General features: G+C 32.4%; 8 protein-coding genes and 1 long non-coding RNA gene across 12 annotated transcripts in view; 7 read left to right on the top strand and 2 right to left on the bottom strand.

Moving 5' to 3' along the window:
- The first annotated feature begins 4070 nt into the window (after window positions 1-4070).
- Window positions 4071-5651, top strand: LOC133679744 (protein RADIALIS-like 2). Its single transcript, XM_062102431.1, has 2 exons — window positions 4071-4514; window positions 5270-5651. The coding sequence occupies exons 1-2, from the start codon at window positions 4256-4258 to the stop codon at window positions 5272-5274; spliced, it is 264 nt and encodes an 87-aa protein (XP_061958415.1). The 5' UTR covers window positions 4071-4255; the 3' UTR covers window positions 5275-5651.
- A 7656-nt stretch (window positions 5652-13307) lies between these two features.
- Window positions 13308-15503, top strand: LOC133679291 (3-ketoacyl-CoA synthase 4-like). Its single transcript, XM_062101834.1, has one exon. It carries the CDS (start codon window positions 13684-13686, stop codon window positions 15214-15216), a length of 1533 nt encoding a protein of 510 aa, XP_061957818.1. The 5' UTR covers window positions 13308-13683; the 3' UTR covers window positions 15217-15503.
- Window positions 15504-21024: 5521 nt separating this feature from the next.
- LOC133679160 (uncharacterized) lies at window positions 21025-24749 on the top strand. The gene is made up of 4 exons (XM_062101667.1): window positions 21025-21729; window positions 23835-23927; window positions 24182-24255; window positions 24485-24749. The coding sequence occupies exons 1-4, from the start codon at window positions 21040-21042 to the stop codon at window positions 24618-24620; spliced, it is 993 nt and encodes a 330-aa protein (XP_061957651.1). The 5' UTR covers window positions 21025-21039; the 3' UTR covers window positions 24621-24749.
- Window positions 24750-25424: 675 nt separating this feature from the next.
- On the bottom strand, window positions 25425-26006 carry LOC133679388 (uncharacterized). The gene is made up of 2 exons (XR_009836159.1): window positions 25933-26006; window positions 25425-25692 (listed from the first exon to the last, which is right to left on the bottom strand). It is a non-coding gene; the product is annotated as an uncharacterized LOC133679388 (long non-coding RNA).
- Window positions 26007-33996: 7990 nt separating this feature from the next.
- Window positions 33997-36237, top strand: LOC133680664 (uncharacterized). Of its 2 annotated transcripts, none has more exons than XR_009836361.1 (4): window positions 33997-34729; window positions 35115-35355; window positions 35462-35535; window positions 35920-35975. XR_009836361.1 is itself a non-coding variant. In XM_062103698.1 (4 exons), exons 1-4 carry the CDS (start codon window positions 34118-34120, stop codon window positions 36053-36055), a joined length of 915 nt encoding a protein of 304 aa, XP_061959682.1. In that variant the 5' UTR covers window positions 33998-34117; the 3' UTR covers window positions 36056-36237. The 2 variants fall into 2 exon arrangements, 1 of the variants encoding a protein (XP_061959682.1); XM_062103698.1 differs by having other exon boundaries at window positions 33998-34729; window positions 35115-35207; window positions 35920-36237.
- A 5794-nt stretch (window positions 36238-42031) lies between these two features.
- Window positions 42032-44208, top strand: LOC133680617 (uncharacterized). Its single transcript, XM_062103646.1, has 4 exons — window positions 42032-42830; window positions 43413-43505; window positions 43683-43762; window positions 43933-44208. Exons 1-4 carry the CDS (start codon window positions 42186-42188, stop codon window positions 44144-44146), a joined length of 1032 nt encoding a protein of 343 aa, XP_061959630.1. The 5' UTR covers window positions 42032-42185; the 3' UTR covers window positions 44147-44208.
- A 914-nt stretch (window positions 44209-45122) lies between these two features.
- LOC133680618 (uncharacterized) lies at window positions 45123-47454 on the top strand. The gene is made up of 3 exons (XM_062103647.1): window positions 45123-46010; window positions 46373-46539; window positions 47181-47454. The coding sequence occupies exons 1-3, from the start codon at window positions 45375-45377 to the stop codon at window positions 47305-47307; spliced, it is 930 nt and encodes a 309-aa protein (XP_061959631.1). The 5' UTR covers window positions 45123-45374; the 3' UTR covers window positions 47308-47454.
- A 532-nt stretch (window positions 47455-47986) lies between these two features.
- On the bottom strand, window positions 47987-49818 carry LOC133680620 (protein RADIALIS-like 4). 2 transcript variants are annotated; one of them, XM_062103648.1, is made up of 2 exons: window positions 49006-49818; window positions 47987-48180 (listed from the first exon to the last, which is right to left on the bottom strand). In XM_062103648.1, exons 1-2 carry the CDS (start codon window positions 49278-49280, stop codon window positions 48063-48065), a joined length of 393 nt encoding a protein of 130 aa, XP_061959632.1. In that variant the 5' UTR covers window positions 49281-49818; the 3' UTR covers window positions 47987-48062. The 2 variants fall into 2 exon arrangements, with proteins under 2 accessions (XP_061959632.1, XP_061959633.1); XM_062103649.1 differs by having other exon boundaries at window positions 47987-48205; window positions 49006-49815.
- A 20394-nt stretch (window positions 49819-70212) lies between these two features.
- Window positions 70213-71391, top strand: part of LOC133679363 (transcription factor bHLH63-like) — a 3093-nt gene continuing 1914 nt past the window's right edge. For both annotated transcript variants that reach the window (XM_062101936.1, XM_062101937.1), the window contains exons 1-2: window positions 70213-71056; window positions 71319-71391. The exon at window positions 71319-71391 is cut by the window's right edge and continues 182 nt beyond it. In XM_062101936.1, coding sequence (XP_061957920.1) covers window positions 70553-71056; window positions 71319-71391 — 577 coding nt within the window. In that variant the 5' untranslated portion in view covers window positions 70213-70552. The remainder of the gene's footprint in view (window positions 71057-71318) is intronic.

Raw genomic sequence — 71391 nt, forward strand, 5'->3', positions numbered from 1 at the left:
CAGTGATAGTTGATGAAGATACAGTCCACGGTAATAAAACGTCTTCAACTAGTAGGGAAGGACCACTGGCAGAGGAAAATTAGTCTTGGTAGGGGAGAGGAATCCACAGATATTGGTCCAATTGGGATGGAATTGATGATGTGGATCTCCAATATCAGCAAGGTGTATCTCTAATCCCTTTTTCTTCGTACAGATTCCCATACAGTTGCTCACGTTATTTTCAACTAATCATCACCGACAGCCCCACTAGTGTGTGGCCAGAATCCTATGATCATGACTCCTTCAAATTAACTATGGGGCCTTCCTCATTCATTTCAACCGCTTCAAGACTTGATGCATTGTTATCCAAGAAACAACACTAATCAACAGTTTAACTAGGAAAGCTAATTAAACGCACAGCATGACGTCTGGTGAGAACGAATTCCACCAGGAAAACAGTTTGCTATAGGTATGAAGTTCTATGTTTCATATTTTGAGAGACCGATGATTCTATCACCAGAGTCTCATGAGTATTTGAAGGAACCATATGCACTGTGCCATTCATTGACTACCCAAGTTTTTCTAATCTTGTCTTCTGTTCCTTTCCAATTCCTGGATGTTTAAGACTAAACTTAAGTCTCCCTTATTGATTTCAGCATACATAGACTTGTAGGTTGGGGCTTCTCTAGCCAACTTGCAACCTAGAGCCAGAATCACACCGCCGGCCTCACAATTCTGATTCTTCCTCGAAACCTAACCTTTTATTCCAAACAGATATTTAGTTTCCCCCGAGAAGTTGTGTCCTTTTCTTGATTGAGAACTCTATGACTAAGCAGATATTCTTAGACTATTGTTACAGTAACATCTAACATGACTTCAGAAACCTAACCAGACTCATAATTCTATGGCTCTGACAGTCACATCGTATATCAAGCAGATAATCTAATCACTAAATGTATGGCTTGTAAATATTGATTGTAAGTTGACAAGACAATTAATTGAGAGTTGCTGTATATATCAAATTAAGGGATGAAAATAGAATGGTCATAAAATGTACAAGCACTTGAAGATAAGGGCTTGCCTGTTGATTTTCTGAAAACCTCCAAATGAATGGTAATATCATTGCATCATGATGGAAACTTTTTTAGCAAATGAGCTAATTATCTTCAATCAATCCATCACAGTATCAAACAACATGAAAAACCTTGTGGATAAGATAAGTTTCTCTAATACAATCACTCGAATTTTCGTTTAATGTTCCTAAGATGAATAAAAGGCCGCTGACAAGAGTCAAATAGCCCCGCTGAGGCGTAAGGCTCCCAACATCTTGGCCAGCAAAAAGATTCTGCAACATTGTTGCCTTTCGGTTGCCCTTTACTGACCAGATATCTGTTCAAAATATTGCAAGAGATGTTCATCATTGACAAATTCAAAGGTGAAACAGGCATATATATATATATGGGCCAGCATAGATAAAAAGCATTTGTTCACCATCAAAGAAGTAAACCCTGTACGTAATCAGTTATCCTTTCACAAGAGGGATAACTTTAGAAACAATTAGGGCTGTAAACGAGTCGGATTTGGATCGGATTAAAATATATAAATCGTATCTGATTTATTTAATAAATGGATAATATTTTTATGAATTTGAATCATTTTTTTGTCCAATTATCGATCCAGATCCAGAATTTGAATATTCATAGAATCTATCATTCATTTAAAAAAAAAACAAATATTTGTTGTATTCAAAATCTTGCTTTAAATGTAATTAAAATGAATTTTAACTACTGTATGTATAATAAATAAAATATGTCATGATTATATTTTATATGTTAATTTAAAAAATAAAATTCAAATGTCTCACCGTTGAAAAAAACAAAATCAAATGCTCCCGATAAAAATTTATATTAAAGGTCAAAATTAATTTCAATTAGCAAAGAAGTACGACAAAACTAAGAGAAAATAATAAAAAAACACATATTTTTTTTCTAAATTTGTTTATGTTTTAATAATATTTTTTTGATTAGATTATTATGAGACAGATCAAAATAGATCCATATTTGAATCATTTAATAAACGAATTAATATATTAGACTTGAATTATATATATACCGAATCCGTTTAATTAAATATCAGATTCGAGTAAAGATTGGATCAAATGGCGGGCCAATAATATCTACTCCAAAATAGGATAAAATTAAGCAAGTGGGCAGATTCTGAAACCAATCTTTGTGACTCCAGCACACCATCCTGAGGTAACAACAAAGCAGAGAAGCAACCATCTAGGTGGTGGCCTAGTGGTAAGAGCTTGGGACTAAGGGGTTTGCTTCCTCTTAGGTCTCAGGTTCAAACTCTATGGCTGCTCATATGATGGCCACTGGAGGCTTACATGGTCGTTAACTTCAGGGCCCGTGGGATTAGTCAAGGTGCGCGCAAGCTGGCCCGGACACCCACGATAATCAAAAAAAAAAAAAAAAAAAAAAACAAAGCAGAGAAGCCATACATTGATCATAACCTTGTTATATATGATGGTATAGAAGCTTGTATTATTCACATAATACTTTGAACCTGTTTGGAGCCTGAAAGGACTAATATCTTCCATAGTTGCATCAGCGCCTGATGCCCCCCTTTTCACGTTTTACTGTGCCTTTCCGGTAACTTCTCCATAAACACTTCAATATCAATATTACTGACCGGCGCCGGCATTATTTTCTTCTGACCTCATAATGCATCTGTTAATCATGTTTTGTTTTCACAAATGTTGATGATTTCATAATGAAAATCAACAAATTAATATTCACTAGAGTAAATTGTGATAAGATGGGCTAATTAGGAGTACCATAAACACTTATTGATGGGACTGGTAAGATGTTGTTCATTGAACATTAATCAAAGTAGGCTAGAAAACATTTCAATATCCAAGAAGGGAAGAAAGGTTTGATAGCACACTTCGTTAGCCAGTTAAGTGTCTGAAACATTCTTGATAATTAAAACAACAGTCCCAAAGAGAAAACCCAACATTCTGAAGGGAGGGTCCCAAAAGCTATGAAAAGGTAGGTAACATATGCTGAACTTCTATCCCAGAAAAGAACATATAATATAATCATTGTACGGAATCAGGAAGCCAGCTAGTTTTGCTTGGAATGTTGTTGAGGACCTAGTACGCTTGTAAGATAATCTCAATGATAATGAAACAGAACATGAAGGATTTTTTGCTGCAAAAAATCCTTTCTGAAAGGAAAAAAAAAACACGGGGTTGTGGTGCACACGTGAAGGTTAAAATTATAAGGTCTGGTTATGGTTTTAGCTTGGACCACCTAACTGATCAGAGCCCTCTGTGCAGTTGAAGCAGAGAAAAAAACAGCAAAGGAGTAATAATCTGCATAAAATCTCAACAAGTGCAGAATCCTATACCAGGGATTTCTACTTCGTTGTTTTTACCAATGAAATTTATCTTTGAAGGTTCTAACTCAATACAATTTCTTACATGGAGTTGGTCCGGTTGTTGAAAGCTCGATCACCGTACGTGCCAGGAGAGTCAGGGTTGCAGCTTTTATGGCACAACTTAAAAAGGCATCCCAAGCTTTAGCTCTCCTGAAGTTGCTGTAATGGAAACGGGGGTATTTCGGAGGCAATATGCCATTCTAGAAGTTTGATATGGCTTCCCTGCCGACCACTCATTTTATGTATCAAAAAACACTTGATGAAGTTACCGTGTCCCGAGGAGATAAGAAAGTTAACTGAACTAAGCCAAGTGAATGTTGACGGAACTAAGTTAATTTACAAATATGGAAGGATTGGTTCTATTTGTTTTGGTAATTACTAGTGTTTGCTTTTTTTAGTATATGAATTTAAGACAGATAAGGATTTAGGCCGGTTTAAGTTATTAAAACTATAGAAAATATAAACTGTGTTGTTAATTAAGTGAAGATACTGATTCTCCTACATTGTTGTTCTGATTCATATTTTGTGGTTCCTAAGGAGACAAATCATTAAAAATTCTACTGCATTTGCTAGATTTCTTTTCCACCCTACCCCACCTCATCACCCCCTCCGCTCCACCTCTGCCTATAAAGACCAGGCACTGCCACCTCTATTGCACATATCTTCTCCTTGACTTGAAATATCTTATCTTTACCTTCACCACCCTTCTCATCAATCATCCTTTGCCCTCGCAGCAAGCCTCTCCATAACCATACACCAACCTTCCATAGTTTCTTTCTCTCTTTATTTACTTGTCTAGCGAATTTCTCACAGAAAAACACCATTCAAACAAATGGCATCAAGCTCAATGTCCTCTCGCGGTTCGGGATCGTGGACTGTTCAGCAGAACAAAGCCTTTGAAAGGGCTTTGGCTGTGTATGACAGAGACACGCCCGATCGCTGGTACAATGTAGCCAGGGCGGTCGGTGGAAAAACCGCAGAAGAAGTGAAAAGGCACTATGAACTGCTTGTGGAGGATGTGAAGCATATTGAGTCGGGCCATGTTCCCTTCCCTAATTACAGGACTACCGGGGCAAATGGCCACGCAAGAGGTATAGCAGTTATAAGTCTCACTCCTTCACCTAAATAATAACCAAGATAAAATCACAGTCACACATGCATATTTAGCTACCTAACTATATGGTCACTTACAAGACTTGACTTTATAGCTAACCATATCATGCCACAATTAAAGGTAGCTAAATCTAATCAAGTTGGGTGTCATGGAGTCACTGCTACTGTCTAACTCTGTAACTTTACATGGATTTTCCCAACTCTTTTTCTGTGGCGTGCTTTACAGACGGGATTGTTTAGTTTATTTATTTCTTGAGAGCCACATATTGACTCTCAAATGGAAAAAACTGTGCATCTAGCCATCTACAATCCAAACTAAAATCCAAGCTCCCATCAACAAGAATATGCCCTCATGAAGAGTACTGACTTTAAATGGTCCAAATTACACGCAGAGAGTTTAGTCCTATAAGAAAATAATAAGTTACGTATTGTGGAAAATAATTGCAGATTAATTTTTTAATTTCCTTTTTTTTTTGACCCCACAAGTGCTTTTCACGTGGCTTCAATGAATAGTGATCTTGACAGCTAAATTATGAATTTAACAAGCAAATAAATATATAGCTTTTAAACTTAAGAAGTTGCAGTTTAGTGGTATTTCTCTTTCAGGAGTTTCAGCCACAGCAAAACATAATTTCTGAACCAACAAAAAAGAGAAGCAAAAGAATTAAAAAATGAATAATAATAATAATAACTGATGACAAATATGTTGATCTTTTTTTCCCCCGACATGCAGGATGAAAAATATGAAGCTCCAGTAGTGAGCTAGCTCTGTGCACTTCATGTATGATCAGCAGCAATAAAGATTCACCGCTTTATGCTGCTCCTTTTCCCATCAGGGCCTCACTCATGAGCTAGCTCTATTTGTCATATATTAGTTAACTTGAAAAACTGGTTTTGATTGAAGGATCAAAATCAGTGATTCTACTCTTGTATTCTTTTTCCCTTTCTTTTATATATTATTCTAGTTCTCATCTATTTTATGTTCTTGTCGTGCTGCTAATATAAACAGCACATAATTAATGTATCAAGGAAGGCATCCTGAATCTTTTTATGATTCTAATCCCTTTCCGATGCTCCCAAGTTTCCAAGCAATGAAATATATTTATTCTGTGTTATTACTGTGATCAGTGTTTTTTCATGATCAGTGCTTGCATTTACTCTTCTTGTACTATAACGCAACATGGAGTTAACTATATGGACGAAAGATTGAGATCTAAATTAACTGAATACAGGATCTAATGGCCCTAACTCTAATTCTTGCATAATTGGAGGACTCAATATAAAACCAACCAATAAAATAAAGATAATACGAGAATGAGAGCTATGGACTTGTCGTGTTAAGAGGCCTGGAGCACATAGAGAAGAGGGTAGCAAATGAAGAGGCGGTAAATTTACCTACTTTAAAAAATGCTTTGCATCTTTTCATGTTTTGATATTACCTAGCCCATAGCAATTAAAAAAACAGCTTAATTCTTTAATAGATAACGGAGAGACATGTCAAGGGCATTAGAAGTTGAAAAGACCAAAAATAATAATTAAAAAAAATGCTGATTTTGTGGAATATATATAAAAAAATGTCTTGGCAGGACTACCTCTAGTATATATTCATGATTTTCAGCGTGGTATTGTACTTGGTATATTTGCAGAACTTATCCAGATTGATATCGGATACTGCTGCCTGGTCGAAGTATAGAAAAATCAACATGATGTAGATTATGGCATGTTAGCTAGACTAGGAATCCGATGCCTGCTGGGATAGTTAATCAAATGGAGAACAAGAAGAAACGATCATAAATTGCTGCAAGGATCGATGTGTACCCTTATTAGCGACAAATTATTTTAAGGCAATCGCCGTATTGGCTCATTAAAGTCTGGATCTTTCTTTTTTTGGGAAGAAGAAACTCTGGATCTTAATTTCTACTTATACAGTACCATTGTTATTAAGCATTGCGAACATGATTAATTAACTATTAATTTAATCTTGCAAAAAGCAGTCCTATACAGCCAGGCTTGATAAAAATAAGGCAACTATGTGCTCAATATATGCCGCACTTGCTGTTTTTATTCATATAATGCCAAATAAGTTCTAGATTTGATTTTACTGCTTCAAGAAATAATTCTAAGCCAAGTCTCGAAGATGATTTGCCATATTTTTAGGCCTAACCTAAGACTTTAGAAGGTTAATGGTAGGACTGTTTGCTATCTTCGGACAAGGATGAGCAATATCAAGGTTTGATGTTAGGTTGGTTCGTTGAACAACTTTCTCAGTGTACGAGATGCATGTGCCCTACAGGGGATATTATATCTATAATAATATAAATAATATCTTTAACCTCATCAAATAATTTAAATTATTAAATTAAAATAATTTTTTAATATGATATCAGAGTTTTAATAACCAAACAATTTCGAGTTCAAATCTTATCATCTATATTTATTTAATAAAAATTAAGTACTAAATTGTACAAGTTTAAAGCCTAAAAAATTTTCAGTTCAAGGGGTGTATTAGAGAATAATATAAATCATATCTTGAGACCTCACCTAATAGTTTAAGTTATTGGGTTGAGATGGTTCTTTGAGATATATTCGTGTTGGAATCTAAAAATTCGTTTGTTTTTCTATTTAAAAATATTTAAAAATATATATTTTTTATTTTAAATTAATTTTTTTATATTTTTAAATCACTTTAATATATTAATATTAAAAATATGTTTTAAAATAAATAATATTATTTTCATATATTTTTAAATAAAACACATTTAAAAAAACAATCACCGTCAAATATCTAAAAGTCACATGCCAAGTTCCATCCCCAAATTTCGAAGTACTTTACTTTCCCTGTGACGGAAAACCAAAAAAATGAAAAGAATATGAAATCAATTTGGCTGCAGTGTAAACTAGGAAACGTTGTCCGGTTAGTAAATGGATTTTATTTCCAACATTATCATGTCACTTGAGTTCAAATCTTAAAACAAGACGCGATAAACAAATTAAGTTCTCGTGAACACTTTAGCCGGGGTTTTATTCACTCACCTGAACCCACAAAGTACGCTTTCCGAGAGGTGGGGTTTCCTCGAATCCAAAAAATATATATATATATATACACGTACATACGTACGTATGTATGTATGTATGTATACGACCGACTTACAATTCTATCATAGAATAACTTATTAATGGTTCAGGAAGTTATTTTTAGCTTGATGGTGCCAATAGATTCATGGACCTAGTGGGTTAGGCCTTGGAAGTGACTATACTAATTGTGATGAGCCATTTGGGCAATAATATATGGTTTTGGATCAATTTTGACAAGATAAAAAAGCCATGAAGTTCAGACTGGATTAGAGGTGACCCCATGTTCAGTTCCTCGCTTCATGCCCAATAGAAAACCATCTGAAGGTGGCTTCAAATTCGAGCTGGCACATGTTTTGCTTATTAACGGGAGACTGACAAACAGAGAGAACCAGCCCCGCTACAGAAAAATGGAGCTAGGCCAGGCGTAGTATTGCCGGAAAGAAGTTCCATTTATTGCAGAGTCCCATTCCAGTGCCTATACCTGGTACTTGTAAAGTGAAGCCCGTAAGAATGTTGAGAGCCAAAGAAATGGCTATTGGATGGGCGATTTGTGTAAGAAACGTGTTGGAAAGCTGATCGGCGAGCTTGCACACGGCTATTTATTTCTTTGGTTGGTGGTTTGCCAGATTAAATGTGAAGGTCCTCTATCTTCTCTTCATGAGAAGCCCGGTGAATTGCCTGACCGTTGATCATGTTGAGATGTCGTCACATTACTCTGTCTAGAATTATAATAAAAACTTTTTAAATTTAAATGTATAATTAAAAAATTAATTATTATTTAAAAATGACTTTTCAAACAAAAAAAAAAGGGAACTAATTTAAATATAAATTAAAAAAATTTAGAGAAAAAACTATAAAACAAATCATTAATTTAAAAAAAATAGAAAGAAATTTAATAGAAAAAAAGAAGAAGTAAAGGCCAGGCACTAATGAGCCTAGCAATCCAGGCCAGCCCGTGATTATACCCTTAATTTTTTTTTTTTTGGCAACTTGTTGTCCATTTCAAATTATTTTGGAAAAAAAACAAATGACACGTCGTCTGATTTATCTAGATTCCAACTACGTTGGTGGCTGAAAAATTAGGGCTTAACTTTTTTTACCTAAAAATCCATTTTCAATCTGCTTTTGACCCCAAATACCTGTAAAACATCGTAGAAATCATGATAAACTTATTTATGGTATCAAAAAACCACCTCAAAAATCAAAATCAAACCAAGTTCAGATATATTTTTGCACGACTTTAAAAGTAAAAAAATGTAATCATTTGAACTCCCCTCGTCAAATGAAACTATTTGATAGTTTGGTGGTTTAAATTGGTATCAAGAACACTTTTCTCTCTTTTCCGTTGGAATCCGGGGATCTTTCTCTGTCCTCTTTCAACCAAGGACTAAAAAAATAAAATTTTGTACCAAAATTAAATTGAAAAAATATTGAGATATTGAAATTGTGTAATTTGTGAGATTTAAAAGTACAAGGATCAAAGTGCATCTTTTGCGAAACTTATAACACGGCACCCATGTTTGACACCTATTTCATTTCGATCTTTCTTCGTTTAATCTCATATTTTTTATAAGGAATCAAATCAATTGGTCTTCAATTAGGACTAAATCATCAAAAAACAATTGAGAATCAAATTAAAAAAACATAAAATTTTGTATTGTACATCCACAATAATATATCAGAAAATGAATAATAGAACCTTTCAAAAAAAAAAACTCATTTTTTTTTAGAGTAATTCTTAATGTTCGCATTCAAACTTGACTTGATGAATGGAATCAAGGAGAAAGAAACATGTAAAAGTACACCAAGGCCCAGAGTACTGAGAGCATGGCAATTTAAACGCGGACCAACGGACCCAACGGCCACAAAACCAGACAGGAAACTTGCCAGTGAAATGCATCCTGCGGTGTGGATTTAAAAGACGAGCATCAGACACTTAGCAAAACCACACTCATTCCATTACACTTTATGATACCAAAACTTGTACAATTAGAAAACGAAGAAGAAAACGAAGAGCATTTGAGCGTCTAGCTGCTGTGGTCAATCGTGTGACTTGTTCCGTTCCCGTCCCGGGTTCGACCCTCTATGTGCACGCCTGTCACCCCCGCGGTGCCTAACCTGCCCCTGGACTTGCAGGATGTCCAATGAGCCGTGGGGAATAGTCGTGGTGCGGGCAAGCCGGCCCGGACACCCCACGTAAATAAAAAAAAAAAAAAAAACGAAGAAGAAAATTGTGAGTCGGCAATTAGCAATCAATCGTTGAAAATAAAAGTGGGAATTAAAGTTCTTGATATGTTCCCTGTGCTCTTCCATAGATGCATGAATGAACTCATCAAACTGATCCTCCTAAAACATGCCACCATCATCAAATTGTGGGCAGGATCCATGGAAAGTTTTTCACTTTCAAAAACTTCGGTGCAAATGCAGCCGCCGCTCGAAGTCAGGTCTAAACCGTCAATGCTGGTTTTTTATAGTTTATAAAAACTCGCTTTTTATAATTTTCAAAAAATCTCGCTTTTACTTCACGCACGCACTCAATCTCTGCTACCTTAAAACCTTTCATAATAATAATAATAAATAAATAAAAACCTTTTTCATCATAGAAATACTGTACAGTACACGATTTTCTCCCTATGTTCGTAAAAACAACAGAGTTCACAATCGAGTGCCTTTGTTTTCTGACAAATCAAAGCTTATAGCATCATATACAGATAATATCTCCTAGCTTCCCAGGTTTTAGATAAATAAAGATAAAAAATCATTATATTCGTTGTTGGCCGTTTAGAATATGTTTTTTTTGTTTTTTGTATTTTAAAAATGCTTTTGAAAAAAATTATTTTTTTTGTTTTAAATTAAATTTTTATGTATTTTTAAATTATTTTAATTTAATGATGTTAAATATATATATATATATATATATATATATATATATATATATATTATTTTAATATATTTTAAAATAAAATAATTTTAAAAAAATCAACACCAACGGATAAAGATAACTGTAACGACTAACGACGTATGACGAGCAGTTCAAGGCGCTGTATAATTCAGGCCCCTGGTAATTAAATTTGGTTCCAGCCCAGCTCAAACATTATCGTACAAAAAAGGTGAAGGATTGATTGGGCTTGCGCTCTTCCAGATGTTTGTTTGGGCTGAGTCTCCCCATTCAAAAGGTCTTATATTAGTTCAGAGATAAAAACGACCACATTTTATATAATACACTATATATATAACATTTTAATTTTTTTTTAGTATAAAGATCAGCTATATAGGTTATTTTAATTTTTTACATAAAAAATTCAAAATATAAATTAAAATGCATATGCAAAAATCTAATTAAATAAATTAATACTCATTCATGTAAATAAACAAAAATAAATCATTAAAAATAACTAAAACATTAGAAAAATTAAGAAATACGTGTAGATCAAGATATTTAATCCTATAAAATTACATATTTATCTGATTGTGTTTATTAGACATGTTTATTTAAATCAATAAAAATATAAATACAAGTGAAACTAGTTGAATAAACTTACGCTCTAAAAAAATATCACACAAAGTTAAACATATCAAAAAATTATTTAAATTTAATATTTTTTAATTTTGAAAAAAATTTTCATTTGTTAAAAACAAAGAAAAAATATAGATTAATTAGAATAATATCTTCAAGAATCAAATGTATACTTTTTAAATTTTTTTTTTTGTTTGAAACTATGGAAAAAACTAATTTTTACCGCAAGCGATTTTCAACAAACTAATTTTGTATGAAAAAAAACCAGTTTAATATTTTTTTTATTAATATGATGTAGCTTGCATGTATCTTAATTTTTTTATTTAAAATTTTTCCCATTAGAACACCTACTAATATTCATTACAGTACAATATCTTTATTTTATATAACAATTACTCCGGTCATTTTTGGATGGCAGTCAACGTTTTGATAAATCTCAAAAACGGGGAGGCGTGATCGTGAATGGAAATCATAACACGTGGATTTCATTTATAGAAAAATACGGAAAACAACGGTGCTATAGTTTGACCTTTCATGGTTTGATTGAGTCTCCATTCTCCATGCCCTAAAATTGTAACAGAACAGTTCAATAATTGCTTACAATGCAGGCAGCAAATCCTCGTTCTTGGGATTTCTTCTGCGCTAATTGTTTGGTTGTGTATACGTGTGCTACTATTTAATATATATGTAACAATGTATAAGTGATATACTTGAATATGGGTGATTTATAGAATTATTACATTGAATAATATTTGTAATAATACATGTAGCTTTTGATTAAAGAAAAAGGATTTGAACTCATAAATTTCTTGAAGAGGAAGGGTATCAATGTCAGTTTAATTACAATTCATTATTTATATTTAGTATAATTAGTTTATTCATCGTGTTATGCAACAGATTGAATCATTTTTTTAATGTAGAAAAAAAATATTTAATCATTGAAAAACAAAATATTTTAACTATTTTTTAGTAAAAAGATTAAACTATATGATGATTGACCCGATGTAACCCGATTCACTTGACATGTTTACATGTAATCTAGACAACTAATAAAAACATAGTTTGACTTAAAAAATTCAAAATATATTTTTAAGAAAAAAAATATTGAGACGTAAATATATTGGATCGAACAGGATTAACAAAGCAAATCTGTTACCCGGGTCATAAGACCACGATAACCCAATATAAAACAAATCGAAATAAACTACGAAGTTTAATTTTCAATCAACCCAATATTTAAAGATAAAAAAATAAGATAAAAAGTTAATTTGTTAAACTCATAATTTGTTTCATAAGACCAGAATAATCTTATAGAAAGTAAGTTGAAATAAATATGAAGCATAATTATTAATCAACACAATATTGAATAATAAAATTTAAAAAAACATTAATTACAAAAATGATACAAATAAAATAATCTGAGTCAACATGAGTTAACTCGCCAAACTCACGGCACAGGTTATGAGACCGTGATAATCTCATAGAAAATAAATTAAAAAATGACTTGAGTCCGCTAGTAACCTACCAAGCTCACATCACCAATCCATTAGACCGAGATAACCTTACAAAAAGTAAATTAAAACAAATTATGTAGCTCAATTCCTAATCAAACTATAGTTTAATGGTGAAATTGAAAAAAAAATATAGAAAAAGAACATAATAAAATAACACGAGTCTACTTGGATTAACCCGCAAAACTCGCGTTATGACATATAACCCTATAGAACTTAAACCGAAACAAGTCATGAAACTTGATTATTAATCCACCCAGTATTAAATGATAAAATTTTAAAAAATCAACAATTCAAAAAAAAAAAACTTGATTTAACCGAGTTAACTCATCAAATTCATAACACGAGTCATGAGATTAAGATGATCTCATGAAAAATAAATCATAATAAATAATAAAACATAATTCCTAATACATTGAAGAATAAAATTAAAAAATATAAAAATATAGAATAAACTATTGCAAGAATAATATTATTTGAGGTAATGCAAAATAAAAAAACCTTTTTTAATTTTTTTAATAATAATTAACTAATAATAATAAATAATAACTTTTTTATATGAAATTAAATTTGACTACTTCTAACTCGAAAGAAAAAGAAGAATGCCTTTTGTTTCTTCATTTTCACATCATCTGCCAAAGTCAACTCTGTAAAAAGGCACCATCTTTGAACTTGCCCCCCCTCTTTTTCTCCCAATTGACCAAAATCATGACAGATAAGAGAGTGGGGGGGAAAGAAAAAAGAAAAAAGAAAAAAAAAACAGATTCAGGAAATCAAAATACAGATTTCATGCATCATCATCAGCAATTATCAAGTCAAAATCTACGCAGTCTTTAATAATTGTTACTGGGTCTGGGCCGTTTAGCAGTTACATCGTTACCTAACAACCTTCATTTCTTTTTCTTTATTGCTTCTCCAGATCCGTATTGTAAACGGACATTCATTTCTTACACACCATAATAGTCACTTGCTCTGTTTTTTAGTCTTATTTTCACCATTCAAGAAACCCAAAAGAACCTATCTTGAAAGCTTAGAGAAGACAATATGAACAACCAACGGGAATCCGAATCCACCACTACCAATGGAGTCCAGATCCGACAATCAAGAAGATTGCCAGATTTCTTGCATAGTGTGAATCTTAAGCATGTCAAGCTCGGTTATCATTATTTGATAACTCATTTGTTGACTCTTTGTTTGGTTCCTTTAATGGCTTTTGTTATTTTTCAAGCTTTTCAATTGAACCCAAATGACATTCACCAACTTTGGCTTCATCTTCAGTATAATCTTGTTAGTGTCATTATTTGTTCTGCTTTTCTTGTTTTTGGAGTCACGGTTTATATTATGACCAGGCCCAGATCCCTTTTTCTTGTTGATTATGCTTGTTACAAGCCTCCATCAAACTTACAAGTCAAATTTGAGCAATTCATGGAGCATTCAAGTCTGACTGGTGATTTTGATGATTCTTCGTTGGAATTTCAAAGGAAGATTCTGGAAAGATCAGGTCTTGGTGAAGAAACTTATGTCCCTGAAGCTATGCATTATATTCCACCAAGACCGTCAATGGCAGCAGCTAGAGAAGAGGCACAGCAGGTGATGTTTGGTGCACTGGATGTTTTATTTGCAAATACTAATATCAAGCCTAAAGATATTGGTATTCTTGTTGTGAATTGTAGTTTGTTTAATCCTACACCCTCGTTATCTGCAATGATTGTTAACAAGTATAAATTGAGAGGGAATATTAGATCTTTTAATCTTGGGGGAATGGGGTGTAGTGCTGGGGTTATTGCTGTTGACCTTGCTAAAGATATGTTGCAAGTTCATAGGAATACTTATGCTGTTGTTGTAAGTACTGAGAACATTACACAGAATTGGTATTTTGGGAACAAGAAGTCAATGTTGATACCGAATTGCTTGTTTAGAGTCGGAGGTTCTGCTGTTTTGTTGTCAAATAAAGCTAAAGATAAGAGAAGAGCCAAGTATAAGCTTGTTCATGTGGTTAGAACTCATAAAGGAGCTGATGACAAGGCGTTCAAGTGTGTCTATCAGGAGCAGGATGATGCTGGGAAGACAGGGGTTTCTTTGTCAAAAGAGCTCATGGCAATTGCTGGTGGTGCACTTAAGACTAATATCACAACCTTGGGTCCTTTGGTTCTTCCCATCAGTGAGCAACTTTTGTTCTTTTCAACTTTAGTTGCTAAGAAATTGTTCAATGCAAAAGTGAAGCCGTACATCCCTGATTTTAAGCTTGCGTTCGATCATTTCTGTATTCATGCCGGGGGTAGAGCCGTGATTGATGAGCTTGAGAAGAATCTGCAGCTTTTGCCTATTCATGTTGAAGCTTCCAGGATGACTCTTCATCGCTTTGGTAACACTTCGTCAAGCTCAATTTGGTACGAGTTGGCTTACACTGAGGCAAAGGAAAGAGTACGGAGGGGGGACCGTATTTGGCAGATTGCTTTTGGCAGTGGTTTCAAGTGCAACAGTGCAATTTGGGAGGCTCTGAGGCATATTAAGCCATCTTCTAATAATCCATGGCAGGATTGCATTGACAGGTATCCAGTGCAGATAGTCATGTAGCTTGCCAACAACTTGGTTATAGATTCTTAATTTGGAGGAGTTACCTTGATAGACAGACAAGGGAATCACTCTACTATTTTTTCTTCTTTTTGTTAATTTATTGGGTCAGGTCATGTGTGAGGAATGTAGTCATAACATTATGGAGTCTTTTCTAGTGTTCTTGTACTTCGTCTTTTCTAGTGTTCTTGTACTTCAATGCTTTGATGGATTTTGTTCTGAATGTAGTCAAAACATTATGTAGTGTTTGGTTTGATTTAAAGGCATATAAAATCCTAACTTTAAATGAACTTGTTTTTCTAGTTTTTTTTCATCCTCCTTTTTTCTTAGAATTCAAGACCCATATTCAGAAGAATTGTAGCTTGCAACAAGATTTATACATACAATTCCATTCCGTCGATCTCATTTCTAGTTTCTCAAGCATAACCATAAGAAAACAAGGTTGAGGGAACATACAGGGAGCTTCATTTGCTCATGGTCTCCTGATACTTGCTTTCAAACCTCACTTTCTGTGCAATTCTTATTGCCACCACGCAGTTCGAGTCTTCCGAACATTGCATAGCAAGCTTGACGTTTTGGATGCGAATTCTGTGCCACCAGTGAACAGTAACGGAGCCAGGATTTTTTAAATAAAGAGGCAAGCTATTAATAAATACTTGATATTATATATTATATATTATATAAATATTTATTATATAGAAAAATTAATTTGAAATACATGTATTAACTCATATCAAATAAAATTAATATAAAAATACTTTCAAAATAAAAAACTAATTTGGATTAATTTTTTTTTATATATAGTTTAATTTTTTCAGTTATTTTTTTTTATTTTTTAGATTAAGGAGGCAATTGCCCCTCATTTGGCTCTGCCACTGCTCGTGAAGACATGATCTCTAATACAGAATGAAATTTAGTTTCATCCTAGTATCGGTTGCTTCTTAAGTGTTTTTTTTTTTTTGCTTGTTTCATGCCCCCCTATTTTCCTTAAAACAGAAAATTGCAATTCCAAATACGTGTACTTTAATTCTCCTCAATTATCTTTTTGAATTTATCATTTTCCCCCTTGTTAAGTAGTGTTACCAGACTTTCTCAGGCTGTTTGGTTTTTGGCTTTGAACTGGATGAAATCGCAGTGTGTTTTCCCAGCACCGATGAGTTTTGATATAGTTTTCCCTTTCGTTATCTATCAGGATTCCACAGTGTCAATGATCTATGAAAGTCTTCGGTGCGTCTAATTCATAGATCTGCAGCACAGAACTATGCTTGAAACTTGAACTACAATTTTACAAATTAGGTAACACTTACAACTACGAACTTTCCTAGCTGTTTCTGAAAAGTGATGATTCATGGAAGCATTTCTTTGTGTTTGATGCTGTTTTCTTACACATTTCACTATCTTGGAGTGAAACGGATCAATGCATGTCTCATGCGCAATAACTAGTGAACTTCCCTAGCTTGATTGATTGATAGTTTTTCTATGACAAGTATTCCTATACATTGCAGAATCTTGGCTTCCCTTTATTAACGTACACGGTGGTCTGATATCCAAAATACTGGAGATTAATATTGGTTAAACAATTAACATCCTTTCCAAGTGGGAAATACAGAAAGCTCGGCAGGTTTCTTCAATCTGTGTTTGAGACAGTGAGCCTATTATTCTAGATTGACCAGGAAAGTTGGAATGCTTTCCTTCAAAAACTAACAAATTCCACAGTTAATCACAGTTGCGACCACTTGATTGCAATTCTTGAAAGAAGTAAGTCCAGGATGGTACTCACATCAATTTATAGGAACAGAACATTCATTTTATAACAAGGGGTGATGCTTGAAAACAAATTAAATCAATCTTGATGATGCCCCACTTTGCAAGTTTACAATCAAATCCAAAACTTTTGAAAGGAATACGAAACAGGTTTTTGATTTGCTCACGAGTCACTAGCAGCAGGCCATGTGAAGACTAATCTGTCACAATAGCACCTTGACGTGTCAGCTTTTACAATTTCTTTAACCAGTGATGCTATTTCAGAAGAAATTGAAAATGACAAGGGTAGATGATGAGAAATTTTTACTGTGAATGAGGTATAGACAATAATAATAAAAAAAATTCCTGAAAGGAACAAATCCTTTTGTAAGTTTCTGCGTTTTTCTAGTTAGAAATTTTGCGGACTACTGTTCTTCTCATAGTGTACTGGAAGATAACTTTTATATGTTTTGGAACTAAATTTAACAAGTCTAAAAAATTATTTAAAACCTAAAAACTCAAGGTTTCCGGCAGTATATGTAATACATGTAAACTTAATTTCTATGAGTTTAGCTTAAAGAAGATGCCAAACCTCATGGATTCAACCTAAAAAAAAAATTTAGTTCTCATAGACTCATTCAAGAGGAAGAAGTCAGTCCTTGCTGACGAAATACATCTTAGATCTTATTTTTCCTACACTTCTAGATGTATAAAAAATCTCTTAAAAGCCTATCATATTTTTATACTATTAATATTTCTACAAAAGATATTTATCTCTCATTAATGTATTTATAATGGTAAAATGACTTTTTAACTCCCCCACAACACAAAAAAAAAAGATTTATGAGTTATAAATATCTTATGAATCATTCAAGCCTCAGATTCACAATTTATATTCTTTAATTATTTATACTTTAATTCTCATAGCATTTATCATATAAAAACCAACAACAAACACTTTTATTTTTGGAATTTAAAGCTTATTTTCTCATTTATTGCGATTTATTACTAAAAAGTCATTAACTTTATCATTTGAGGGTCCCTAAACCCTACTAAAAAGAAATGTTTTGAAGGTGTTGGGTTTTTATCACACTATTCTCCAAGTGATGGACTTGATTTTTTTAGTGGTGAGTAAAAAAATTGAAAATCGATTAAACCGAGAAAACCAGAAAAAAATAACCGAAAAAACCGAACCGTGAAAAAAAACTGATTAAAATTTTGAAAAAACAGACCGGTTCGGTTTCAGTTTTATAAGCTTGAAACCGAAAAAACCGAGCTAAAACCGAGCCAAACTGAAAAAATCGAGTCAAGCCAGTTTGAACCGATTTCTGTCCTAAAAAACCAAACCGAACCTAAACCGGTCGGTTTGAACTGGTTTTAATTTTTTTTAAAAAATTAAAAATTTTGGTTCAGTTATTTTTTTTTTATAAAAACCGAACTGAACCGAAAATAATCACCCTTATTTTTCTTGTGCAATAGAACATCATATATGGGTCAGACCCCGAGCAGTAGAGATTGAGCCAGGGACAGTCATCCATTTCCAGGTCCCGAGTGAAACCACTACCACGAAAAAACCTGCAGTGGTGTTTCTTCATGGTTTTGGTTATGATGGGATTTTGACATGGTAATTTCAGGTGTTTATTTAGAATTGCATCTCACATAATATTTTTTAAAACATTAATATTTTATTATTTTAGATCATTTTAATATATTAATAACAAAAAAATATTTAAAAAAATATTATTTTAATATATTTTTAAATTAAAAAACTTTAAAAAACCTCAACCCACCTTAGTTACGGTTTTTTTTTTCACGTTTTAAAGACCTCTTAAACAAATTTTTCTCACGTTTTCGTACAGTGATGCACCACCTGTTCGGTGTCCTTCAATAATTATTATTTTGCTTTAGCAAGAAGAGAACTCAAAACTTTCCAGAACCACCATAAAGGTACCCTGCTCTTTCCCTTCTTCATCCCCTTCTTCTTCTCTTGCTGCATGGGGTGTATCTTCATTGTTCATGGACCGAACCGGGTATATCTCAAACTTAAACATATTAGACCGGGTTTACTCTAGTAAAAATAATCCAACAAAATTTGTCGGATATTATATTTTATTTGAAAAAATAATATTTAATATTATTCAATGGCACAATATAATTACATTTAAAGAAAATCATTACTTTTTATAATATATTATATTTTACCAAACTAACTTTTATTATAAAATAATTTTTTTAAAATTATAATTATAAAAGCTATCACACTATGAAATACATTCACATGCGTGTTTCTGACTGCGGTGGTTAAATCACGGCCGGTCTTGATCAAATTATGCAGCAGCTCTTGCTGACAGAAAATTTTTACATCGTATTTCAACTATTAGGTCACAAATGTTGAATTCCTTAAGTTGTCCTCCGGGGAAATTTGTTTTAGCAGCATGGCATGCTTTTCAAATGATTTAATTTTTAAAAATTATTTTGATGTCTTAGTATGATTATTAAATTTTAAAAAATAAAAAATTAATTTAATATATTTTTTAGTGAAAAGTAAAGCCTAAAAAAAATTCAATTGACTCAATGATCTAATTGATTATTTTTTTTAACAAAAACCATATTATTTTATTTTATAAAAAAAATTAGAGATTGAACCTGAATTCATATTTCAAACTCATAATCTGTTAAACTTTAAATTCGAGTTCAATATCTAACAAATTTAATATTAAAAGATTAAACTATAAAATAAAATCAAATTAAAATAACTTTTAAAGTTAAAAAAATTGATAGGAAAAAAAACTCAATAATAATGAAATCGAAAAATAAAATAAATTATATAAACCATTTTAAATAAAATAAAGAGAAATTAAATTAAACACATGAAAAAACTCAAATGGTAAAATTGAAAAAAAATCTAATTTTATAAATTATTTCAAATATAAAAAATACTAAAAAAAAAAGAAACCAAATCTGGAAGAAAAAAAAGCTAACAGAGTGAATTTTTTAAGAACTAAATTTAAAAGATAAAAATATTCACATGGGGATTAAATTAAAAACAATTTTTTTATAAATTATTTTAAATAAAATAAATTAGAAACTAATGATGAAATCTGATGAGAAAACTAACTAAAGGGATGCATTGAATTTTTTAAAGGAACGAAACGCTTTCCTAAGATGAGAAAAAAAAATAAACACTGGTTCACAGCTATCCAAATATGCAAAAACACACGCGCCGCATGATCAGGGAGGGATCGTCGAGAGGATACCATCACTGCCTTGAAAGCTATCTTTTAGCCACGTAATTAGCCACACACACCACCACAAATTTTTTGGACCCCCAGCGCGTCTCTAGATTAATTATTTAAATAATATATTGTATCCAGATGTAACAACTGTTTTCTCAATTACATAATTACCCAAAAAATTAATATTTTTTTGGGTTCCAGAGGTAAATTCTATAATTCAGTATGCAATTAAATATAAAATACCAAAAATATCCTCAAGTGATTGTCATACGCTATTTTGCTTTTAAGTGCAGTACAAAAAATATGTGAAGACTAATTTGTCTCAATTAGCTCGGCAATGCCAAGTCAACCATCATGAAAAGATCAAAATATCCCAAAAGCAATAATTTTTAGTTTTGCCACAAAATGTATAAATATCATAATATTGTTCCATTTAATTTTATCAATTGTTTCATTGCATGACATGTTCTTCATTCTTCATTCTTAATTACTAAATTATGATTTTATCCTTCCAGAGGAAACTTATTTTTCTCTTTATAACTCTTTGTATAATAATTGTTTTTATATTTAAAAGATAGAAAATCACAAAATAAAATGGAAATGAAAGTCTCATTCAAGAATAAAAAAGCAATATCGTAAAAAGAAAATATTTTTCTAAAAACTAAACTAAATTTTTTTTAGACTTAAAAATACTTTTCTTAACTAATTTTATTAATGATAAACAAATACAAAAAAAAAAATTAAATAACTTTTAAAAAGTAATTTTACAACTAACTTAAAACCCATCATAAATTGTCATTCATGAATGGCAGCAATATACTATCACAGAGCAGCGACATGTCATTCAATGAAAACAAGTAACACCAGTCCTGTAGTTATCATTCATACAAGGCTTGGAAGAGCCTACCTTTCTAGAGGAGGAGAGATGGTGAACACTTTGTCATTGTACAAGCCCTTGTTGCAAGGCTTAATGAAGCTAGCTGGGGTCACACCCCGAGCAGTAGAGATCGAGCCAGGGACAGTCATCCATTTCTGGATCCCGAGTGAAACCACTACCACGAATAAACCTGCAGTGGTGTTTCTTCATGGTTTTGGTTGTGATGGGATTTTGACATGGCAATTTCAGGTGCTAGCTTTGGCCAAGAAATACGCAGTTTATGTTCCCGATCTCCTCTTCTTTGGAGATTCAATCACCGATAAAACTGAACGGTCACCGGCTTTTCAAGCAGAATGCATGGCTAAGGGTCTAAGGAAGCTTCGCGTCGAGAAGTGCACCTTGGTTGGATTGAGCTATGGAGGGATTGTTGGTTTCAAGATGGCTGAGATGTTCCCTAATTTGGTTGATTCAATGGTGATAACTTGTTCAGCTATGGCCTTGACTGAGTCCATCGCTTGTGCTGGCCTGCAAAGAATTGGCTTCTCATCGTGGGCAGATTATTTGATTCCTGAAACTGTCGAGGGCGTGAAGAAACTGCTAGAAGTTGCTTTCTACAAGCTGCCATGGATACCTGATTTTGTCTACAGAGACATTTTGGAGGTAAGCTTCGTTAGCTAAACTATCCCATTTTTAATTTTAATTTTCTCCTCGATTCATGGTGTTTGTACACATATCATGACTCCGAATCTCCCAGTCTAATCAATCCTTCCTACTTGTTTAGAATTAGCATGCAAGGGATACAATCAGTGCGAGGGATTGGATTACTACGAGACTTTTTCTCCTGTGGCTAAGCTCACCACTGTAAGAACCCTTTTAGCAGTTGCCGCAGTAAAGAAGTGGGATCTTCATCAATTGGATGTGAACAATGCTTTTCTTCATGGCCAATTAGATGAAGAAGTCTACATGTCTTTGCCTCCTGGCTTTGCCAAACAGGGGGAGTCCAAAGTATGCAAGTTACACAAGTCCATTTATGGCTTAAAGCAAGCTTCTAGGCAATGGTTTGCTAAATTTTCTTCTGCCCTGCTCGAGTTTGGATTCATCCAGTCCAAAGCTGATTACACCTTATTTACAAGAGCTTTGGGGGGTTCATTCATCGCATTATTGGTTTATGTTGATGATATAATTGTTGCCAGCGATAATTCAGCCGAGGTTTCAAAATTTATCCAACTGCTTAATGATAGATTTAAGCTAAAAGACCTTGGTCAGTTGAAATATTTCCTTGGTTTGGAAATCGCTCGCAGTGAGCTTGGCATCTCTGTCTGTCAAAGAAAATATGCCTTGGAAGTTCTTGAAGATACTGGTATGTTGGCTTCAAAACCAGTACAATTTCCAATGGAACCTAATGTGAAATTCTCTAAAGATTCTGGACAAATCTTAGATGATCCTACTGCCTACAGACGGCTTGTTGGGCGGTTACTTTATCTCACTATCAGCAGACCTGACATTTCATTTGCAGTGCAAGTCTTAAGTCAATTTATGGACAAGCCTAGAGTTCCTCATTTAACTGCAGCAACTAGAGTCCTGCGCTACATTAAAGCATCTCCAGCTCAAGGGTTGTTCTTTCCAGTTATTTCTAGTTTACAAATGAAGGCATTCTGTGATTCTGACTGGGCAGGTTGTGTTGATTCCAGAAGATCAGTAACAGGATACTGTGTCTTCCTTGACAATTCTTTGATTTCTTGGAAATCCAAGAAACAAACCACTGTATCCAGGTCTTCTGCTGAGGCTGAGTACAGAGCAATGGCATCCACTTGTTGTGAGGTTGTGTGGCTTCGCAATCTTCTTCAAGACCTACAGGTTCCACCTCAAACTACTCTTCTGTATTGTGACAGTAAAGCTGCTCTTCACATTGCAGCTAACCCTGTCTATCATGAGCGTACAAAACACATTGACATTGATTGTCATGTGGTTCGCGAGAAGATTCAGTTAGGCATTCTGCGCACTTTTCATGTTTCCTCCAAACACCAGCTCGCGGATATATTTACTAAGGCTCTTGGCTTCTCTCACTTTTATCCTTTGTTGTCCAAGATGAGCCTTCATAACATTTATTCTCCTTGATCCTTTTATGCGTCTCATCTTGAGGGGGAGTATTGAATTGTATACAGCTCAATCTTATTCACGTCCACAATGAAGCCAGCAGTGCAGTTCTGTCCTCTCTGTCTTCTCCACATCAGCAGCTTCAACAATGAATACAGCAGTGCAAATCTCCAGCAAGTAACAGTCACAAGCAATCCTGCAATCTTTAGTTAACTTCTTCAGCAAGCAACAGTGAAGAAGTTAGAGTTTGTTAAAGCTGTTAGAGTTAGTTAAAGCTGTTATAGGAGTCTGTTATTCTGTTAATTAACCGTTGCTTATTCTGTTTATTCTGTTTCCATACTAGTCTATATAAACAATGTAATAGACAATGGTTAAAGGTTAAGTAAAAAGAGAGAAATTCAGTTCATTATCTCGATTTCAATACAAGTACCCAGACATCCATGCTACCTATCAAATCCTTCTATCTTAGCAAGCAACCATATATTGGCAAAGCAGTTCTAGATTTGACTTAATAATCGAGATGAACAATTCATGAATATAGTAGTTCTCCATCAAACGGGGATCTTTAGTTGAGAAGTAGAATTCTAGATATCATTAATGGAAGTCATATTTAAACTTTCGGAATTGATTTTTGACCGTACGTAATAAATTCTTGACATTGGTGGCAGGCCTTGTATTTCGACCACAAGAAGGAAAGGCATGAACTTTTAGAGGCGTCAATTGTGAAGGACAAGGATTTCACTGTCCCTCGTTTTACACAGGTCAGAAAGGAAATAACATTTAAGATTGTTATGAATCACTCGACTTACGAGTCCAAGATTAATGGGATTTGACTTGTAACCAATGGCATGGTTATTGGTCGCATACTTTCACTTGTTCAAATGAGTATCAAAGTTGATTGTTGTCAAGGTGAAGAAAAGAAACAAAACTCTGCAGCCATTCGCTGTTTATTTATTCCATTCTGCCTCAAAGGTCTAACTAGCACGATAAATCTTTTCTTTACTTTTTATTCCAGTCGCAGAGGATATATCTCTTGTGGGGAGTAGATGACATCATTTTCGACAAGGAAGAAGTTCGCAACTTGAAAGAGTACGTCTAATTGGATATTGTATTCATTCAGTAATGATATTACCAAATCGTAAATTAGATTCGGTGAAAACTCACAAAGGATACCGTAGAACACACCAACTTTTGAGGAAGAATTGCATCTACCCCAATTAATAATTATATGAATATTACCGATTAAATAAATAGATTTAATGAGCTTTTATGTTGTTCATCATTAGTAATGTTACGGTACTTGAAACTGTGATCACAGGCTACTAGAAGGCAAAGCAACGGTGCACTGCATAGAGAGGGCAGGTCACTTGGTGGAATTGGAGTGCCCCTTGGCCTACAATAGGACACTCAAGCAAATTCTTGCTTCTTTGTACGAAGATGGGAAGGAAAAATAGTGGAACTCGTCCTCTCAGGTTTTGGCCATTGTTGTTTGTATTAGTTTCTCTTCAGTATGATCATAAGCAATTGTGCCTAATCAAGCTGTGTTGTGAATTTTCCGACGTGCTAATTTTCTGTTTTCATGATACCGGCCATCCTCCTCGAGTCAAATGAAATCTCATCTCATCTGACCAATTTGTGGAATCAGCACCGCCATGTTGGAGTGCGATAATTTTTGAAAATATATTAAAATAATATTTTTTTATTTTTAAAAATTATTTTTAATATCAATACATTAAAATAATTTAAATTCATAAAAAAATATTAATTTAAAACAAAAAATTTTAAATTTTAAGTTTTTTTAAAAACATTTTTAAAACACAAAAATAAATAAAATTTATTCTGATTCGTTTACAATGTTAAAAAATAACAGGGTGAAAAAGAAATGAACAGAGAACAAATTCTAACAACTCCGCAAACTCTCATTCGATATTTATTATTCTCTTTCAAAAGGATTAATCCAAGAATCTAATTTCTTACAATTGTGTATGTTAAAGTATGGTTTAGAACCGAAAATAGTGCTTCTAATACCAAGAATATTTGCGTTAATCAATTAAGTTAGCGGAATTTCTGTTGCAACACTTGTTTATTAGGGGGAACAAAACAACTTATAGGAACTTAATTGAGGTAGGATGGAAGACTGGAGCAAGAACGTGTTTGTTTTGATGTCTTAATATTAAATATAATTTTTTAAAAATAAAATATTATTATTATAATATATTTTTAAATAAAAAATACTTTAAAAAACATTATAAAATCAATTAGATAATGGAATAATTGAATTTCTAGTTATACCCTGTCGAGTCTACATACAATCTAAAACATTTTTTATATACAAAACTCTATATTTTACGAATATTTGTCTCAAATATTCAAGTAATAATCTCTAAAGAGGTGGTTCGAATGATAAAGTTCCTAAGACGGACAAACTGAAGGTCCCTTTACTCTCCATTCACCGCGCGCCACCACACAAACCTGAAACCCCGCCCGTATCTTCTCCACCTCCACTCTATCTCAAGCTTGGCAGCACTGAGATCACCATCCAAATCCAAAAAAAAAAAACTTAAATCTAATGGTGGATGGCCTTGATTAAAAGAATTCAAAATTAGGAACAACAAAGATCAAGACCACAAATTGATGAAACGGGCAACCTTAATTCTACTTAAATTCACAAAAACTTAATCGAAATTAAAAATTGATGACAATCCACTAGATGCAAAAACAAAATATGATGCCAATAGAATAACGCAAAAGCAAGAAGAGACTTACGAAGAGAGAGAGGGGCAGAGGATTTTTAGTGAGGGCGTTCAAAGAGAGAGAGAGAACTGGGTCTTTTATTTTTTATTTTTCTGATCAATTATTTTTTTTCTAGCACATATATTTAAGCTGGGCTATAAAACAAATAAAAAAATCAGTGGCCCAGGCCCAACCCTCCGGTTCCGCCGCTGGCTGATCTAAATTCGAGTCTAGTTATAAATCTTGATCATGTTCTAACATGGTTTGTAACTTAAATATCTACGAGTAACCACAGCACGCAATATTTGTTTTATGATTTTAGCAGTACACTACTTATCTTACCGGCGTAATATCGCTGGTTAATTTTTTAATATAAATTAAATTAAATTAAATTAAAATTTAAAAATATTAAGGTTTTTTATAAAACTATATCCAAGAGTGTTGGGTTTAACTACAACACCTAATCCAAAAGAAATATTTATAATATTAATAATAACATTAAACTTACATGACCTAAATTTAAGTGAGTTTGACTGCAACACTAGACCCAATAGCCTTAGATGTGGGTCTAACTACAAAATTGTGACACAAAAATATGATAATTAAATAGATTAATGAAAAAGAAAATAACAAAGAAAAAAACCGATAAAAAGAAAAAAAATCTGAATTAATTGGGTTAACCCTTCAAACCAGGTAACCCATCAAATCTGGGATTCGGGTAATAAAAGTTTGATAACTAAATAGAAAAAAAATTTGACGGGATAACTGGGTTAAACCTTCAAACCAGGTTAACCCGTCAATCCCGGGATACGTGTCATGAAAGTCCGATAATTAAATAGAAAGAAATTTAACATTAACACACCAAACTAAACGAAAAAAATTAATTAAAAAGAAAAAAAAAATCCGGGTTAACCCGTCAAACTCAGGATCCGTATCATAAAAATCTGTTAATTAAATAAAAAACTTTAACATTAATAAACTAAATTAAAAAAATATTAAAAAAACATAAAGAAAAAAAAAAGCTCAGAGTATTTTAGTATATGTTATTATTATTATATTATTATAAAAATAATTATAATATATAAGTTGTATTATTATAATTATAATTGTAATATATAAGTACAGGCGGGGAAAGCTACATTGCTAATTATTCTTAGGCCGCTATTCATAAATGTATCAAACCGTTTCATTTTTCTACTATCTCCTCTCAAAACTGAACCCTAACAAATAATACAGATGATAGTTAATTCCTTTTAAGTGGTAGTTTTTTTTTTGTTTCCATAAACTTTTTAAAATTTTGATATTTTTTAAAAAATTAAAAAATTAAATATTTTTAGTATTTTTTAATTATTTTCATACACTGGTATAAAATAAAAAAATCTTTAAAAATTGTTTTAATAAATCTTTAAGCAAAAACATTTTAATTTTTTTTTTGCCATGCACTTGTCAATGTTACCGGTTTATTACCTTTTAAAGTTGAGATTGTAACATTTTCGAGAACATTAAGTGTTTGTTTAGAATTGTTTTTCAAATGATTTTAAAAAAATTAATTTTTTTGTTTAAAATTAATTCTTATTATTTTAATATGTTAATGTTAAAAATAATTTTTTGAAAATAAAAAAAAATATTTTAATATATTTTTAAATAAAAAAACTTTCTAAAGAAAACTTTAACCCACCTCCTAATTCCGTTTTTTTTTTTTCACGTTTTAAAGACCTTCGAGACAAATTTCTCTTACATTTTCGTACAGTGATGCACCAGCTGTTTGGTGTCCTTCATTAATTACGGGGACCTGCCATGTCATTAACTCCATTTATTAAAATACGGTTAATGTAACCATCAAATAGGTGGTTAGGTGGTTAAGCGGTAATAGATTAAAATTAAATGGTTTGTTTTTTCTGTGGTAAAATACGTCGTTTATTAAATGATATTTATGATCTAGCTTAGTATATAAGCATTGACCAACTTTAAAAAAAATAATACAGATGATAGTTAATTCCTTTTAAGTGGTACTTTTTTTTTTGTTGTTTTCATATACTTTTTAAAATTTTGATATTTTAAAAAAAATTATGAAATTAAATATTTTTTAGTTTTTTTGAATTATTTTCGTATAAAATAAAAAAATCTAAAAAAATTGTTTTAATAAATCTTTAAGCAAAAACATTAAGTGTTTGTTACTGGTTTATTACCTTTTAAAGTTGAGATTGTAACATTTTCATGAAGATTAAGTGTTTGTTTAGAATTGTATTCCAAATTATTTTAAAATTTTAATTTTTTTGTTTAAAATTATTTTTTATTATTTTAATATGTTAATGTTAAAAATTATTTTTAAAAAATAAAAAAATATTTTAATATATTTTTAAATAAAAAAACTTTCAAAAGAAAACTCTAACCCACCTCCTAATTCCCTTTTTTTTTCACGTTTTAAAGATCTATGAAATAAATTTTTCTCACGTTTTCGTACAGTTATGCACCAGCTGTTTGGGGACCTGCCATGTCATTAACTCCATTTATTAAAATACGGTTAATGTTTCAGGACCCGTGGGATTAGTCGAGGTGCGCGCAAGCTGGCCCGGACACCCATGATAATCAAAAAAAAAAAATACGGTTAATGTAACTATCAAATAAGTGGTTAGGTGGTGATAATTTGAGATTAAAGGATTTGTATTTTTGATGGTTTCAGGTTTGGATAATATAATTATTAATATTAATAGATACTGGAGATTTATCTAGTTGTTGATTTTAAAATTCATAAAAATTAATCAAGGTATATATAAGTTAGCTTAAACATCCCATGTGAATCAAAATAAATAAATAAATACGGTTAATATTTTTTTAATATTTTATATTAACGAACGACGCTCCACGTTATTTTAATAACGGTCCTATTATATATACACACTTATAAAAATGCATAAGATATGTGAATACTTATAATCGATACGGGTTTTTAGATCAAATCACAATAATCGGCGAGACAATGAAGCCCCGGAGGCGTGTAAACAGGGGCGGAGCTAGAGAGGGGCTGGGACCCCTGCAAGGAATTTTTTTTTAACCCCTCCCTTAATAATATTAATAAATTTAGTCTAAATAATAAATAACTAACATTTTGGCCCCTTTTAATTCTATTTTCTGGTTCCGCCGCTGCGTGTAAACATGTTGTTTTAGTGTGATTTTTCTTATTGGAAAGTTAAATGAGTATTGGGGTAACTAATGTAAATAATATTTTTTATTGTATAATAATAATAATTAAGGAAATTAAAATGGTGACGATTCTATTTTTATACGTTTTGATCAGGTTACTAGGTTTCGATCAGGTTATCGGATCATTCTGGATTGACTTCTAATTTTTTTTATATAAATAAAACGTCATTATTTTTGTTAAAAAAATAAATAATCAATTAGATCATTAAGTTAATTAAAATTTTTATTTTAAAAATATATTAAGATAATTTTTTTATTTTTTAAATTTTAATTAAGATAGTAATACATTAAAATAATTTTTTTAAAATAAATCATTTGAAAGCACGCCACGCTGCTCAAGGAATTCGACATTTGTGACCTAATAGTTGAAATTTTCTGTCAGCAAGAGCTGCTGCATAATTTGATCAAGACCTGCCGTGATTTAACCACCGCAGTCGGAAATACGCATCACATGCGAAATACGTCATAAACTGGTTAGCATGGACCTTCATTTAAATAAAGAAGTGTGGTCCGTCTTTTATTAAATGATATTTATGATCTATCTTAATATATAAGCGTTGACCAAGTTTTTGTACCTAGATAAAAGCATTCTTATTGCTTATACCAAATCTTTTTTTAAAATAAAATAAAATAACATATCTTTTAGATAAAAAAAGTATGATTCAACTGCATTTATATTTCAAAATTATAACTCGTTAAGTTTTAAACTCGAGTTCAATAAAAAAAATTCAATACCTAATAAATTTAATATTAAAAAATAAAATCACAATACCTAATAAATTTAATATTAAAAAATAAAATCACAAACTTAAATAACTTTTAAAGTTAAAAAAATTGATAGGAAAAAAAACTAAAGGAGAATAAAACTGAAAAACAAACTAATTATATAAACCATTTTAAACAAAATAAAAAGAAATTAAAATAATAGGAAGCAAATTAAACACAAGAAAAAATCCATGAGGTAAAATTAAAAAAAAATTTAATTCTATAAATTATTTTAAATAAAAATAATAATAAAAAAACAAGAAACCAAATCGAGAAAAAAACTAAGCATTGAATTTTTTAAGAATCAAATTTAAAAAATAAAAATTTTAACGGGGCATAAAATTAAAAACAATTTTTTTATAAATTTTTTTAAATAAAATAAATTAAAAATCAATAAACAAATTTGATGACAAAACTAATTAAAGGATTGAATTGAATTTTTTTAAAGGACAATACACTTTTCCAGAACGAGAGAAAAAAAACAAACGATCGTTCACAGCGATCTAAAGGCGCAGAAGAAACATGCGCCGCCTGATCAAGTAGGATCGTTAAAAGGATTCCATCACCCCTTGAAAGCCACATAAATTAGCCACAATAAATTTTTTGGACCCCTCGCACCCTCTAGGTTAATTATTATATTATTGTAACAAACTCCTCTTTAATTCGATAAATTACCAAAAAAAAAGCGTTAGTCTCTTTTGTTTTAATTCGATAAATTACTAAAAGCAATAATTTCCAGTTTCGCAGCAAGTGAAAATGCCCTTTTGCATTAGATTTAGGTACGGCGGATGTCTCCATCTTCCACTTCAACACCATGACTTGGTTTTCAAAGTGGCTAGATCAGCTATTTTGGACACGTTTATTAGTCATTTTGCGACGCCAATTTGTAGTGCCAAAAAAGCAAACATTCCCTTAGTGAAAAGCTCCTATTTACTATGGTTTAATAAATTAAGCTTTAAGTTTATTTTTTAAAAAAATTACTATCTTGAATTTTATAAATCTCTGGCCCATAAAAAATTTATATATTCGTTAATTTCAAGATTAATACACCGAACAATTGAATTAATTTTCAAAACTCTTATATGCAGCTATGATGCATTTAGGAGATTAGTCCTTTTCCAGACCCACGTGGGATTATTGTGCACTAATGTACACGGACTCTTAATATTTTAATTATTTCAAAACTGTTGATCGAGTGTTTTTCATTTAATTTTATCAATTGTTTCATTCCATGACATGTTCTTCGCTCTAAATTACTAAATTATGATTTTATCCTTCCAGAGGAAACTTATTTTTCTCTTTATAACTCTTTGTTTAATAATTGTTTTATATTTAAAAGATAGAAAATCACAAAATAAAATGGAAATGAAAGTCTCATTCAAGAATAAAAAATCAATATCGTAGTTTATTAGTATAATATAAAGAATTATTTTCTTGACATCATTCAATGACATCGTAATTGATGCAAGTTGGATGGAAATACTTTATTGATAATCTTGAAAACATCAGTATAATATAAAGAATTATATTCTTGAATGGAAAAAAGATTAAAAAAATAATAATATAATTAAATCGGTATTGACGCCAAACACATCATCATGGCATCATGCTGATGGAGACGTGTGTTAAATTTTCGCTTTGTTTTTGTATATCAAATCCAAATAAATAATGTTAATTAAATGTGCTGGGGAAGGCAAACACGAAACGTTCAAAAGTCAACAACCTAACTGTTGAAATAGAAATCATTCTGTATCTCTGTCAACGTGGGATCAAGATCTTGCCTAGCGAATCTGCTACTGCATGCATTTTAATAGCAGAAAATAAGAAAAATGCATGTGACGTATGTAATACCATAAAATTACTCGTATTAATAGATCTCTCGAGCATTGACATTTTTATTTTTTTTAATTCAACCAGGGCGATATTACCACTTTGGGCCGACATAATTGAAGATTCCGAGGAGATTAACACTTGCCTTTTACTGTAAAATCCGTGTAATTTTAGTATTAAAATCCATAAAAAATAATATAAGTCATCTCAATTAATAATTTAAATTATTATACTTTTTTAACATGATATAAAAATCTTAATAGCTAAGCGGTCACAAGTTTAAATCTCATTATACTTATTTACTTCATAAAAATTAAGTACAAGGTAATATGAGTTTGTATAAGTTTGAAGTTCAAATGGTATTTTTCACTTGAGCATGTGTTTAAAAATAATATAAATTATATCTTGAGACTTCATCTAACTACTTAAATTATTAGGTTGGGATGTTTTTTTACATAAATTTCTTATGATGATTAATGATTTTCTTTAATGTATATATCATTCAAATGTAATTTTTTATATATAATTTTAAAGATGTATCCCATATATTGACTTAGATATGTTTTAAAAAATAAATTCTTAAAATATCAATTGATTCTAATTTCTAAACATAAGAAAATAAGGAAAAGATCAAACCTCTTGGATCATCAAATTTACTCTTAATATCGTATATTATTTTAACTTCAAACCTGTAACATTGCTTAATAAATGGATGTAAAGAAATTAAAAATACTCAGCTCACCCGCTACTCGGCATATAATTATATGAATCATCATACCATTCTGTGCATGATAATTTACCTTTGGCGAGCCTAAATTCCGAAGGTAAAATATAGTCTTTTGGTTTATTGTAACTCTACGTTTTATTCCCTCCTTCTATAAAAACATTTAAATTTTTTAATCAAAAATATGTGTGTGTTGAGGATTTTCTTAAAAAAATCGTCAAATGCTTCCCATCTAAAAACTAAAAAAAATTAAAAACAGAATGAAAAAGTTGTCGCCATCATTGAAAGTAGACTTATAGAATTTTCTTACATTTTAAAGATCAACAGCACGTTTCCTAAGTATGAAAATGACAAATCCATAACCATATAGGTGGTGGTCCAATAGTAAGAGCTTGGAACTAAAAAATTTATTTCCTCTGAAGTCTCAGGTTCGAGCCCTGTGGTTGCTCATATGATGACCATTGAAGGCTTACATGGTCGTTAACTTCAGGGCCCGTAGAATTAGTCGAGGGACGCGCAAGCTGGCCCAAACACCGACATTAAACTAAAAAAAATAACAAATCCATCCAATAATGATTCAGTAGTAGTAAGAATTTATATCCAGAAATTTGTTTTTGTTAATATAATAGCTACTAGAAATTTATATATTTATTAATTTTAAAACTTGTATAATTAATCGATATATTTACAAACTAGTTTGAATATCCTTATTAATAAAAAAAACATAAACTGGGTTCGTTTATCCAACAACAGTTGCGTTTTGAAGAAACCACAATTTTATGTTGTTTGGTTAAAATGAAAAGCAGTGTTTGTAGTTGATAGGACCCACTGAAAATCGCATAAAAATACAGGGAGGGGAGAAGCAAGTTATACCTGCTTTGCCGGCACTGTTCACTTTTATTAAGTGAATAGTGTGCCCTGCACATTTGTTGCATGTTTGTTTGTGTTACACGTTGACAGTGCAGTGATTTTCACTGCTCTGTTCATGTGAACAGTAAAAAAATTATTTTTTTTAAAATGTATTTTATTAAAAAAATTAGTACTTAATATTATTCAATGACACTGCAAAAATTAAAAGAAGATCACATGATAGTATAACCTTTGCAGAATTTGATCGTAATTTCAATTTTATTCATAATAATATTTTACCTGATTTTGTTGTACGCTCAAAAAACTATTGAAACTGTAGTCCTTGTCGGATGAATTTCGTACGTGATAAAATTATATATAGTTTAATGGAATAATAAAAAATATTTTATATAAAGTATTATTTATTTCATGATGTAGCAGCAGTAGTTAAATCTACAATATTTAAATTAAAAATTATCAATATTAATATATATTTTTTAAAATTATTTTATAATTTTAATTTCAAAAGCATTCTTAACCAAACACATTAAATTATTTTTTGTTCAATTTCAATTTTAACCAAACATCTATTTTTTTAAATTAACCTCAATTAAAAATAATTTTTTTAAAATCACAATCACAACAGTTACTAGAATACCAACCACTCGTGGAGGAGAAAGGAGACATGGCAGCGAATTATAATCACACTTGTAATCTATTACTTTTACTTCCTTACTAAGAAGCCCTGATTCCTGGGATTAAGCCATCAAGGCGATTACAAATAACACGACTCCTCTAGTTAATTCATACAAGGCTTGGAAGGCCTACCTTTCTAGAGAAGGAGAGATGGTGAACACTTTGTCATTGTACAAGCCCTTGTTGCAAGGCTTAATGAAGCTAGCTGGGGTCACACCCCGAGCAGTAGAGATCGAGCCAGGGACAGTCATCCATTTCTGGATCCCGAGTGAAACCACTACCACGAATAAACCTGCAGTGGTGTTTCTTCATGGATTTGGTTTTGATGGGATTTTGACATGGCAATTTCAGGTGCTAGCTTTGGCCAAGAAGTACGCAGTTTATGTTCCCGATCTCCTCTTCTTTGGTGATTCAATCACCGATAAAACTGAACGGTCACCGGCTTTTCAAGCAGAATGCATGGCTAAGGGTCTAAGGAAGCTTCGCGTCGAGAAGTGCACCTTGGTTGGATTGAGCTATGGAGGGTTTGTTGGTTTCAAGATGGCTGAGATGTTCCCTAATTTGGTTGATTCAATGGTGATAACTTGTTCAGTTATGGCCTTGACTGAGTCCATCGCTTGTGCTGGCCTGCAAAGAATTGGCTTCTCATCGTGGGCAGATTATTTGATTCCTGAAACGGTCGAGGGCGTGAAGAAACTGCTAGACGTTGCTTTCTACAAGCTGCCATGGATACCTGATTTTGTCTACAGACACATTTTGGAGGTAAGCTTCGCTAGCTAAACTATCACACCGTATATCCCATTTTTATTTTTAATTTCTCCTCGATCCATGGTGTTTCTACACATATCATGACACCGAATCTCCCAGTCTAATCAATCCTTCCTACTTGGTTAGAATTAGCATGCAAGTACCCAGACATCGATGTTCCAACTATCAAATCCTTCTATCTTAGCAAGCAACCACATATTGGCAAAGCAGTTCTAGATTTGACTTAACAGTCGAGAGGAGCAATTCATGAATATAGTAGTTCTCCATCAAACGGGGATCTTTAGTTGAGAAGTAGAATTCTAGATATCATTAATGGAAGTCATATTTAAACTTTCGGAATTGATTTTTGACCGTAATAAATTCTTGACATTGGTGGCAGGCCTTGTATTTCGACCACAAGAAGGAAAGGCATGAACTTTTAGAGGCGTTAATTGTGAAGGACAAGGATTTCACTGTCCCTCGTTTTACACAGGTCAGAAAGGAAATAACATTTAAGATTGTTATGAATCACTCGACTTACGAGTCCAAGATTAATGGGATTTGACTTGTAACCAATGGCATGGTTATTGGTCGCATACTTTCACTTGTTCAAATGAGTATCAAAGTTGATTGTTGTCAAGGTGAAGAAAAGAAACAAAACTCTGCAGCCATTCGCTGTTTATTTATTCCATTCTGTCTCAAAGGTCTAACTAGCACGATAAATCTTTTCTTTACTTTTTATTCCAGTCGCAGAGGATATATCTCTTGTGGGGAGTAGATGACATCATTTTCGACAAGGAAGAAGTTCGCAACTTGAAAGAGTACGCCTTTTTCTCCGTCAATTCATCGATTTACTAATTGATTTTGTTGACTTTCATCCATCCATCGGCACAGCCATTGCGGCAATAGATAGAACGCAACGAGTACTTAAGATATTCGAATGGCAAAACTGCCCCTAAATGTTTGATAATCGTTTTCATGGGAGTCCAAATCAAGGATAATTTGTCTTTTCACTCGTCTATATATGAATGATAAGCTTGACCCCTCTTCATTAGAATGTGAAATTCACACGATACTGTTACTAGTCGATATGGTTTGCCTTTAGTATGTGTCAATATGGCCAATATATATATATATATATAATTAGCTTTTTATACATGTTGTTCACCACTTTAGTAATGTTTGTCTCGGAATTGTCACCGCAGGCTATTAGAAGGCAAAGCAACGGTGCACTGCATCGAGAGGGCAGGTCACTTGGTGGAATTGGAGCGACCCTTTGCCTACAATAGGCAACTCAAGCAAATTCTTGCTTCTTTATATGAAGATGGGAAGGAAAATTAGTGGAACTCATCCTCTCTCCACTCTTGGCCGTTGCTGTTTGTGTTAGTTTGACTTTAGCATGATCATAGGGAAATCTCATCTCATCTACCGATCCGTGGAATCAGTACCGATGTATCTTATTGAATATTTTGCTTTTTGAACCCTAAATAATACAAATAATAATTAATGCCTTTTAAGGACCACCTCCTACTAGAACTCAAGGGTATCACAAGCATCTAGATATCTAAGATCACATTTTCGACAACCGTGTTTTAAAAATATATTTATTACCAAAAAAAATATAAAAAAATATCTTTTTAGTATTTTTAATATATATTTTTTTAAATCACCAAACATTACATTAATAAACACACAGTAAAACCACTAGAATATACTGTTAGATTGTGACACATTTTCAATAAGATTAGAAGCTCTGGAAATAATAATCACGTCCTTCGTTAATTACGGGGACCTTACGCGTCGTTAATATTTTATTTCAACTTTACAACGTATGACGCTCCACGTTATTTTAATAATGGATTATAAATTCCTATTATATATACATGCATATAAAGAATGCATAAGATATGTGAATATTCATAATCGGTACGGGTTCCTAGATCAAATCACAAAAATCGGCAAACATGTTATTTTAGTATGATTTTATATATTAGAAAGTTAAATGGGTATTCCGGTAACTAATGTAAAAAATATTTTCCATTGTATAATAATAATTGAGGAAATTAAAATTACAAGGATTCTATTTTTATTTACTTTGACCATGTCATCATGTTTTTGATTGGATTACCAGATTATCCTAGATCGATCCTTAATTTTTTTTTAATAAAACAAAACGATATTATTGTTGTTAAAAAATTAAATAGTCAACTAATTGTACCCGAGTTTTTTGACCGAATTTTGTTAGGTCAACCAAAATTTTGACTGGATCTTATTTTTTACTTAGAAATATATTAAAATATAATTTTTAAAAAATAATTATTTTTATTATTAGAGTATCAAAACAATATAGAAACATATAATTTTTTTTTTAAGAAAATCAAATTATTTGAAAAGCAAGAACATGCAGCCAAAACAAACTATCCCTAAGAGGGACGGGAGTATGAATGAACCCAAGACTTCACTTCTAGCTAGCATGCTTGATGTTGTGCTGTATATTCTATTTTAAAAGTGTTTTTTTTTTGTTAAAATAATTTTATATATATATATATTTTTAATTTTAATATATCAAAATTAATTATAGAAATATTAAAATATTAATTTAATATTTTTAAAACAAGCACATTTTAGAAGCAAAAGCCAAAATCACAACACTCTCAAACGGGATATACTATATGGTAATTTAAGAATTTCTTAAGGTATACTACCAGTACCATCGACACTTTTGTCTTCAAAACAAGGGTGTAGTGATTTAAGAATCTCTTCCCTTAAACGTGGTTAATGAATTGTATATTGTTCTAATTTTTTGAACTCAATTTTTTTCTACTCTATTTTTCTATTTCATTTTCTTTTTTCATTTTTTTTACAGTAAACTATATAAAAATTTTATTTTTGCAAAAGTTTGGATTTTTTTAACTTAGGAAACATAAAACGTGTTCAAATTAATTATTTTTTAAAATAATAGGCCTGAGTCAGCACAAGCAAACAAACTCAAGTTTTATCATTTTTAATAGCATGTTTAAAATAATATTTTAAAACCAGTTAGGTATGAACACATTTCAAATTGAGTGTCTGTTAAAAAAAATAATGAGAATTTAGGATCAAATTTAAAAAAAATATTGAAGATTGGTGCAAACTTGCAAAATAATTAAATTCAAGGACTTAATTAAACCCTTTTATCCTAATTGATTTAACAAAGAGCTTAATCAAAAGCAAAATTAAGTTAGAAAGTTAATTTGACTAAACTTAGAACAATTAATTAAATTCAAGGACTTAATTAAAACCTTTGATGGGTTTAATTGATTTAATTAAAGACTTGACTGAAAAAAAATCAAGTTTTAAGGTCTAGTTCAGATTAATTCACAAAGATTAAAAGATTAAGGATGCAATTCAAATTCAAAAAGGCTAAATTGATGTAATCAAGGGGTCAATTAAAAACAATTTAAAGATTGAAGTTTGATTGAGGGTCAAATTAAATAATTTCAACAATAAAAACCTTTTTTTTTTTGTAAAAAGCACATAAATGTGAGGATCCAATTGAAAACATCTAAAACTGAAATTAAAAAAAATTCAAAAGATTAGGGTTGATAGGAGCTCCATTAAAAAGTTTCAAAGATTCAAGAATCAAATTAAAACCAGCTAAAATTTCAATATTCACTGTCTTACTCCCATTAAAATTAACAAAATAAACAAATGTCCACCACATTTCAGCCATAATTTCTCCCTCATTTCTATACCGTGCCACAAAAATCTTATGCCAATTTACACCCCAATACTTGTACTGCATGCTAAGAAAAAGTTCCAGCTTCGATTGTACCAAAAACACCTCCAAATATTTTCCAAAAAGACTACCTGATACTGCTCAAAATGTAAAAATATTCTTGTGTGCTCCATTTTCCAGCTGCATAGCTTGACAAGTATATGTTCATAGCTTCAACCAATGGCCAGTATCAATTCCTAAACATTTAAGATAACATAGATCATAGGCTATTAGGCTCTGCCGCTCTAGGTCGTTCTCGTTTGTCGTGTAACCCAAGCAGCTGGAGAGAGAGGTAGCCTGGGGAGAAGAAAACAGGAAAAAAAAAACTGTTTCCCACATTCTCACACACAAAAACCCGTGCCGTGACCTCTCAAGCAGAAAACACCGAAATAATTAGCTCCCCTCCACAGCAAGCTGCCACTGTGGGTCAGCTCCTCCACACCAGCCACCGTCAGCCATGAGCAGCAGCACCTGGAAGCAAAAAGAACCGTGAACTCCAGATACGATGTGTTACACTCAGTGGATAATAGGATTGTATGCATGTATTCTCTTTGTTGTTTTGGACGGGCTAGTTTTCAATATTAAATAATTGAATAAACTTTATGGGCTGTTTTGTTTTCTTTTGAGTTTTTCTGTGTCCATTGAGGCCCGGTCCATGTGTTCAGGCTAAGCACTTTAAAGCTTAAGGGATTTTTATAAGATAATTACGATCGTAGTGTTATCAATTATTTATTATATTTAATAAAATTAAAACTCTTAGTTTCATGAATAAATACTCTGTAAAAAGCTTATTTACCGCTCTTTGTTGACACGTCGATGTTATTAGGCAGCGACACTTCTATAATTCTAGACCTCAATCAGATTTAAAATAAATAAATAAAATACAAGCTTAAACATTATTAGCGTTTTTTTTTATTTTCCTTGAATTTCACGACCATTTAAAATTTCAGAGCAATATTTCATTGTGGTTTTACTTTGTATTCGATCCATATTTTTTTTAATTTGTTTTATTTAAAATAATCTATAAAATTAAAATTTATTTCCAATCTTTTTTTCCTTCAATTCTTCATCATTCAAATTTAATTTATATTGTTTTGATTACCATTTATCTTATTTGAGATAGTTTTTAGAATGATTTTTTTTTATGATTTCTTATTTTTTTAGTTTTTTTTTCTATTAGATTTTACTGTCATTCTTTCGATTGCTATTTGTTTTGAATTGATTGTTTTTTCAATTTCATTCATCAATATTTTATTTTTATTTTAAATTGAGTCCTTATTTTTTTACACTGATAAATTTTTAAATTTTTTTTTATTTCATCATTCAACATTAAATTAAATAAGAATTGAGATATCTAGTTGAACCCAGATCTAGAGTTTTACTGGTTGCTAGTTCGAAAAATTAACCAAGATTAGAAGATTAGGAGCTCCTTTTATCCCAGGTATGTATGTGGCTTGTTTATATTTGGTTTTTAAAATTGTTTTTTTAAAAAATAATAATTTTTTTGATATTTCATTTATTTATTATAATAACACATAAAAACTATATAAAAAAATATCAATTTAATATATTTTTAACTCATATACAATTTTAAAATACATTTGAACACAAAAATAGTGCTCGATCTACGAGAAATTTTAACAAACACCGATGATTACCTAGTTCCTTGTAACCTTGTAACCATGGACATATAAAGATCTTTGCCAATTAAAATACCTTTTGTAAGTATAGTGACTAAAACAACCTTTTATGAAATCAAATTTATCCTTGGACTTCTCCTTAAGAAAATGGAGTATCCACTCGCTCATTATTTTTAATTGAGATTGGTTTGAAAAAATAGATATTAAGTTAAAATTATAGTTGAAATTAAGATGGAAGAAAAAATAATTTAATATGTTTGGTTAAAAATACTTTTGAAATTGAGGTTATAAAATAATTTTTAAAAATATATATTAATATTGATAGTTTTAAATTTAAATATTGTAGAATTAATTACTCCTATTACATCATGAAATAAATAATACTTTATATAAAATATTTTTTATTATTCCATTAAACTATTTATAATTCCATTACGTATAAAATTTATCCGATAAGAACTATAATTTTTATAATTTTTTGAATGTAATAAAATTAGATAAAATATTATCAGGTATAAAATTGATATTACAGTGTGAGTAAATTTAGTTCATTCTAAACTAATTTTTTTTAGAAAAACTATTAATAAAATCAATATATTAAAAAAAAACTGTTTATATGAATAATGAAAAGCAGGAATTCCTTACTTTTTATTACCTATGTTCCGGACACAAAAATTATGTGGAATCCATGAATAATAAATTATTATTTTTTTAGTATTAAACAATTACAAACTATGTTTTAATTAAAATCAGTCGTAGTAGCATAAATAAACGGACTCGAAATCCAAACTCCTTCCTTCCTCCTTTATTATTATTATTATTTATTTCCAATTATAGAACAACAGCTGGTCTCCATCTATTTATTTCACATCCTTTCTGATTCCTCCTTCCCGTTGCCGACAAAAATTTCGCGTTTGCCGTTTCTTTCAAGGTGTCCCTTCCCCGTTCTGGATTGAGATTAACGTTTCGCATCTAGACTAAAAAAAATGCAAGCAAGAATGATCGGACTAGGAAGTGGGTGTGGCCTAAAACCTTAATTTGCAGATAATAATAATTTTTTTTATTGAAAAGTATTTTTTATTGATTAACTTTTTTAATAATAAATAAATATAAAAAAAATTTAGAAAATGATTTTCAAAATATCACTTTTTATTAAATAAAAAAGACCTTGGCTGAATGTACTGATATGACAAGAAGAGGTTTCAAGTGATTGGGACCAACTTTAGATCCAAGAGTTGTGAAAATTCAGAAAATCAAAGAGAAGATAAAAATGGTTGGTAATGAAGAATGGATGATTGAGCGTAATAATAATATAATTTATATATTGAAAACTCATATAATAATAAGTAAAATAGTTTTTTAATATATTATTAGAATTTTAATGACCAAGTGACCACAAATTTAAATTTTAATATTTTATTTATTTAATAAAAATTAAATATAAAATAATATAACTTATATATTTATAATCAGTTCAAATTTAAATAAACTGAAAAACTAGCCGGCGATCACTTTGATAAGAACTAAGCTATCATTATCATGTGCATGTGAGCACCGTTAAAAAAACATGCAACAGTTTTTTGGCTGGGAAGCTCCCGAGACGACAAATTTTAGGTTGGTGAATTATTTTGCGCGACCACAGTTTCGGGAACAAGTTTTCCAGATGATAAGACCGGAGACTCGAGTATGTCCTTTCAAATTGGATTCGAATTAAAGAGATATGATATTAAAATTTTATTGTTTAAGTAATTGCAAGTTTGAGTTATATTATTTTTATTTTATTTGATAAAATTAACATAAAATAATAATAAAATTGTATAAATTTTAATTTTAAAAAACCTTTTATAAAAAAATATATTAAAAAATAATATAAATTATATGCAAGTAAATATATATATTATATAACATCTTACACTTTTTCCCTTGGCAGAAAGGCAATAATACACCTGCAATGCAGTTTATATAACCACAAGGGTCCCTCACGAAGATAAGTATCAACCAGCATACCATAAATTCCTCCACCATCCCTTCTGTGTACACAGAAGCCTAGACAAATTAGGAAGATCAGAGAAAGATGGTGAACAGTATAGCCATTTACACGTCCTTCTTGCGTGCCATATTAGGGCTAGCCGGAGTGAGACCCCAGTCAGTGGAGATTGAGCCAGGAACAATCGTGCACATATGGGCTCCAAGTGAAACTGCAAAGAAGACCAACAACCTCAAACAAGCCGAGAACAAACCGAGCAAACCTGCTGTGGTGTTTCTTCATGGTTTTGGATTTAATGGCATTCTAAGTTGGCAATTTCAGGTGCTAGCATTGGCTAAAGAGTACTCAGTTTACGTGCCAGATTTCCTCTTCTTTGGAGGCTCAATCACCGATAGAACTGAGCGGTCACCAGCTTTTCAAGCAGAATGCATGGCTAAGTGTCTAAGGAAGCTCGGTGTAGAGAAGTGTACCTTGGTTGGATTGAGCTATGGAGGGATGGTGGGGTTCAAGATGGCTGAGATGTTCCCTGACTTGGTCGATTCCTTCGTTGTGAGCTGCTCTGTTATGGCCTTGACAGAGTCCATTAGTCGTGCTAGCCTTGAGAGAATTGGCTTCCCATCGTGGGTAAAACATTTGGTTCCTGACACAGTCGAAGGTGTGAAAAAAATTGTAGACGTTTCCACCTACAAATCTCTGTGGATGCCTCACTTTTTATACAAAGATGTTTTCGAGGTAATCTATCTTATGTTCCTTCTTAAAATATTTATATTCTGTGCTAACTTTTGATCTATGAAACATAACTTTTGATCTATTTATATTATGTGCTAACTTTTGAATTAAATAAATAAAAATAATAAAATTTAAATTCATGAGCAATTGATCATTAAATTTTTGATACTATATTAAAAAATTAATTTAATTTAAAAACTTAAACTATTAAGTAATATTTTATATACCATGATACACAACGATAATATTTGAAATCAAGGGCACCTTTTCATGTCTATGTCCCTTTGATTGGAGGTTATAAAATTCTAATAATGGTATGCTTATTTTTATTTCCTTTTAAGAACCTGATAAATAATAACGGTGAGGAAAGGCTGTGGGCACTAATGGCCTTTGGATTAGTGGTGGATCCGGTGGTGATTACAATGTAAGTTTAAAAGGTATCTCATGGAGAGGGAAAAAATATATTTAACATCGGACTAAGCAACCTTTTCCTTTCTTGATTTTTGCCATCCATCCTCATTTTTCTTTTATTCAAGAAATTAAATAGCTCATTAATTACTTTTTGATAATTTTCAATGCCGACAGACCGCATATAATATCAACAGGAAGGAAAGAGTAGAGCTTCTGGACGCACTCATCGTGAAGGACAAGGGCTTCAGCCTCACTTCTTACCCACAGGTCACAATTAACTACACACACACACCACATCATAATTAGAAACTCTTGACCTTTGCTCTGCCAAGGTGGCCTGAAAACATGGCATCTCGCATCTGCTGAAGGACAAAAACAAATGTAGCTTCCATGGCCCCTCTTCTTCACCACTCATTATTCATTTAATATTCTTGATTTATGCAGAATACGGCGAGGAGGATACATCTCTTATGGGGAGAGGAAGACATAATTTTCAACATGGAAGTCGCTCGCAATTTGCAAGAGTGAGTATAGATGACACCATTTAATTATTTAATTAATCTTACTTGGCAATATTAAATCCGACTAGATAGAATTAACAAGACAAAATTCTATTCGCTAATCCAACCAGAGGCAAATCTTATCCTTGCATTAATTACTTAATTATATTTTGAAAATTGAACCATGCTTGCAGGAAATTACTAGCTGGAAAAGCACCATTGCATTACATAGAGAAGGCAGGCCATGCGGTTCCATTGGAACGCCCATTTGCCTACAACAGGCAACTAAAGAAAATTCTTGTCTCTCTTTGCATGGAGAATAAAAACCAAAAACATTGCGACGGCCTTATACCCGTCTCGCAATTATTGTCTGTCTTATTTATTTTCGAGTTGGGTATGGAGATTTGATTGCCTTAAATTATGTAAGTCATTACATGATGAGTTTTAAGTGAAAGTTGAAAGTTGAGTTTTGTCTTGATGTCCTATATTAAATATAATATTTTTTAAAAATAAAAAATTATTATTATAATATATTTTTAAATAAAAAATATTTTAAAAAATATTAATTCGAACAATCATAAACATATCTAAATCAATTAGATGATGAAATCATTGAATTTCTAGTTAGACCATCTCGAGTCGACAAACAATCTAAAGCATTTTTTATATACAAAACTCTATATTTTACGAATATTTGTCTCAAATATTCAAGTAATAATCTCTAAAGAGGTGGTTCGAATGCTAAGGTTCCGAAGACGGACAAACTCAAGGTTCCCTTTACTCTCCATTTACCGCGTGCCACCACACAAACCTGAAACCCTGTCCGTGTCTTATCCACCTCCACTCTCCATTTGAGTATGCAGACGGAAACTCATTATCAAACGGGTTTTTTTTTTTTTAACAGTGTGATTGTGAATATTTTTTATATAATATTTTATGTTAAAATATATGCTAATAATATTTTTTTTATTTTTTAAAAATTATTTTTAACATTAATATATCAAAATAATAAAAAATATACAAAATATAATAAATTTTAACAAAAAAAAATTTTAAAACTTTTTAGAAACATGATTTTTACCGTGTTTCCAAATAAAATTTTCTCAAATTGTACAATCTAAAAATACGTCCAAGTTACACTTATAATCGAAGCTGTATTAGTCTGTCTCCCAATTGGTAGCGTTTGGTTGGGATAAAGACAGTATAAATGGAAAAGTATTTGGTTAAACAGATAAATAGAGATATAAAATAAATTTATTTCTATAATAATTTTAAAATAAATTTTTATATGTACAGAACATGAGTTATAAATGAAACATATTTTTAAAAATAATATTTTTAATTTTTTATTCTTAAAATATTAGTGTAAAAAACTTTCAATTTCAAATTTTTTTAACTAATACACATTAACATAAAAATTAAATTTATTTCGCGTGATAATTGTTTCTAACAGAAGGTCAAGTGACTCAAGTCAACAACGCACATGAAATTAGCCCCCATAACTATAATGCAGGTGGACCGATTAGAGTTTATTTGATCCAATATATGAGGCCACCATTCCTTCTTTCTTGCTGCAGCAAAGCCAAAATCAGTAAATCACAGACACACCCTCGACCTCGAGCAAGGAAAGAGAAAAATGGGGAAAAGCTTAGCAATGTACATGTCCTTGTTGCGTGTCCTATTAAGGCTAGTCGGCGTGAGATCCCAAGTAGTAGAGATCGAACCAGGGACGCTCGTCCACTTTTGGGCGCCAGCTGAAAACCCAAATAAGACCAAAATCCACAACCAAGCCAAGAGAAAACCTGCTGTGGTGTTTCTTCATGGTTTTGGATTTAATGGGATTTCAACATGGCAATTTCAGATGCTAGCTCTGGCCAAGGACTATGCTATTTATGTTCCAGATTTCCTCTTCTTTGGGGGCTCAATCACTGATAAAACGGAGCGGTCACCGGCTTTTCAAGCAGAATGTATGGCCAAGGGTCTAAAGAAGCTTGGTGTGGAGAAGTGTACTTTGGTTGGGTTAAGCTATGGAGGAATGGTTGGCTTCAAGATGGCTGAGATGTACCCTGACTTGGTTGATTCAATGGTTGTGACTTGCTCTGTTATGGCCTTGACTGAGTCCATCACTCGTGCCGCCCTAGAAAGAATCGGCTTCTCATCATGGGCAGAAGTCTTAATTCCTGAAACATTTGAAGGTGTGAAAAAAATTGCAGAACTTTGTACCTACAAGTCCTTAGCGATGCCTGATTTTTTCTACAGAGACATTTTCCAGGTAATATCCTCTGTCGTACTCCAATACCAACAACCAGTTTTTCACTTGATAAAATCTCTGAGCTAGAGGACAATCTTTCTATCGTTGCCTAGTCGATTCCATTCCACTTCCCTCGAGTTTTTGTCTTTCCACTGAACTATGTAAAACATTTTTGTTCCCAGTCCCTGGGGAGTTTAGCAATGCAATGCTATCCTAGATTCAACTAACAGTGCATTTTTTTTAGATATAAATCAACTAACAGTCTAACATGACATGTAATTACTAACTTATGCTTTTCAAAACAAAAGAAACTAATATACAAAATTATATATAAAAAAACCACAGGAATCAAATTATAAATTACTTGCAAACTCATGCTGCAGGACATGTTTATAAATCACAAGAAGGAGAGAGTTGAACTTCTGGAGGCACTTCAAGTGAAGGACAAGGACTTCTACATCCCTCATTACCCACAAGCACAGAGCATACATCTCTTATGGGGCGAGGAGGACGTATTTTTCACCATGGAAATCGCATGCAACTTGAAAGAGTAAGTAATCTATTACACAGTGAGACATTTATACAATTAATTTCTTGCGGAGGTCACAAGTGTAATTGGGAAACTTTTTAAAGGGGTTTAATTGAAATTATTTTAAATACAAGGATGGAATTAAAGGATCCTAATTAAATTCCTCAGACCGTGGCTCCCTCTCCCCCAAGATAATAAGATGTAAACAGGTAGTCTTGAAATGCAAAAAAAAAAAAAAAATCATTTTAATTTATTTTCAAATAAAAATTATTTTGAAACATGCACAGGGAATACTCATGCAATCACTTGTAGCTATAGTTTTAAAACTCGGTATGGCCTGACGGGTTAACTTGAAATCCAAAGCTGGAACTAGACCAGATTGAAGAAAAAACAAGAAAAGATAAAGCTTGACGTGACCCGGCTGACCCGGTCACAACTCATTAGCTTTTATTTTTTTTACTAAAACAATGCTGTTTTAATTTTTTAAAAAAGATAATAATTGACCCGGGTTGACTCAATATCCCGGTTAAAATCCAGAACCCGAGTCTAAAAACTATGCCTGTTGCTTTTCATTTATGTTCAGAAGCAATTAAATAATTACACGTAAATATAATTTCTTGTGCTGCACACTAGATTAATTATATGATGAAAAATGATTACAGGAGACTACTAGGGGGCAAAGCGACGTTGCATTACGTAGAGAAGGCAGGGCATGTGGTTCCATCGGAACGACCGTGCGCTTACAACAGGCAACTGAAGAAAATCCTTGCCTCTTTGTATGCAAATTGACGGAATGCAAGAACAGGGAGATCTGATTCCGTCCATCAATTGTTGTTTGAACGGAATAAAATGGAGCTCTGCATCGAAATCAATGGTTTATAACTGGTTTGGATAAATAAATAAATAAAAAGGAGTTGCAAAACTGAATTTCGTGTATGTTTTATTAAGGACTCGATCCGTAAGTAATTTAGTTTTTTTACATTAAAATGTTGGGTTGAAAATATTTGTAATTTTTAAATTTAATAAAACATAATTGAAATAATGATTAATCTTTAAAAAAAAACTTGGTTGAGATTATTATTTTTAAAGAAGTGGGCTCAAATTGTAAGACGGCCCGTTTCAAGAGGCCTCTAAATGATTCGGAAATCTTGATCTAAGTGGAATTAGGCGGTGGTTGGGCTCTTCAACAAACTGTTTTATGTTGAGAAGTCCAAGGACAAGGTCAATTTTCTGGAAATCGGACATCACTCGAAACCTCGAACAGGACTCAATTTCTTGCCGAGGTTTTCTTGGATAACCTCTCTTCCAGGTAACCTTAAGAGAATACGTGCACAAAACATGAACCAGATCTGGAAGGAAGAACATAGGACCGCATCCTTGAATTACTGGTAAAGATTAAGTCTGCAGCCTGTGTCATCAGTCTATTAATGTGTTCATTTCATTTTCTTGTTAATCAGAAGAGCCATGGTGGAGCAATGAAGAACATCTTACTAGCATGGATAGTTTCATCACAATGGAGCTAATGGAAGATGATATGAAATGAATCATAGTGCAGAGAAGGACAAAGAAACAGAGTTCATCTCATGATGATAGGAGCATCCACTTTCCACAAACTTGCCTTCAGGATGATAAATAGGTAGCCTGTCCGAGTCTTGGACTTCACTGCAGGTTGAGATACTTCAGAAGCCTATAAAGCAAACATGGTTAACTTGATTTTATATATTCTACTCCTAGAACTGGATATTTCATGCCACATTTTCATTAAGGAATATTATTTTTTCTATATCTTAGTTGCAATTTTTTTTTATTTGCTGTGATCACGCAAAAATGATTTTATTTATTCCCCTCTTAGAAATAGGACTCTATATTCCAAGTGACCTTTTCATTAATCCTAGTTTTTTCTTCCTTTTTTATGATCACAAAAATAAGTAAATATCAACATAAAGAATTAACAAAAAATACACCTATAAAATTTATATACAACATAAGATTTTTTAAAAACTAGAATTATTATTATATTGGAATAATCTCTTAATGTTAATTACACCTACAAAATATGAAAAAAAAAGTTAAAGGATTAACACAAAATCCTATTTGTGCTTGATTTTTAACTAAGAACAGGATAAGAAGTTATTGAAGAAAGGAGTTTGAGGAGGTTGGTTTTTTGGAACGAAGACACACTGATGGACCCCTTTAGAGCTAAGTTTCCCTTTTCACTCTTAGCACATGGACCTACCCTGCCATGAAATCCTGGAGGACTCTCAATGAGTCAATATGGAGATTGCCAGTTGCCATCTGCAGTTTGTTCTTATTAACTTCACTAAATGGGCATAAAGATTTCGACACTGTGACTTGAAGTCTTAGAATTATGGTTCTTGGTGTGATTTTGGTAATGAACATATGTTGGATCTACTATCTAAAGTGCCTGACACACTGTAGGCATTCTTTAATATAACAGTGCATATGCTTAGGAAAACAATGCATTACCTTTCTTCTTCGTTTGTGTTGTTGCAGCTTCCACTAGACTTGTACTTAGGAATAGGAATGCGGCCAGACTCGATATGATGAAGATCCTCAATAAGGATTTCATAGTGTTTCTTCACTTCCTCGGCAGATTTCATACCACCAACAGCTTTGGCTATATTTTGCCACCTGTCCGGTGTGTCCTTATCAAACAAGGCTAGTGCCTTCTCAAACAGTTTGTTTTCCCTTGGTGTCCAAGCGGATCTAGAATTTCTGGAAGCTTGATAGCTTGAAGACATGTTCTTGAATGTCAAGTCTAAAATTTTGATGGAAAGAGAGGGTGGGACTCTTTGCAAATACAAAAATAGGAGTGCTGATCACCAAACAAGTGAATATAAGAGAGCAGGTTTTAAATGAAGAGGTGATTTGTGATTCTGATTGACTAGGGTGCAGTGCTTATAAATGGTGGAGAAAGAGGTGGTGGTGGTGGTTGGTTGGAGCCAGTTGGAGAATCTATGTTGCCAAGAGGTGGCGTAAGGAGTGACAAGTCTTCTTTGGAACCACAAGATGAAGCAGGACAAGATACAGACAGGGGAGAGAGGAATCGGTTTCAATTTCAATTTAAACTTTTCCCGATGCTTTTCCTTTCTTTTATAATATCCACAGAAGCTTTCCTAGGTTATGAACGAACTAGTTTCATTACAAACAACCATGTAACTACTACCTAGCTATTAACTAAAAGCATATAAGAAGAAGCAAACCCATCTCCTTGATGTTTAAGTTGCATTTCATAACTGTGTAGCTGAAAATGCACTTTCATGGACATATATTGGTGGTATTAATGTTGAAGCATGGATAAAAGGAAGGCAAAATGCAGAAAAGCCGAAAGTAGAAAAGGGATTGAGGGTAAAAAAATTAGTGTTCAGGACATAACACCAAGTAGTACAAGAAATGGCGAGATGTGACAGTTTTAGAGGAAAGCAACAAAACATGGAAAAGCCAAATCTGAGACAAGAAAGAAAGCAAAAGAAACAAAGAAGGGAAGAGCTATGCAAAAATTTATCTGTCAATTTCACTATTTGGAATAACTGGCCATATCGTTACCTTATATTTACCCAATGGTGATTTCTGATGGACATAACTGGCCATATCTTTATCCTATAAGAGTAAACGATGAGATCTTTTTAACAGTGATGATGATGACATAACAAGAAGTGTGAAAAATAGCAATCCAGTGATGGCATGCTATCAAATACTGCAATTGATTTCTATGAAGAAAATGGATAGCAATCTTTTATCGTGTCAGCTCGAACTCTTGGCATCAGATGGCAGGAACCTGGCATAATCTTTTGTATCACTGATGACTTACTGCCAAGATTTAAAGAGAGCAGCTAGCTAGAGGTACCCTGCTGGATTTATTATATTCATTCAGTTTTGATTCGTTTCAGACCTTTGGAATTGGAGTTTCGGATTTTTGCTGGTGAACAGCATACCACAAGGTTCTGGGTGGCTACTTGACACCGAACCATGACATGTATGTGTGCGATCACCCTCATTCGTTTCGCTGCTGGATCCCTTCAGGTGCTGCTGGTTTCCCAGGGGATTTTGCCCAGTTGGCAATTCATTTCTTCATATTTTGTCTTGTTAACAAGTTTACTTGTGTTTTACTCTCTCTTTTTTTTCAATTAATTTTCAAGATAATTAACAGAAGGATCTAAATGTGGTTATCGTGTGTTACCATGAACAAAGGCAACATTGATGTGTTCTTCAACGAGGGCCATACAAATGATTGTTAGGTCATATTCTTGAAAATAAAAAAAAAAAGAGAAAGAAAGTTCGATCCCTGTCTTGGTCCATGCCATTAATCATTCGTCTCATGATGGAGAAACTTCACCATCATTCGTTACATGATAGAGAGAGTTCATAGAAGTGCAATTTTAATTGAGCAAGGAACAGCCCCAGTGGTTCATGTGGCCCATGGGCAAAATGTCATTACTTTGCTTAGGTTAGAAACAGAAGGCCATAGCATTCCTCAAATGATTCATGCATATCAATATAAGAACTTGGCACTTCTGTTTGTATAATTGAATTCGCACATTGATATTTTGTGCTAACAATTCACACCAAGCTAGCTAGAGGGGCGCCATGCTTAGCACATATATGTCATTCCCAAAGCCTGATGAACAGGTTGTCAAGCTAGTTATTGTTGGTGTTGAATAAAAAGGAAAATATTTCTATTAAACACTCTCTTTCAATGTTCACAAGTATTAATTTCTATTGTATATTGTATAGTTTTAATTGAATTTCTAATGTTATTATATAGATGTTTATAACATTGAGAAATGAATATTTTTAATGCTATTATGTGAACTTAATTTATCAATAGGATTAATTTCTTTTTTTTAAAAAAATTAATTATTTTAATTTTCATAATTAATTTTTATATTTGTGATTATTGAGATAGAACTTCATTATAACTATTCAGTTTAATTTAAAAAACAATTGTCTTATTAACAATTATATAGTTTTATTTAGTTATGTAGTTTCATTATAATGTTTAACGTATATACAAACATGTTACTATACCACAAAAAAAAACATACAAATTTTTTTTTTTTTTTTATTCTTTCATATATTTAAAAATATTTAATTGTATTCTAAAAATATTATTTTCGTGTGAGACAAATAGACACATTATAAATAATATTTTCACATTTCTAATCTAACTTTCTATTTGTTTTTATATCTAAACAGTTTACTAATAGTTATACTTTGTTTGTTTAATAATGTAGTTTAATTTTTGTTTAAAAGTGTTTTTTTAAAAATATTTTACTTGAAAAAATATAAAATTAATATTTAAAAGATTTTTTTTATAATTTTAACGTGTTAAATATAAAAAATATTTTAATTAAAAAATACTTAAAAGAAAAACCTGACAACAATGGTAAAGGACACATTGATTGGGCAAAGGTTATTACGGTTGCAGCCTGCGCCAAGTGGCGGAATTGAAGTGGATTAGTGGAGGAGGATTTTAGGGTGGCCGTAGCATGCATGCTACCCGTTTATTTGGAATTTCTTCTTACAAATACTTTATTATTTTACAAGTGTGTTAAAAAAAAAACTTTATAATTACCAATATATGAACTAAATCACCCAAAAAGATCAATTTATATCCATTCATAAAATTGCTTTAAATTTCCATTTTGATATAAAAGGTAAGTATAATGTTATTTATTGGCTGTGGAGTAAGTCTGTCTGTATATCTATTTTTTATAATAAAAAATAACTGATGCAGGGCTTGAGCAAGGGTTCAACTAATTATGTAGAATCTCCCTTGAGACCGATTTCCCATTTTTAATGGTTCCTCCTTGCAGGTTGCAAGGGCCATAAAAGGTCCTCTTTTTTTTTTTTTTTTGTTAAAAAACTAAAATACTGATTAAATCGAGAAAACTAAAAAATCAAACTGTAAAAAAATCGATTAAACCAATTAAAATTTTGAAAAAACTGACCAGTTTGGTTTTGGTTTCATAATCTTGAAATCAAAAAAACTGAACCAAACCGAACCCAAACCGGAAAAAAATCGAGCCAACCGAAAAACCGAGTCAAATCGGTTTGAACCGGTTTTGGTTTTTTTTAAAAAAAATTTAATTTGATTATTTTTTTTATAAAAACTGAACCGAATTGAAGATGATTACCCCTGGTCCTTTCACAAGAATTTGGCCCAAGAACCCTTGACGGGCCTCAAAATTCTTTCAAGGCCCATTTTATATTTTTAGGTCATGAAAGCAAAGAAAATGCAACTCTTTAAGGGCTAAAAAACTCTACCACTAGTCCACTATCCACACAAGCTGGTCCATATGCAATCCTGCGTCCCAAGCTGAGATCTTGCATAGAGAGGGGAATCCGTGATTAAAGGATAGAATGAGACTTGAGAGGTCGTGAGGAGGAGAAAAGAGTTCTTTCAGCAATAAAATAGTATCTAAAGATAAACAGATAGGCGCGCGTTTTTTAGCACCCTTCAAAATGCATCATGCAACCCACGGTGTGATGGATACTTCTGTCGGAGCACAAGTTGACATGAAGAAAAGGGAAATAGCATGAGTAGAAAAATTGGAGGGAGAAAAAAGAAGAAAATCTCAGTTGAGAATAATCTTGTGGCTTGAGTTTTGACCAGAAAAACAGAGATGGATCATAGAATGGTGCCATACTGTTCCTATATTTCGTAGATGCTCAGAGGGTTGAAGAAGCAGACCTATGGCCCTTTGATCAACGACCTTCATAGGCTTTAATTTCTAGGATAAACCCACTATTTTAAACTTGTAGCAAAGCTCAACTGCTGGCCCAGTTCATTCGCTTTTCTCAATCTGGCAGTGGGTTGCTCTGTCGTTGTCAAGATAAATTAGGTAATGCTGTTCTGCACATAAAGAGTACTAGTACATGTGAAAAGGGAAGGGTTATTTCTGCACAAGATTAAGCGGGCTTGGTTTTGATCCCAAGACCAAGAAATCTAAGATTTTAGGGTTTTTTTTTTAACCAGGAAGAAAGTTGTCATAGAGATATTTACGAGGATTTGAAAACTGAGGTATGCACACATGGCAATAGCACCTGGAAAAGCGTTGCGGGTGTTGATGATCAATTTAGACATGAGGGTTATTTTCGTGCATTTGTTAGAAATTTAAGGTTATTAGGATTTCATATATGGTAGACTTGTGCACAATTGGTGGTACTAACACCTGGAGAGTCCTTGTGGTTGATATTTTCATAATCTAATAGGATATACTGACGTGCGTTTGTTAATGGATCTCTTCATTGTTTTGTTCGTCAGGAACAGAAGCAAAAGGGAGCAGTTTCGATCATTCTCGTTGCCTCCTGTTTTTTATAGTGATGATAATATTGAGAAATATCGAACACTACATATCGGGGTCTTCAGGGACAGTACCATACATTTCTCTTCATTCACTGATCAATAGAAAGGGAATTCTATGGAGGTATGGTTGATGAAGGAGTATGATGGTGATGAATCTCGGATCAAAATCGTTGTTATAGAAACTAGATTGATCTTGAATTGTCCAGTGGAGATTTACAACACATGTGTCTTGGAAAATGGAGATATTTTGTTACATAGTTCTTCAGACAGATTGTTTTTATATAATCCTAAAAGAAAATGTCACATTGAGCTGGACGCTCAAGGATTCCAATCAGCACTCCCGTCCAAGCTTTGCCTCACCCAAAGATGCGGTGTGAGATAGCTCCAAGGTTTTAAATGCGAGAGCAAGACAGTGAGTTGGAGAATAGAGAAAGATATGTTTCTCTTTTTTGACTGTTAACAGTGAATCCATCTACATTTCATAGTTCTTGCACTGCTACAGTCTTTGCAAGCCTCAAATAGACAGTTTAGCAGTGCCAAGTTATTTACATATCAAGTGAATATTCTATCAAATCTTTTCATTCCCATGAATTATCAGGATGACGGCCTTGATTGAATGGTACTTTTAGAAAGGGGGCTTGTTCAGCATTCAACAAGTTCATCACCCGCAGCTGGAATGCCCCTAGTTCCAAATCTTAAAGCTAACCTCGCTTAATGGCTTCATTCCAGAAGTCACAAAAACCCAAGTTCTATATCAATATCAGTATTCTATGTGATTGAGAAAAAACCACCTTTTTTGTTATTGTTGTTGTTGTCTCTATTTCCTCGTTAATTGGAACATCCTCTCTATCAGTAATCAGCTCCTCCACAACATTGAAAAAGTCCATTGTCACCAGTTCCTTGTTCGCAAGAGCAGTGTGACTCGGGTAGCAGACTGGGGATATATCTATTAAAAACATCTTTACGGGCTAAATCAAAACCTGGGTTTCCTACAATGGGCTTAAAGGAGAACATTGTTCTCCTAGTCCAATTAAGATAGTAGAGATGAACGGGGCCTAGAACAGCCTTAATTGGTGGTATCTATGCCCTGTCTTTCGTTCCCTAGTTCTTTGGGACTCTGGCCTCCTGTACAGTGAAAAACTAGCAAATGAATAATCGGGTCAAAACTCTTTTCTAAGAAAGTAAAATGAAACAGTATCCTCTTTTCTTTTTAATATTCAATCCTTTTCTTTGTGATAGAGATGGAATTTTTCTACGAACAAGACAGTAAATTCTCAAAGCAAAGTTATTAAATGAAATCTGGTTTACAATCAATACACTTTTGAAAGAAAAAAAAGAGAGTGAATCCCAGAAGATTTTGATGAATTAATGTAGAACTAAAGCACTTCAATCGTGGAAAGAGTAGCATCCAAAAAAGTTACATCATCAAATGTTAATTGAGGTGAATTGAGCGGAAGAATGATAAAAGTTTAACTGTCAAGTTGTTAGACTTGCCATCATCATGGACTCCATGTTTTCTCTACAGCTTTTGCCTAAAGGAGTATAAATCATTTCCATGACGTCAATAACAAAATTTCTTCATTTTGTCTTTGAAATCCTGCGGCTTTTGATTCTTTAAGAAACCATTTCACACTCTCAAAATCTTTATTCCTTTTGGGCAGTCCTTCAAAACCATCATGTAACCAAAGACCATTCCCAAAGCGTACTTTCCCCACGCATGAATGCTCAAAAAGACACACAAAAAGTTACAATAATGGTGGTAATAATAGCAATAATCTAATAGCTCAAACTTATCATCATATTCTAATTACAACTCCATACAGCTGGATCTCTCAAAATCATATTGACTTTGCCTCCACCCATCATAATCTTGAAGGACTCTCGTTTCCTCACCAGCTTTCCGGTTGGAGGAACCCACAGTTTTAATTGCCCAATCTTCGTCTAAAGGCCTTTCTGCTGTCAAGGTAATGAGTCCACACTTTCTCATGGGCCTCAATGCCATCAACATCAGCATTATAATGCTTGAAGTGATAGAAAGAAATTACTCAAGAAGGTTCAAAATCAAATACAATATCCATCGAAAGTCCACTAGGTGTACAACGGGTCTAGCTTGTATGGACAGATTAATACCAAGCCATTATGCTCCTGTTCTATGCAGCTACAGAGTTGTATTAATGGCTAACTGGCGCATATATTATGTGCTCATGGGGCCACTGAGCAAAATTTGTCTTAAATCTTAATGCTCATAGCAACTCTAACACAACAAATTCCAATGGCAATTATTGCCTCTCAAGTGCCTCGCGTAGCTAAGGATTGTTGAATGTTGCTCATAGAAAGGGGGAAAAAAATTAAAAGACGGTTGAGGGAATTAATAGAATATTGACTTCATTATATAATGTGAGCTAGTATTTCATAAGAATTAAGCAGCATTAAGCTGGAAAAATGTCAAACCTCATTATATAATGTGAGCTGAAAATAATGAGAGTGAGAAACATGAGCTGCATTTGCAAACAGCTGGAGAATTAAATCAAGCAATTATTCATTTGGTACGACATCTGTCCCCATGTAAAATCCTGAAACGATGCTATAACACAGCACCTCTTTTGCATGACCTCCTTCTGTTCTTCATTACCCACTGTCCCATAATGATGCGAACCCATGGATGTGACATCAAGATTAATGTTGCTGAGGAATGACCTCCATGTATTAATTGTACTTGAAGACAAATCGGTGAAGGGCGGTCTAGATCATGCTAAGTTGTCTGTGATTTAATATCTCGGCGATGATGTTTTGAGGCGAAACTTAGTGTTTCTTGTGGTAAAACCTTGGAGCATTAATTGATTTCCTTTCAGTAGAGTTGTCGATTCAGAGCTAGCTACTACAGAATGTGCATTATATATTTCAAGGACCTTTCTTTTTCTTATCTTAATGACTGCAACTGAGCACCGGAATCTTGATCAGTTTTAAGGCTTGTCAAGAACTCTCTAATAGTCTAATCAAAGGTATACATAGAAGCAAGTTGCATGACTTTTAATTTTATATATCAAGTTGGAATTCTACGAATAATTGGTAGGTATTGAAGGAGATTGGAAGGGGACATATATAGACAAGGCGTGCGTTAGTGCATGCAAGGAAAATATAGCTGTGTTATTTAGAGATTATTTGATTTAATATTTGCCTAAAAATAATGGGAACACGCCCATATGGCCTTGTAATAGTGGCAAAGATCCTCCAAGTTCCTGCTTAGTCCTTATGGCTATCCTCATCACCGGTCACTTGTCCTTTTCTCACCCTAAAACATCCCTTAAGATGCCCCAATATCCCAACTATAAAGATCTCTCTTCAACGATAGAATATATAAACTCAGGCCCTTCATGTTGCTTGTTCTTTATGGAAACCCAGGATCTCTCATGTGATATTGTCTCTCTTGCTTCTAGCTATTTTGTTGTACCACCCAGCTCTTCTAACAAAATGGGTTTCCTTTTCCTTTTGTCTTCGATCCTGGGAACAAATAATTAAGGTTTCTCTTAGCATTCCTATTTAAATACTAATGGATCTAATTCTTTTAGTATATCTTGACAGAGACAGTACTTCTATTCATAGTAATATCTCAATTCATTTTAAGATTGACTAATAATTAGTTTCAAGCAATGATATTGCTTAACAATCATACAGAACCTACTGCTTGCAATAACGCTTCAAATGGGGCGATGATGGAGAATTTTGATCACCAGTTGTTGAAACCATTAGATATTCTTGTACTTGGTCCATGCTTCTGGTATGGTTCCACATATGTAACAGCCAGGTAAAGCACATACAAGACATTTTAGCTTGGTAGATAAATTTCCAAGCTGGCTGGAATCTTTGCCTAAACACGTGACGGCCGCATCTTGGATAAAATTTAGCTCTGGTGTTCTTGTCGTGAATATGCAATCATGAACGCCCAGCTGTAGCGAGCTAATGGTGTCCACATTGTTCTTCTCTAAAGAGGCTAGATAGCCAGGACTGGAAGTGAAGTCAGATTAGAGTAGGATAGAATTGGCTTTATGATCATCTGAAACTCTGAAAACTTGGTCCAGGCATGTCTTGACCCAATCCACACAGAGAGTGCTTGTGGCATGTGGGTTTGGTTTCATGTGAAACAGATTTGGAACATGGGGCTTGTCTCTACACTTGTCTTTTGATACTGCAACTGGCATTTACTGTCTTTGACCGACCCTTTGATGTTTGACTAGACTTGTTCGCATACATGCATCCCTTCCATTTATCTATGACTTCTTCCAAAAAAAAAACAAGAAGAAGAGGAAGAAGAGGAAGAAAGAAGAATTAATAGCCTTTCATTTGTGTGAATTCTCTACTCATAGATATCCTAATACTGTTCAATTCCTTTCACTTTCCTGAAAACACATTTTTTCGGTTCAAGAAAGTGAAGTATACTTTTTTCAAGAATTTGCTAGCAAAAATACTTCCTTCTTTATGAATTTTTCAAGTCCTGTAATTTATATACACAAGAGCATCTCTTGATGGAACAGGAACGAATCTTTAACCTTTATAACCAAGGTACGTCTGGAAAGAGTTTGTTTAGTGTTATAATTGATTTTTAAAATGTTTTTCATTTAAAAATATTTTTAATATTAGTTATCAAAACGATTAAAAAATACTAAAAATATAATTTAAAATAAAAAAATAAAAAAAATTCAAAAACAAAATTGTACTAAAGTGACAAACACAGCAAATTGTCTCTGCATCATAAATAATACACTGACATTTTATATAACAACCATAAACCTTTTATTTTCATAGTAAAAAGTACAATGCAGGTAAATTCTAAGATGTCAGGAAAGGCAGATTTATAGATTTGACAAATCCCAGCAATTTTAAACGAGAGATTATGTAATAAAAATGCTCAATGACAGTGTATGCTTACCCAAATTATCATTTCGGATTCAATTTTTTTTATTTTTTTAAAAAAGACAGATAAAATTCACATGCAGTAAAAGAAAACCTGAAAGGTGAAAACTCGAGCTACGGCTAATCTTGGGAGCACATACTGAGACTGCCACAGACATTCCACAAATAATGGGGCCAAAAGGTGGACATTGGACACCGAATACAGAGTCTTGATAAGTTGCTTTCACCATCTTTCTACTTGAATGTCTGCCATCACAAAAAGAAAACCACACTCTTCTAGGCCCAGATGTACAATCTATCTGGGCCCGTTTGGGCCATCTGATGGTCTCATTTTGGTGAGACCCACTTACTCCCCCCCTGCCATAGAGAAAAGGAATTAACTAGTATAAAACTAGATATCTTGCCGCGCGTTGCCGCCGGCCAAATTAAAGTAATTTCGGGTTAATTTACGTGAAACCACGTGTCATTCAGACAGAAAAAATACTTTCTTTTTTACATGAAACCAAAAAAAAAAAAACACTCTTGGAACTAAACAATAATAATAAATAAATCATATAAAATTAAAATCAAGCTCCTAAAAATATTGTTGAAAAATTTAAATGATAAGGGTAATATAGTAATTATATTAATTTATCGGATATAAAAATACAAAAATATACTTATGCAGAAATCATTAAATTATTTTATTCGAGGGTTACTTAGTAATTTTATTATGTATTAAAAAAATATAATTACTAAAATAACTCAGCATAATTCTTAAAAAATATTTATATTAATAAGATGAGAAGAGTATATTATCTTTAAATTAAAAACCAAAAAAAAAAAAGAACAAGGGGGTCAATTTGTTTGATGGTTAAAGAGGTGCCGACGTGTTTTTTTTTTTAATTAAGTAAAAATCACCACCTTAATGAGGTTACAAGAAACAACTTTTTCACGAATCTCTTAATATTAAAATTGATAGTTATTTTTAATTAAATAAAAACGATATATATATGATCAAAATAAAAATTGATATAAAAATAATTATAATGATAATTAAAGAAAAAAAACACACAACCTATAAAGATATTTCCAAGTTATTAAGGTACGTGTCATCTGAAATGGAGAACCACGTTAGTTTATTAGGGTACATAAATAGTTTTCATTATATTATTATATAGGTGAAAAGAGAGGAAGATGCTGGTGTGAGCTGTGAAAGCTAACAGGACCTAACTTTTTCTCTATTCACGCACCCCATTTAATTATAGCCTGTTTGGATCATACAATGAATGGGGAAAAGAAACAGGATTCATGTACAGGATGACTTTCTTTGTTTTTATGTGTATAGGTAAGCAATAATTCTTGACTTGGAACAAGGTAACGGTAGGAGAATTGAAATTGAGGTGCAAATGTTCAATCACTTTCGTTTTATTTCTCATTTTTTGTGTCCCATTGACCAAAGTTCAGGAGTGATGGTAACAATAAGATCCTGGAGACTATTAAGGAGGAGGAAGATATGAAAATTTCGGCGAACCCCATGTTCGATAAGGTTGATCATGACGTGCAAATAATTAACCGATTTACGAAGAACTTTTTCTAATGGAAGAAAATAAATTATCTAATTAAGCAATGATAAATCCTTTAATTTATTTATTATTCATGAATAGGATCATCCAAATTTAATTGGGAATAGTTAAAGGGTACATGCATCAAAAAACACATCAAGCCATTAGGATGATGGCCACAAAGCATTTAAAAAAATTATACAAATTATTTTAGAGCCACTTCTATTCATACCCACTTCTATTCAAGTAAATAGAGCCGAACCTTCATAAAAACTAATTGTACGATATCATCATCTCTAGTGTTCAATATGTTAAAATGAAGAAGGATATATATCAAGTACATCGATACATTTAATCTTGCTCATGTCAAAGAGTGGTGTATTTATTTTAATCTTGCTCGATCGTGTCCTAGAAGAGAAGATTTTGGAAGGGCATACATCTAAGAACACGCAACTGGCACAACAAAAGATTGAGCTTTCTGTACATATTGGCATCACACGTACGTCAGGTTGTTGGATTGATCAAGGAATTAGGAACCAAACTCATGCATATACACACAAATTCCATATATATAGATGCTTTTCCAAGTTGACTATGCAGCTTGAAGCTGGTTTCTTTGCCAAACTGGTGATTCTGTTTTCTGCTAGGTAGATATTACTCTGATCGCGACCATGATAACTATAAATGTATTATTTTTGGGTGGATCGCTTACTGTTAATGTAACCTAATTCTAATTATTTTTGGCAATATATTGTTATTTATTTACAAGGAAGATTGAGACCTTGTCGTCGCTGAGAAAGATTGCTTTCCAACAAAGTTTCGAGTTCCATTCTTTTATAGAGTACAAAAAATGAAGTAAACATATCGTTTGTTCTGGACATGCAGCTTTAAATATAGAATCTTTATAATGGTAAGAGGCAAGGAAGATATGTTGCAATGCGTCATCTTTCTTGCTTAGCACTTGATTATCTCATGAAATGCACAAAGAGTTGAACATCTTATATAGGCGTGTCCATGGTTTGTTGGTGTTTCTTCAAGATTAGGTAGTGTTCGAGAGAGGCAAATTTACACCAGATGAGATATGAAAGAGAAAGCTTGCAGCCGTGTGAATAAACAGGCAAATTTGCCTATAAATTATGCTCTATCATGTATCATTTGAGCACTTTGAAAGATGGATGTATAGATTTTTAATAAGCACTCGGTGTCTACGTTTGCAAGACTCATATTTACTCTAAGATCTTGTTTCTTTGCCAGAAAGTAATTTTTTTTTAAGTAAATTCTAAAAAAGTAAATAATTTTCTGATGTTTGGTAGTGTAATGAAAAATAAGTCGGAAAACACTTTCCAGTGTTTGATTTGTAATGAAAAATAAGTCGGAAAACACTTTCAAGTTTATTAAAATAATGAGGAACAAATCTTACAAATTAAAAAGTTGAATGAGAATGAAATTAAAAAAAATATAATTTCATAAATTATCTCAAATAAAATAAATAATAATCAAAATAATAGAGATCAAATCTAAAAAATTAAAAAAAAATTAAAGATGAAGAAATTAAAATAATAATAATTAATATTTCATAAATTATTTCAAATAAAATAAGTAACAATCAAAAGAATGAGAATCAAATTTGATAAATAAAATTTTTTTAAAAAAATGATAAAAAAATAAATAGCAATTACAAACATATTTATTTTGAGAATCGGATCTATAACAAAGTCGAATATGTTCCATAATGTTTACTTCTTTTGGGTAATTGGGGAGCCCGTGCATCTTCTTTCTTCTTCTTCTTTTTTCCACAACCACATTGAATCACAACTCCCCTCTTCTGGCCTCAAAAACGACAAAAAAGTAAATAAATTAAAAAATAGAACACACTGATTCATTAAAAAAATACCAGGCCCATGGTATTCGTCTGTATATGATTGGTAATGGAGCAAAAGACAGAACAGTTTCCAAAGAGCCCAACATTTCTCTCTCACACCCACACATGCACACTCGAGACCTTATAATAGAGACGAGAGGATCTGCAAGAGCTAGGATTTCCTTTACATCGGATCTTCTGCAATCTTTCATTGCCTCAATGCTTCCTTACCCATCCCATTATATATGTATCTCTCCCCTCCATTATTGTTTCGATTCAAAGATAGGATAGGAGAGGACCTTCAATATTATCTCTCGAATGTCAATTAGTAATGGTGCTTGTATTTTTCAATTAGCTGATAAAACTGTGCATGGAAAAAGTGGGATGTCAGTTACCTTACTCCCAGGTCAGACATCTATAAATTCTATTGTGGCAACCTGATGAAACTGTCCATGGAAAAAGTGGGATCGATGCCTGTTACCTTACTCGAAGGTCAGACATCTATAAATTCTATAGTGGCAACGTGACCTCGATCAGTTTGGTTGCATTGTACAATCCATGGTTCACCTCTTTCGAAGGTTTAGTCCAAGGCAGCAGTACGTGCGTGGGTTAGCTTGCTAATTGTGATCGAGGATGATTTTTTTATTGAGGTTCAGATGTAGAGAATGTATATATACCCACAAACAAAGCCTGCTTCATGCTTGATTGAAAATAAATTATTTTTTTATTGTGAAAGAGAATAATTATTAAAACGGAGAAAAAAAAAAGGTTTCACGTTCCCATCTCATCTCTTTTATGAAATTTATAGTATCCGGTAATTCCTAAAGTTGAAAGACTACAAATAAAGAAAATCCATATTCTATGTCAGAACGGGATATCCTTTTACAAACAAGGGTGAGCAGAAAACTCACTATCATTTTTGGAGGTCTTTTAAGTCAAGGCAGGGAAGGAGGGAAGGACAAGAGTATTCGGAACGAGAAATGAAGGCGGGGCAGCACCCATTGAAAAACCTTAATCCGGAGCCATAAATATCGGATTATCTTTAATTAAAAACGAGACATTTTATTTTATTTTGAGTATATATACAGTGAAAGAAAATTAGGGCCGGCAACTAAGAAAATATGCCATGTAATTAAATGCAGATAAAATGATGTTTTGAGAGGATGTGTAATCATTTGTAGAATCCATGATTCTTGATAAGGTCAATACAATTGCATTGTTTTCCATTATCAATTATTATATATCATAAGATCACAACCGATCTGTATAAAGAAATTAAAAAATGACCGTAAGATAAATCATTTTCCATTTTCAATGTACGTTGTTTGCCTGTGGAATTTGCTAGAAAAGAACAAAATCCCACTTCTAGCTAAATATTGTCGTTTCATAAATCAGCAAGAAAAAACCCTTAATTAAATTAATATTTAATATCGTATGATCAGTAGTATTCATGTGATCATGCAGAGCTACGTTGCACCCTAAAGGAAAAGCATTTTCGGATAAAATACACTGTAGTTGTGGCTGTATAAGTCAAACCCAAACCCCCAAATACAAAGTAGAAACAGCTCGATTGAGGTAAAGAAAGCCACCAAAAACGTAATGGGCAACAAAAGAGTAGTTTTCTATCGATCCAGACAAGGAAGAAAGTGATGGGAGAAATGAGATCAGTGACAAAGATAGGTCCCATTTGCCTTTAGTTGTGGTATAATACAAGACGTCCATGTGTAAGTTTAAGCAACTAGCTAGGGGATAAGGAGAGACTTGCTGATTAATAATAAAGTCGAAGGCGGAGAAATATGGAGCGATCGAGGGGACCCGGTAGGTTATAATGGAAGTTGCCTTCATCCTCTCTGGAATTGTTCTGATCACCTAGCCAAATTACATCTTGTAAACCCTTACCTCCCAATATCGCTTCAAGCTTGATTTGGGCTCCAATATACTGTTAATATATTGACCAAAAAAGAAAAAAGAATAATAATAATTATTATAAAGCACATGATTGTTCGCGTTAAATTTGTTTAGGTCTCGCCATGCAAGTGACATGTTATGGCACAGTATGTGATGTTTACTTTAGAAAAATGATATTCGAGACAGCTCTAATGTCGAGACAACCAGCCCATGTAAACGCAGCCCCGTGTCGTTCCACTGAAAGGTTTTTTTGTTACCTCTCGTTACAATGACCAAACGATTATACATACAAGGATGTGATAGCGATCGATCCCTTGACATGTTATACGTACACAACAAGATTTCAAATCCTCGAAGGTTTTTTTAGGTGTGGATCTGTGACAAAAAACACAACCATAATATATCTGGTACGCTGTTATATGTTTCATATCACTGTTCTAACCTAGGATTGGTGTCTAATTCAACCGTCTTTCTTGACCATACAGTTTAACCTAACACGCCAATCATTTTCCAAGTGTTACTCTAGATCTTGAACTTGTATCGGTTTAACTAGCTGGCTAATGCAAGTTAGGGACGGAAACTCCTGTTTTATCTGCTCTGGTTATTCTGATTTTTATATTTTTTAACTTGATATAAATTTTTAAAAAACTAAATCATTTTCCACGTGTTTTATATTTTTAAAAATAAATAGAAGATAAGAGTGAGCTTCTTATATATTCCATGTAGATTATTTTTATCGCAAAATAAAATAGAAATTAAAATATTTAAAAATCAATTTATAATAAATTAATATCTAAAATTAGTTGAAGGTAATTGAGGTGACATAGCATGCAATGACGTAATTGAGTCTCCAGAAGGAGAAGGCTTCTCACACAAAAACAACCTTCAAACAACCAATACATAAGACACGTGATTCTCACGAGTGGTCATTTAAGCTTTCACTGGGCATTTTTATGCTGCCTTTGCTCTCTCTCTCTCTCCTCCGCAATCTCTTACACGTGATTTCCTTTACCAGCTGCCCATGCGAAAAATCACACACCCCGTTTCTCCACGTCATCTTCCATGTCAGGTCAGAATGCACTGGTTAATCAACAAGTGTAAGCGTACATGTGGGTCGAGACGTAACCCGGGCCTGGTTGACCGCCATCCTTCACGGGCCCAATAGAACCCAAAGTTAAACATGTAAAGCCCATAATGCCATTACGAGGTGATTGAGCTTTTTCTTTTTAAAAAATAAAAAATAAAAAATGCAAGTATGATAATCAAAATTAAATGGTAAAATCTCTTAACCATCAAACCAGCTCACTTATATAGTAGTAATATTTTTTAATACCATGCATTTTCCTTTATTGTCTATCGAATAAAACAAAATCACACAATTTATATTTTCTGAATTATTTATATATATGAATAAAATGCTTGGGATTTGATCTAATATTCAAAACCACTTCTATTATACTAATGATTTTATGAATTATTTTTATAAATAGCATTAGCACTCACAATATCTTCCTATTGAACGAGGTGTGTGCAAAAATTAAATGAGAAAAACATGGCCAGAAAAAGATGTTCTCTCTCCCTCTCTCTCTCTGTCTTTTCATTCTTTTTCCCTAGTCATGCGTGTTTTTGTACTCTGATTTCTTCTTCTTTATTGATGTTGAGTAACATCGATCTCTTGCTTGCCTGTAACGCAACTACTCTTTTTTTTTCTTTTTTTCCTTTCAATGGGGATATTAAGAGTATATGGTAGTGTTAGTTTGTTTTTTTTTTAATATTTTTTTAAAAATTAATTTTGATACTAGTATATTAAAAATCAAAAATATATATAAAAAAATAATCTATTTTTTAATAAATAATTGTTTACAAAACCACATTTACCGCACTCTAAAAAACAATAAATAGCTATATATGTAAAAACTCGCAAACAGCACCCACTTGCTACTGCGAACAACACTTAGTGCTAGTTAGCTAACCATTCACATCACAGCGAACAGCTAGATTTAAAGTAGTGTTTGGTATGTTTTTGAAAAAAAAATAATTTTTTTGTTTTAAATTAATATTTTGATTTTTTTATTATTTTGATGTATTGATATAAAAAATAATTTTTAAAAATATTGTTTTAATATAATTTCAAGTAAAAAAAACATTTTTAAAAACAATCACTCCCGTAATATTAAATACTATATAATAACTCAACACAATTTTTAAGAAATTTAAAGATATAATAGATCACTTTTTAAATCAAACCTGGTGAGGTTAAATTTAAAAAAATAAACATAAAAAAATAACTAAATTAAAGATATTATCATTAAACCTGAATTTAAAACTCCCTCGAGCTTTCAAATAATGTGAGAGTTGCTAGTATTTAATTGAGAGCTGGGATGGCATAGATCCCAATTTGATGAAAGAAATTTCGAGAGGTTAATTGAAAGGAAAACACGTTTTACATGTGGATGAATGAATGACATGAGTTTAAGCATTTTTAATTGAAAGCCGGAAGGAACACCTACACCCTTGCTCCTGCTCAAGGATAAATTGCTCGTCTTGTACTTGATGAAACTAAATTTTGTTGTAATGCGTGCATGCTACCCCCACATAGATGGATAAATTCGTTCGATTAACATACAAAATAAAAAATAGAAAGTTAATATTTTATTTTTCTCAAATTTATTAAAATAATGAGGAACAAATCTTACAAATTAAAAAGTTGAATGCAAATGAAATTAAAAAAATATATAATTTCATAAATTATCTCAAATAAAATAAATAATAATCAAAATAATAGATATCAAATCTAAAAAATAAAAAAAAATAAAAGATGAAGAAATTAAAATAATAATAATTAACATTTCATAAATTATTTCAAAAAAAATAAGTAACAATTAAAAGAATGAGGATCAAATTTGATAGATAAAAAATTTCAATAAAAAATTGATAAGAAAAAAGCAAATAACAATTATAAAAATGAGGACTAAAGTTAATATAAAAATTAAATTTTAAGAGATAAAATTAAAAAATAAATATTCAAAACAAAATATATATAGCAATCAAAAATTTTAGGACCAAATTTGATATAATCAACAAATAATTAACATTTCTAAATTTTTCACAACTTTCAAAAAGTGTTTTCCTTCTAAATTTTATAGGAAAACACTTTTTTATAAACTAAGCTAAATTTTTCTTTGACTGGAAAGTGTTTTCCATTGACTAACTTTCCTAATGTCAAACAAACACAGGAAAGTTTGGAAAGTGGTTTCCCGAAAAGTGAATTCCGGGAAACAAACATAGCCTAAATAACATATTTTTAGATAATGTAATTCTGAATTGCAATATCAATTAAATATTGTGACTGAGAACAATGATAAAATCTTAATTGGTGTCTCACTAATCCATAAATCTATCTGTTAGGCCATTCACGTAACACATCTCGAGTAGATTCTTATCTAGTTATGAAAAACTCATACCTGACCTTGTGCGACCACATCTTATCTTGGACCTGGACCTGTCTCACTGATCCATAAATATATTTGTTAGGTCATTCACGTAACACATCTTGAGTAAATTCTTATCTGGTTATGAAAAACTCATATCTAACCACTCAAAATCACTCATAATTAGAAGCCTGACTAAATCATTGACAATGAAAAATAAAAGACAACTACTATATGAACAATAGTTTTTTAAGATTTCAATATGAGTCTACAAGTTGGATAAAAATATATATTTTAACTCATAAGACATATTTGAAAGCAAAAGTTTATAAAATTATGTTATTTTGCATGAAACGGTCAACCGATTTATATAACTGGATCCAATCGGCCGATCGGTTGAGTAAAATGATTGTTAGTCAATCTACATGTTAAATTGTTGTGCTTAGGAATATCTATGTTTGGTAAATATCGCACTTTAAAAACATGATAATATAAAAATGTGTTATTTCGCTAAATCTTTTTAAAACGATGTTATTTTATCAAAAATTTTAACTTACAATGCCTTTTAAAAAAAACACCACGCATGTGGTATATTTTATGGTGATTTTTGCGTACCAACTTTTTTTCCCTACAAAATTTTGGACAAGTTCATATACTAGAGATCGTGTATCTCGTTGATTTTTTTTTGTAGTTTTACTAAAATTTTGAATTCTAAAAAATAAATTTAATTAGTTAACATTCCAATGAAGCCATTATGATAAAAAATGATTCAAACTAATTTTTTTTAAAGATGCTATCTACAATAATAATAAAACAATTATAATAACAATTGAGTTATAATTTATTAATTATTAATATTAATTGCGAATGTTGCTCGTCAAGGGTATATATATTATACTATACTTTAAAACGTGTGGAAAAAATATTGTGTGTGTACTATATACATGGACTCAATGCACTGTAAACCACACTGCAGACATAAAGCATTTACACTGTAGCACAAAGAGATGTTGACTTTTCTGTTTTTTAGTAAAAAAGTATTGCTAAGTTTCTGTTTTTTAGTCAAAAACTACTGTGTCTGGCTTGGCTGCTAGACCCATGGAAAATGCATGGGAAAAACATTGTACAGGTACTATGTACATAGATTTATTACACCGTGAACTACACTGTAGATATAGAGTGTTTACTTTATGGACGACATTATAGAACCAAGGGACGTTATCTTTTCTATTTTTAGTCCAATAGTGCTGTTAGGTTTCTATTTTTTAGTCAAAAAATATTGCTGGGTCTAGCAATCAAGCCAGGCCTAATAACATTTGGGTTTAGCTTGGCTGTCATAAAGTGTTGGCATTGTAGATGACACTATAGTACCAGGAGGCGTTGTCTTTTTTTTTTATATAGTAAAAATATATTGTTAAGTGTTGAGTCTGTCTTGACTATCAAATCCATAGGTATTGGGTTTTGTTTCACAGCCAGACCCATATATATTGGGTCTGACTCCTCAGTCAAATTCATGGATATTGGGCATGGCTCCGCAGCCAGACCTCGTGCTATTGAGTCAGGCTCGATAGCCATACCCAATGCTTTTGGATTTAGCTGGGCCTGGCTGCCTAGCCAAACCAATGATATTTTTATATTTATAATCTTTGCATTTTTTTGACCTAATGTATATTTGTTTTAATTCATATGGTTACACACACACACTAAACTTAATCACATTTTTTTTTGTCATATTTTCTTTAAAACTTGTTTGTTTTTGTATTTTAAAGGTGTATTTACCTTGAAACAACATTATATTGATGCATTGTTTTAGTGTGTGTGTATAATTTGAAGTGCTGTTGTTAAAAATAATAATAAAAAACTTATTTAAATTATTTTCTAGTAAAAAATACTCTTAAAAATATTTTGTACTACAATTTCAAACCAAATGCTATTGAGTTTGGCTCTGCAGCCATACCCAATGATATTGGGATGGCTCGGCCACCAGACCCAAGCATATTGGATTTGGCTTGGTAGCAAACTCAATTCTTTTGGGTCTGATATTCCCGCCAAACCCAATAGCTTTATTGAGTTTGGCTTGGTCGTCAGATCTAATGCTATTAGGTGCAACTTTGCAACCAGATTTAAAGTTCTTGAGTCTGACACGATTGATAGATTCAAAATAATTAAAATATTCTCTATACTTTTCATATTTATTTTATAATTTTAAAAAATTATTATTTACCTACACATGTTAATATCCTAGTGTGTGTGTATATACACACACCCACTCTTACACCTCATATATTAGTGTTTAAAATATCAAATAATCATCTCGATTATTTTAATTCAATTACTTAGATGAAATTACAATGGTATGATTTATATTATTTTTTAACATAATTATTAAACAGTATTTTCCGTGTATCCACTAAACAGTACCGGTGATCAAGTTTAAACATTAAACAGTCACATCATCCATAAACAACCTTTGACTCGAACTTCCTTAATTAAGCATAGTGTATTACGTGCTCGAACCCCATTACAGTGTTTCCCGTGCATCCACAACGGAACAGACTTTTCTAATCTAATCTTTGATCAAACAATATCCATCAATCTACCCCCATCGCCGTTTTCTTTCTTTCTTCGGACACCACCACGTGGCAGTCATGTCAGTGGACCCCACTGCCCACGGCCTCTGGTTATGGATACATTCGATGGCTCTCTGCCCGAACATTTCCACCCCTCTCTCTTAATTAACCCTCCAGCTCCAGCCCAGTAGACTGTCAGATTCCGGCCACCACACCCTCCTTTTTCTCTACCATTTATATATACCCCACCCTCCCTTTCCCTTCTTTAACCTCATTCTTCTCTTTCTCCTTCACTTCTCTAAACACCCCCCCACCTCACCCCCAACAATAAATATACACGTACCCTTCATTCAATATTATACATTTGCTGTGCCACACTACTACTCTACCTCTATACTATATTTACGGTTCCCATTATTATAGATTTTTAAGCTTTCTTTGTTTGTTTTTTTTTCTTGAATTGGTTTCTTGGGGAACTGATGATCAATAGAGCATTGTTACCAGCTGGCGGTGGAGAGAATATGTTGCACTGTACTGACATAACAGTGCTCGAGAGACAAAGAGCTTGTATCAAATGGCAACAAGAACAGCAGCAGCAGCAACAGGTTCAACTACAACAGCAAGAGATTAGTTATTTTACTGAACTGACCGGTGGGTTTCAACAAGCTGGGTTTCATGAGGGTGGTTTAAGTGAGGTGGTGACCCGGTCTGTGAAACCTGACCCGGGTTTGGTAGATAATGGTTGGAATAATGACCATGTTGTGGGGCTTGGTGTTGGCCCGCTGTATGATAATTGGTCAGGTTTTGAGTTGAATTATGGTGCCATTTCTAGGACTTCTAGCTGCCCGCCTGCGGCGGTCGCTGCTGTGGCAGCGGCTACAGTGAAAGGCTCAGAGTCTGTTGTGTCAGATAAGATCAGTTCCGGGGTTGGAAGAGAGAGTTCCAAGAAGAGAAAGGTTGATAATATACAAAACAACTCAAAGGTCTGTTTTATTTTTTCTCTTTATTTCTTTTTTGGTGTGTGTTTGATCATCGTTTCTTTGAAACGTTGTGCAAAATCTTGATTTCTCACTGCAGAATTGTTTCCATTGTTATGTATGTTGTTTTTATTCTGTTCTGCTTACAATTTTGTTCAAGTTGAAATGAAAAAATCAAGCAAAGTATCTCAAGTAATTCAATTGTTTGATTGATTTTCTTGGAATAATTAATGGAACTTTTTTTTTTGGGGGGGGTATGGTACTGTAGGTTGATGCAGAAGAAGACACCAGGGACAAAAGGATCAAAGGATGTGCAGAGGAAGGAGAGTCAAAGATCACAG

Source organism: Populus nigra, chromosome 19 (assembly GCF_951802175.1).
Source record: "Populus nigra chromosome 19, ddPopNigr1.1, whole genome shotgun sequence".
Classification (NCBI taxonomy): Eukaryota; Viridiplantae; Streptophyta; class Magnoliopsida; order Malpighiales; family Salicaceae; genus Populus; species Populus nigra.

Bases quoted from the DNA above. Each gene is read 5' to 3' on its own strand.
- LOC133679744 (XM_062102431.1), top strand. From the start codon at position 4,256: ATGGCATCAAGCTCAATGTCCTCTCGCGGTTCGGGATCGTGGACTGTT.
- LOC133679291 (XM_062101834.1), top strand. From the start codon at position 13,684: ATGAACAACCAACGGGAATCCGAATCCACCACTACCAATGGAGTCCAG.
- LOC133679160 (XM_062101667.1), top strand. From the start codon at position 21,040: ATGAAAACAAGTAACACCAGTCCTGTAGTTATCATTCATACAAGGCTT. The intron at 21,730-23,834 runs GTAAGCTTCGTT...CATTGGTGGCAG, and splicing joins TCTACAGAGACATTTTGGAG to GCCTTGTATTTCGACCACAA. The intron at 24,256-24,484 runs GTACGTCTAATT...CTGTGATCACAG, and splicing joins GAAGTTCGCAACTTGAAAGA to GCTACTAGAAGGCAAAGCAA.
- LOC133680664 (XM_062103698.1), top strand. From the start codon at position 34,118: ATGGTGAACACTTTGTCATTGTACAAGCCCTTGTTGCAAGGCTTAATG. The intron at 35,208-35,461 runs GTCAGAAAGGAA...TTTTTATTCCAG, and splicing joins CTGTCCCTCGTTTTACACAG to TCGCAGAGGATATATCTCTT. The intron at 35,536-35,919 runs GTACGCCTTTTT...TTGTCACCGCAG, and splicing joins GAAGTTCGCAACTTGAAAGA to GCTATTAGAAGGCAAAGCAA.
- LOC133680617 (XM_062103646.1), top strand. From the start codon at position 42,186: ATGGTGAACAGTATAGCCATTTACACGTCCTTCTTGCGTGCCATATTA. The intron at 42,831-43,412 runs GTAATCTATCTT...CAATGCCGACAG, and splicing joins TATACAAAGATGTTTTCGAG to ACCGCATATAATATCAACAG. The intron at 43,763-43,932 runs GTGAGTATAGAT...CCATGCTTGCAG, and splicing joins GTCGCTCGCAATTTGCAAGA to GAAATTACTAGCTGGAAAAG.
- LOC133680618 (XM_062103647.1), top strand. From the start codon at position 45,375: ATGGGGAAAAGCTTAGCAATGTACATGTCCTTGTTGCGTGTCCTATTA. The intron at 46,011-46,372 runs GTAATATCCTCT...CTCATGCTGCAG, and splicing joins TCTACAGAGACATTTTCCAG to GACATGTTTATAAATCACAA. The intron at 46,540-47,180 runs GTAAGTAATCTA...AAATGATTACAG, and splicing joins ATCGCATGCAACTTGAAAGA to GAGACTACTAGGGGGCAAAG.
- LOC133680620 (XM_062103648.1), bottom strand. From the start codon at position 49,280: ATGTCTTCAAGCTATCAAGCTTCCAGAAATTCTAGATCCGCTTGGACA. The intron at 48,181-49,005 runs GTAATGCATTGT...CTCAACCTGCAG, and splicing joins AACACAAACGAAGAAGAAAG to TGAAGTCCAAGACTCGGACA.